The 72,089-nt window shown below is 41.6% G+C and overlaps 3 protein-coding genes and 1 pseudogene across 4 annotated transcripts in view; 3 read left to right on the top strand and 1 right to left on the bottom strand.

The window, feature by feature from the left end:
• The first annotated feature begins 29,454 nt into the window (after positions 1-29,454).
• On the top strand, positions 29,455-37,613 carry LOC125298778 (annotated as a pseudogene).
• Positions 37,614-43,438: 5,825 nt separating this feature from the next.
• rad51 (RAD51 recombinase) lies at positions 43,439-49,912 on the top strand. Of its 2 annotated transcripts, none has more exons than XM_048250465.1 (10): positions 43,439-43,505; positions 44,237-44,326; positions 45,881-46,018; positions 46,113-46,230; positions 46,609-46,700; positions 47,135-47,229; positions 47,377-47,490; positions 47,949-48,078; positions 48,567-48,688; positions 49,288-49,912. In XM_048250465.1, exons 2-10 carry the CDS (start codon positions 44,243-44,245, stop codon positions 49,409-49,411), a joined length of 1,017 nt encoding a protein of 338 aa, XP_048106422.1. In that variant the 5' UTR covers positions 43,439-43,505; positions 44,237-44,242; the 3' UTR covers positions 49,412-49,912. The 2 variants fall into 2 exon arrangements, with proteins under 2 accessions (XP_048106422.1, XP_048106421.1); XM_048250464.1 differs by lacking the exon at positions 43,439-43,505 and adding an exon at positions 43,516-43,753.
• A 581-nt stretch (positions 49,913-50,493) lies between these two features.
• On the bottom strand, positions 50,494-61,892 carry rmdn3 (regulator of microtubule dynamics 3). Its single transcript, XM_048251052.1, has 12 exons — positions 60,876-61,892; positions 60,419-60,606; positions 60,094-60,240; positions 58,638-58,980; positions 57,610-57,712; positions 56,987-57,047; positions 56,820-56,895; positions 56,342-56,419; positions 52,993-53,091; positions 52,726-52,779; positions 51,901-51,981; positions 50,494-51,716 (listed from the first exon to the last, which is right to left on the bottom strand). The coding sequence occupies exons 1-12, from the start codon at positions 60,915-60,917 to the stop codon at positions 51,630-51,632; spliced, it is 1,359 nt and encodes a 452-aa protein (XP_048107009.1). The 5' UTR covers positions 60,918-61,892; the 3' UTR covers positions 50,494-51,629.
• An 8,011-nt stretch (positions 61,893-69,903) lies between these two features.
• The window catches only part of LOC125299456 (cdc42 effector protein 2-like), a 3,168-nt gene continuing 982 nt past the window's right edge, over positions 69,904-72,089 (top strand). The window contains exons 1-2 of the mRNA XM_048250734.1: positions 69,904-70,299; positions 72,051-72,089. The exon at positions 72,051-72,089 is cut by the window's right edge and continues 982 nt beyond it. Coding sequence (XP_048106691.1) covers positions 72,051-72,089 — 39 coding nt within the window. The 5' untranslated portion in view covers positions 69,904-70,299. The remainder of the gene's footprint in view (positions 70,300-72,050) is intronic.

The raw sequence follows: 72,089 nt of genomic DNA, 5'->3' as shown, positions 1-72,089 counted from the left end.
GCCCCAAGTAGTGCGTGTTGGCAACAATACCTCAAGCAGCATCACACTGAGCACAGGGGCCCCAAGGCTGCGTGCTCAGTCCGCTGCTCTTCACCCTGCTGACGATGACTGCACTGCAACCTACAGCAACAATCACATAGTGAAATTTGCTGACGACACAACTCTGGTGGGTCTCATCACCAAGGGCGGCGAGACTCAATACAGGTTGGAGGTCGACCATCTGACCACGTGGTGCAGGGACAACAACCTCCTGCTGAACGTCAGCAAGACCAAAGAGATTGTTGTTGACTTCGGAGAGGTCACACCCAACACCTGCCACTGACCATCGACGGTGCTGTGGTGGAGAGAGAGCAGCACCAAATTCCTGGGGGTGCACATCAGTGAAGACCTCTCCTGGACCACCAACACTGCATCACTGGCGAAGAGCTCAGCGCCGCCTGTACTTCCTGGGAAACTCAGGCGAGCAAGTGCTCCACCAGCCATCATGACCACATTCTACCGAGGCACCATCGAGCATCCTCTCCAGCTGTATCGCTGTGTGGGGCGGAAGCTGCACTGAATACAACAGGAAAGCCCTGCAAGCATAGTGAACACAGCTGGAAGGATTATTGGTGCTTCACTCCCCTCCCTGAAGGACATTTACACCACCCACCTCACCCGCCAAAGCGCACCAAAATTGTGAGTGATGCAAGTCACCCCGCTCACAATCTGTTTGATCTACTGCCCTCTGGGAAGAGGTACAGAAGCCTGCGCTCCCGCACTACCAGACTCACCAACAGCTTCATACACCAAGCCGTAAGGATGCTGAACTCTCTCCCTCCTCTCCCCCCTCCACCCTCAGCTACATAACATCCTGGACATTGGACCCAAAAATGGCCGCCTGCACTACTCCACTTGCACACTTGCACACCTTGTACACTTTTTCAACTGGTGTTGTTGTCCTGAAACACAACACTTCTGCTGCTCTTACATAACTTGCACCACTATGCCACTTTCTTCTTACTTAGGTCAAACAGAACTACCCAAGCCTTTTATTGGCCTGAATTTGCACTAGTATTTTTATTGACTGTCTATGCACAATTTCAACCACATTTTGCTGCTCTTATTTTTTCATTATTATATGTGCCCTCTTATTTACTTATTTACTTACTTTTTTGTTTACTTGAATGTTATGTTTGTCTGTGGACCTAATTTGGTAAAATATGGTTTGTCTTCACCGTGGGATAGTGAGAAACGTAATTTCGATCTCTTTGTATGTCTGGAACATGTGAAGAAATTGACAATAAAGCTGACTTTGACTTTGACTTTGACTTTGATAACTGGCAGTTCTGTGGCAAGAAAAGGCTGCATAATGTTCTGTCACGGGTAAGCTTACGCAGAATCTTTGAAGTTATCGTTGCAAGAGGCGCAAACAGAGATTTGAGTTTGCGTAAACAAAGCATCCACATTCGGAGGAACATTATGGAAACACTGTGAATTGTAATCCTACATCTAGGGCTACTGAATATCCCAGTTTTTAAACATGTTGGTCTGAAAACCTTACCTGCAAATAATTTCGCGACCCCTCCCAAATTTTTGTCAACCCCCTGGGGTCCTGACCCCAGTTCAAAAAAACTACTGGCTTAGGTCTTACCAGGCTGTTAGACTCCTGACAGTGCACCCTCAAAATAACCGAAATAATGCCCATTTAACTTTAGATCACATTGGTCAGTGGTGTTATAATTTTCTGTGGCGTCAAAATAGCAATTTGTGATCATATGCCTGACCACACCTGTTTTTTTCATCAATACACCCGTGGGTGTGCAAGGTCTGGCGGAATAATAATAAAATGCGCTGACCTAAAACTAGAAAAACAATTGTGGCGCGACTGGTTCCTCAATGCACTGAGTGTAAGATAGGGCCCTCAGTCTTCCTAACTAATGCTTCTGCAAAAATATGCATATGCTTTCTTAAATATTGGTACTTCACTGCTCCACTTTTTCTTTTATGTTTAGACATGTTGGCAATTTGTTTCTATATTCATGGGTGTCAGCAGGTCTCTTTCAGGTGTATACAAGATTCAAGAACCTAGATTATGAATGCAGACTGCATGGTGCTTGACTAATACACCTGTGGAAAGGAACCCGATGAAACCCATGAATAGCACTAGCTTAATCATTGAAACAAATTTTTTATTTTAGGTTGTAGGCCTAGTCTTAAATATCCTAAAATGCATTTTATTTATATAAATGTGCAATTGGAAATATCACTGATTTACCAAAATATAGGACCTAACGTTCCATTTAGTCACTACCGAAACAATCTCGTCACAACGAAACTTCAATACATGTTTGGTTGTGACTGTTCGAGTAGTAAAAATATATTTTTGAGCCTATCTCAAAGATGCTAGTCAGCACATGGTTAGATAGCACAGTTCTGAACATTTATGCACAAATAAAAACTAGATTTTCAAAAAAACAACCAAAACAACTTCATTAATTGAAATAAATATGTGTTCGGTAGTGATGTTCTTAAATGTTCCAGCCTGATTTTGAGACTTTTGAATGCATTTACTCAAAAATGATTGGACTGATCTACTCACCATGTGGCCATGAGAGAGAGAGGGATGCATGCACACACTTCCTGGTCCAAAATGGAGGGGTGTGGCTAAAATCATTACCATCCTATGATTGATGCCCAAATTTCCGTCAATGATTCCCGGGACACTGAAAGACCGGGGTACCACGAAACTTGGTGGACATGTAACCCCACATGGATAGCATGGAACCATCGTTTTTCGTTTTGATCTGTAGCCCCCGCTGAATTGGACCCCGAAGGAGGTAGGGCGAACACAGTTTTCTGTGAATATCTCGAAAACCGTAGGGTTTAGGAGGACCATTTTTTTTTTTTTGTATGTTGATCTCAAGGGGCCATGTCAGCCCATTCCATAACCACTCATTTCATGTATAGCGCCACCTAGTTAAACACTAAAAAGTAAAAATGAGGTGGTGTAATTGAAGGTATCTGTGACCTAACATAGTCAAAACTGCACGAAATTGGAAGTGTATGATCATTATGACACCCTCTGTATGCACGCCAAGTTTTGTGGAATTCCGTTCATGGGGGCCACACAATAAATTAATTTATGTTATTATACACCAACTGGCCTGTAGGTGGCCAGAGACAGTTTTCTGTGAATATCTCTCGAGAACCGTAGGGCCTAGGAGGTCCACCTTTTTTTATATGTTGGTCTTAAGGGGCATGTCAACCCATCCCATTACCACTTATTTCATGTATAGCGCCACCTAGTTAAAAATTAAAAAGCAAAAAAATTAGGTGTTTTCATCACAATATCTCTGGCTGACAAGGTCAAAACTGCACGAAATTAAAAGTGTAGGATCATTATGACACCCTCGAATGCATGCCAAGTTTTGTGTACTTTCAGTCAATGGGGGCCCTACAATAAAATAACTTATGTGTACATTTAGTGGCGTTACACCAACAAGGATTCCCGGACACTGAAAGACCGGGTACACAAAACTTGGTGGGCATGTACCCCCACATGGATAGCATGGAACCGTCATTTTTTTTTTGATCTTTAGCCCCCGCTGGACTGGACCCCGAAAGGAGGGTAGGGCAGACCACAGTTCTCTGTGGGCAGACACAGTTCTCTTTTATGGTATGTTTAGTCTCAAGGGCCCACATCAACCTGGCTCATAATCACTCATTTGTGATTTGCACCCCCGGTAAAAATGAAAATGCAATATAATTCTGCTTTAATCGCCCTATCTTCAGTTAAGATGTTCAGAACTGCACCAAATTTTATGTGTATGATTGACCTGGCATTCTCTGGGGGTCTGGGGGTATGCCAAGTTTCGTAGAATTTCATCCATGGGGGTCTAAAAAATTAGGTTATGTGTACATTTAGTGACTGTACACTCATTGGCCTGTAAATGGCGGTGCACATATAAACATGCACACACACACAGGCACCCACATACTATCGGTATTAGAGCGGCCGATACATAATTACAAATTCAGTAGGATCAAAAAGAAAGCCAAAATAAATATTCATCATCATGGCTGCATTTTCAGTATTGGCGATAAGTAGTCGTTTGTCCACTAGATGGCGCATCGTTGCAGTGAGGCGTAATTTTGTTGGAAGTTAAAAGTGGGTTGGGGAAAAACAATGGACACTTCCTACAAGGACTGTAATTTACCTTGGCGAACATCTAATAAGGACAGGGCGATGTTCACATGAAGTGTAATTCCCATTTCTTCTTGAAGCCGAAATAAATCTGAGGATGTTTATCGGACATGCTTGGTTTTACTGCAGGTACGTTAATCTTGTAATATCAATAAGGACCTAGGTAATGTTACCGTTAAGCGTTGGTTGAGTGATGGAGGCCCATTTGATTGATTGCATTTGTAGAAAACTATAAATCTTGGTTATACCAAACAAATTGATAGCAGCACTGTTTGTATCTTTCGACTGTCATTTATTGCCGTGCTACAAAATCATTCTGTGCAATGGAAGATTTACCAACGTTACACCCGGTCTGATACAGTTTTGCCTATACATGCGTGAGACTGAGGCGCCTGTTTATTTTGTTTTAAGTGCGTGCAGGGTGTGAGAGGGAATCGATGTGCTTTGATTCCAGCTTGGTAGTTGTAGTCTGTGAAATTAAAAAAACGTGTGTGTGCTACTTCATTCGCTTTCCTTGACTCATGGAGCTGTGTGAATGTTATTACAACTTTTTAAGCCCGCGATATGGCAGTTTAAGTCCGCTTGATACTGTAAATTAAGTAAGCCATTGGTTTCCAAAGGAGATTTTATTTGTGTCGCCAGCATAGCCTATTGACAATGTATGTTGTAAATAGGCCTACCTTATAATCCTACCTGTAGCTTAGGGAAGCTAACAGCTTTCTATTAGGATCTAGTTTGTTAGTTACAGTTTTGTCATAACTCCCTAATGCATTTTGCATTTAGAATAGCCAGAAGCGTGTATATCTCAATCTGAAAATTAAACAATATCGGTGCCTATGGACTAGGCTGGGTGAACCCAGCCTGATCTGCCCGCTATTTATTTTTTTTGATTTCTTAAAAGATTGAGCTTGGTCTGATGAAAGCCAGACTAGCCATGGACCTCAGTTACACAATGCAAGGGAACATGAATCAGCCTATATTTGCACGAACAATAGCGGACAAAGCTCTTCAACTTTGGCCCGTTAAAATGTGTATGAACAGTCTAGCGGCGCATTTCATCAAGGCCCATTTGGATATGTCAGTTATTTGCACCACTGGTTAGATGTAAAACAGCATTTCGTTTCAGACTACTGTTACTTAATTTGTGCATTAACAATAACGTTTCAGACTACTGTTACTTAATTTGTGCATTGACAATAAAGTATTACATGAACTAAAGATGACTAAAATCTTATGTAGAAGAAGAAACATTCACAAAAAATCCATCCATCCAAAAATGACCTTTGTTTTGATAGCTGTTGAAAACGGCATGGAACTGACAGAGATGTTTTTGTTTATAAATACATAAAAAAATAAATAAATAAATAACATTATGCTGATACCTTTTGCTTTCCCCAAATACAATGTAGCCTACAGGTGTAAGTGACCTTTCATCAATCCAGTTGCAATGGATGAACTGTGATGAACTGCCCTACTTGTGATTGTTTAGAGATTTTAAAGGTTTTATAACAATGCTACATCTTCTTTGGCTATTCTACAATCTATTCACCTTTTCAGCACCAGTAGGCTACTTTCTGTGCAGCCCGTCTTTGCACACACACTCAGGCATGCCAAACAAGCATACACAAAAAAGTTTCAAGAGTGGGGGATGGAGTAAAATATGGAGACAAATTGAAGTGTGATTTATTTTGTTGGAATGGATGTACAGGACTGGCCGGTCATATTTTTGTGCGCTATCGCGGTACATCTAGTTTAAATCTTTGTCAGTAGTGAGACGGGGTTGTATTATGGTGACATTAACATTCCATCATCCAGGTGACCTACTGGTGCTTATATAGCTCCGGTGCCTGTGGGGTCATCTACTAATTGAAACAGTAAGTCTTAGGGATAATGGGGTTCACAATGGAGTTTTTCATATGATACACTCCCCTTTGACACATGGCACCACACAGAGGGTCATTATGATGCATGTGATTCTCATCAATCCACTAGGAACACCATTTGCACCCCTCAGATGAGAAGAAATGGCATGGTGTGGGGCACTGAGTGGATCCACCCAGTAATATGACATGTGGCCCGCCTTCACGAGGGGCTGTATTCATCTCTCTTGCCTTGGGAATGGCCTCCTTGTCGTCCACTGTCCATGTGAGTGGGTTTCTCAAATTGTCAGATCCGGTCTTGAAATCATAGCATGCAGGGGAGCAATTATTTGCTTGTATCACTCCACTCAGTCACTTCTGTATCCAATGAATCCCCCCCCCCAAAAATTACATCATTAGTTTTAGTAGCAGGTTGTGGAGCTCTGGGAATAGACTCTGTATGTTCTGGTGCTATGCCCTTCTTCCCTTGGGATATAAGTCTTTGTCTGCTAAAAGTTTCAGTATCTTGTTGCCTCCTGTATTTGAACATCTGAGCTTTAAGCTGAGCATACTGATCTTGTTGATTTTTCTTCTCTTTCTGATTGTCTATACTGATTCACAAAGTGGGCCACTGCTTGTCTAAACTCGTCCTTGGTCATCACTGCAAGCCGCCAGTCATTCTCAATTGTAGTTTTTACAGGTCGAGGAAGCATCAAGGATTGCTTTCGTCTGAATTGTGATCGGCCGGCATGGGATACTTCAGGGTCTTGCTCCATTTTACGCCATTTTCTGTGCTGCTTTTTTCCACAAAGGCAGCTGGGTTCTCACTCTCTTGTAAATTGTCAATCCATACTGCTGTGGGGCTGCACTGATTAGGATAAGCAGCTCTCAGAGCTCTCCATATCGTGTCGGTATCCATCAAATGGTACTCCATCCATAGCATTATCATCCATAATGTATCCAAGGTGCTCCCTTTCTAGCACAGTTGTGGTTTCGTGTTTTCCCAAGGACATGCTCAAAATGTATTTTGATGTGTCCTATGAAGCACAGGTATCACCCTTGTATCGCCCTTGAACCATCCTTCACAGTCAGGACACTTGATTTTAATGGGTTGTCTGAGTATGGGCTTCAGTGGCTCGTTGGCAGTAAGTCCTTGTTGATCCATGTGGTTTTCTTCCAGTTCCTCATCTTCTCCAGCCTCAATTTCATATTCTTCCTCTGCCTTGAATTCATGTTCATGTACTCTGCTCGGGTCAGCTTGAAATGCTGGTTCTCCCTCTATTTTCAGACAGACTTCTCCTAGTTCATCCACTCCTGTCAGTGTGCCCTCCACTATTCTCACTGTGCGCTGTGGGCGGCTGTCGTTTTCTTCCATCAGTTCCAGTATGTAATTCCGATAATTCATTTGGATGGGGCTGTATGCTGCTCTGCGGGCAATAAACTCTTCAGATATGTGTTCACCCACCTCCTGCCAGGTGAGTGCTAATTCGGTGTTTATCCAGTTCAGCAGCAGTTCCGCCAAAGCCTTCCGGTCAGTGGTTTCCTCCGTTTCTCTTAGTGTGTGTATTCTCTTTATAATTCTAGATTCTTCTTCTCGTCTTTCTCTCCAGAATTCTTGTTCACCCAATTCAGTGGGAGTTCTACAGACTTTGGGGGATAAAGAGGCTTCCTTCATAGGTGCGACAGGGCCTTGGGTGTCATCCACATATCTCCCTGTTCCCTGCAGGGTGAGAGAGCTTCTCCTTGAAACTGGTTGGTGTGCAGCGTGCAACAGGTGCTTCTCTATTTTCCATGTATCTTATGCGGTCTCTTTCCACTTCATCCGGGTCAGATGTTCTTCCTGTTAGTTGTGTTGTGGAGTGTTCTGGTGTGGGGAAACATTCAGCTCGGGCGGTGAAGGTGATGATGAAGATGATGGTGGAGGTGAAAATTTTTCGCCGCGGCACCGGGGTGGACATCGGTGAGTCACTTTCAAGCTTCTTCCCGTCCTCTTCTCCTAATTCTGACTATTTCCTTGCCAACTCTTCCTCTGTTCCATCTAGAATGATTCCTGCAAGACTTAGAAATTGTCCATCCGTTTGTTTATTGTGTTTAGAAGTGTGTGGTGCCGGGCTCCGGGTGTTTTTTCTTTTGTCAGATGTTGTCCTTCCAATTCCAATTCCTGTTCCTTGTCCTTTCTTATGTCCTTATCCTTGCAGTTGGCATTGGCTGTTGCAGCGAATAGCCTTAGTGTATCCAGCTCAAGCCTCCTTTTCCGTTGTCTATCCATTCCTTGCTCATTTTTCTTGTAATTCTTAAGTTTCTCTTCCATTTGAACCAGCATACGACTATCAAAAGTTCCTTCCTTGGGCCATGGTGTAGCATCTTTTTGAGTCCGGAGAACCCATTTATGATTTATGTTTTCGATTATTGCTTGACGTTCAGGATACATTTTTATGACCCACTGGACTGCATTGTTCTGATATCATTTTTGGTAGCTTCTGTGTGTGCTCACTTCCAAGCATACAGTATACTACTGGCGATGCACACTTGCTGTTGTACAACAAATAGTCTTTGAATCCTAAACTCCAGTTTTGAGATGTTGTGTGGTCATATGGTCCCGTGATGTTTCCATCAGTAAAGTTTTCTTGTGTTTGCTGGCTGATGATGATAAGATGTACAATAATTCCAGTTTAACTCCAACATAGCAAAATCCAAAACGTAATTGTGAGTTCAAAAAAGGAGTTCTTCATTTGTCATCCTGAAAGGTTGTTGTGTGTCTTCCTGTAATCCAATTTAGTTTATAGTTCCCTTATGGCAGTACCACATCACACCACTAGGTTGTAGGTGTGGTTTTTATCCATGGCGTAGCCCACATGGATGCATGTGTATTCCTATTGTGTGCACATGGGCGCATTTCCTGATGTGCCACGTGGCTGTTCCCTTAGGGTCAGTGGTCTTGTACATGTGTGGGATCAGAGGGCTGGACCTCCTAGTAGCTCATTGATTAATGTTTGTTGTCTGGCCCCCTCCTGCTGCTGTCTTGGCGCCTTTAGCTGTGGCGACTGGCTCCCGTGGATCATCATCGAGAGTTCTGCATAGAAACTTGAAATGTGTTAGTTGTGCATATGTTCATACAAGTTCAATAAGCTATGAAAATTCATTAGCGAGCTGGAACTGGTTCCCGTCTCTAAATCTTTATTACATTATTAATTGATACATTCCGTTAGGTAGTTTTATGATTATTAGGATTTTTCCTGTCATCATTATTTTCATCATCATTTTTTTTCTTTTTTGCTGTTTTTCAATAACCTGACTCAATTCATCTTTGCCTGTTCTTCGAGGACTCACACGTTTTTAACTTTGTTTTTTGAAGATTTCCTACCTGTCGGGTGGCTTGTGAATTATACGTCTGTTCAGAGGGGTTTCTATCTGTCCGAATGTCACCCGCTGATAGGTTCTGTTTTGAGGGTTTTCTGTCTGTCCAGTGGCATTCAGCTCATGAATTCTGTTCTGTGGGGTTTCTATCTGTCCGAATGTCACTGACTCATTTTGTTCTGTTCTGAGGGTTTTCCATCTGTCCAGTGGCATTCGGGTCATGAATTCTGTTCTGTGGGGTTTTCCGCCTAAGATATCTTTCTGCTGTGTTTTACTAAACATGTGATTGAGGTGTCTGTGATTCCTTCAAAACATGGCCCTGCACCCAGTGATTAATGTGTCTGAGAGCCTCCAAATGTGTCTGAGTGCATCAAAATCTTTGTCACGTGACACTACAAATGAAATTAACGCTACAGCTTGCCCTTTTGCTAATTTGATTATTTGAAAAGATGGATTTTACCTAGCTATCTACAGACAGTAGCTATATCGTGTCTTCCAAGCTAGCTGCTGCTTGCACGGTAATTAAACCATTTGAAAAGATGACTTTGGTAGCTGGCGTCTTCAAAGTTACCTGCAACCTGCCCTTTGATAATTTGGAGTTAGTAAAGGTAAATTTAGCTGTCTGGTGTCTTCAAACTTCACCGTGGCAGCTGTATTCAGCACTTAACATTTTAGCATTGCTAGTTCTAACACTGCACGTGTTTGAGGATCATATTTGGTCGTCCTAGTTACACCTAACATTGTCACTATTTATGAAGGCTTGTGGGCCATTTGACATTCTTAGCTTAACCTGAACATAATAGGTAGGCCAACATTTATTTATTTTTGAAGTTTGAGAAATATTCTGTGTCAATCCCTGCAAACCACGTTATAGATTTTGTTCATTTTGTTGTTTGTCTTGAGGTAAATTTTCTAACATTGTGTCTTTCTTTTATACAGATAAATGACGAATTCAGACGGATCTCTGCATTCATTCACTGCACAACTGGACCAGTTACCATTGCTTTAAAAATAAACAATGCTTTCAGAAAATTTAAATTGATGTGTGCTTTTATTCAGACAGAAGTGAAGTAAGTTACAACAACTTAAAAAGATCCATGCAAATTGTTACCTTAAATTTTTTTTTTAAGTCATTTCAACTCAAGCCGTCCCCCGAGCAAATACTGCGACACCCCTACAGTGAGAAGAACTCAATTAGTTTAGCACAATCAACCTGATTTGTCCTCTAAAAGCTTAATTAAGTTGAACCAACTCAATTATATTAATTTGATCATATAATACAATTCAGTTGTTCTAACTACATAAGTCCCACAACACTCACTCAAAAACGGCCCGAGTTGAAATTACCCAAAAAGATCCATGAAAATTGTTACCTCAAGTTGATCCAGTGTATTATTTTTAGAGTGTACACTTTCCCCAATCACCCAAATCAGAATGCATTGGCTACATCTTGATCCATTTCCCCCAGATCCCTGGCCCCTGTAGCAGGATCGGGCCGCGGCAACTCCTCATGCATTGAGCAAACACATCAAAACACTCAGTCTGAGCCGCCACTGCAATCTGCACTTCTTGCTCTTGTGCCCGCTCCCGCTCTGCTCCCTTCCAATTCAGGAAGGTCATAAATCATGTCAAAGTCAAGCCCTTCCTCCACTGCTTCTACAGTATGTGCTCAGTTTGAATCAGGGCCATTGCTAGAAGCAACAGGGTCAGCGCTAATGTATCTCAGTCATCCGTCGTTGAGTCAAAGTTCCTTTTTTCCCTCACACATTCATAATTTAATTCACGCGGGTACCCTCACACATTCATTCATCTCATCAGTTCTCACTACTTATTTGCTAAATCATACAAATAATGGACGGAGCGTCTCATTCATCCTCATATTATTACAAAATGTAAGATCCGTAATCTACTAGTCTTTCACACAGGAAATATTTAGGGTCGCACTTTATTCATCAATTTGATAAATCTATTCTACTCCCGGAGATCGCATCAATCCGGTAAAAATATAAATATATAAAAATTAAAAATATATTTTATCGAAGATCGCATCAATTCGATAATCTATTCTACTCCCGGAGATCACATCAATCCGGTAAAAATATAAATATATAAAAAAAATATATATATATTTGTCAGCAACTTCTTACCCCAGAGTTCTCTTTTTTTTAATTATTTTATGAGGATCAGGTGAATATGCCTGTCCCAAGATTCGGCCAACCCCAAATGACAAACCGCTTCCCCGTCCTTCACAAAAATCTCGGTGGAACCTCCAAATATGTAGGGAAAAAAATCACTAACTTTTAACTCTAACTTAGCACTCTGAACAAAACCAGCGAGAACGGTCTGAGATGAGAAGTGGCCGCTTGGGCCTTTTATTCACAAGTCCTCCTGGGTACAGCTCTGAAAAAAATGCACAGAGACTAAGTGTTGCCAGGCAGGAGTTGCGAATGATGGATGTCCTCTGCAGCGAGACTCCTGACCCAGGCCTTGGGGAGAAGGTGCGCCGTTCTGAGGATTTTCCTCTTGGGGAAAGTTTTTGTATGTTATCAAAACACCTCCTTTTTTTCATTATGGCCAACCCTGGCCGGGTGTCTGCCCCCCTATGTAAATGGCAGACCCTTTGTAACCAATCGGTATACACTCAATAAATTATATTGGTGGATGAGCTCACCAAGCTGCCACAAAAATTATTAAATAATCCCTAGTAGGCCTTTGTCACGTTCGTGCACATGCATGACATCCTCCCCCAGCTTCTGCCTGGCCACCTGGCTGCACATGAACTCTTCATGAACTTTACTACATATATCTCTGCTGCTGCCTGGCAACACATGACATCTTCAAAAAAAATCTGCCACACTGTCATTCCTAACTGCACATAGGCTGTAATCGTCTCGGCAGGGATATCCTGCCTGGGCCGGCCTCGTGTGATACAAGGGGACTCTAGGGCCACTACGGCCCCTCGTCTTGGACCCGATCTGGCTGCCATCTTGCCGTCAACCAACCGCGTTTATTGATCTAAAAGCTAAATCATGATCATGGTAGGCGCATTTAATTTGTCGTCACCAGAGCACCACCCACATACATCTCATTAACAATGCAGCTCATTTGCATGTTGTGAACTTGAAAATGAAAATGAAAATCGAGAAATGGAAAATAAATCGCAAGCAGGTGTCACTTTTCATTTTATTTATCATTTTGGCATACATTGTGCGCATAGTCAGGAAAAGGCAAAGTCAAAGTGAAGTTTGCATTTTCATTTTCCAACTAACATTTTCATTTTTGGCAGTAATATACCAGGATGGTAATGAAAATGATATGACAAATAGACGTTTTCAATTTATTTTTATTTTTGTCACAAATGTATCGTGTTTATCAGGAAAATTAAAAGCCAAATGTATATATTTCATTTTATTTTTAAATTTGGCAGGACACTTTGAAAATTAAATGGCAAAACGAGTTTTTCATTTTAATTTCACTGTTTTCATTTTAATTTTATTAATGGCAGGAAAAAACCCCCATACCCAGCTCTCCACTATTTCAAGCAATGGGTTACTCCTTAGCAAACCATAACGAAACAGTGCTTCACCACATCTGTGGATTAACTAGCCACACAGTCAACTCAATGTAAGTAAGATAAACGAGGATGCTAATTGTTCTCAGCATTGCCAGCATTGTGTATAATATGATTGTCACTTGGAGGAGACTTGTAGATAACTGAATCTTGAATTTCCCCTTGAGGATCAATAAAGTATCTATCTATCTATCTATCTATCTATCTATCTATAACTAACGTTAGCATAATTAGCTAACCGCTGCTAACGTGCTAGCATCGTCACTTCAGGCTGTGCACAGTAGTGTAACATTTATTCACTATACATTAATAAGTCAAGTCAAGTCAGTTTTATTTGTATAGCGCATTTAACATGCACAGAGTGCAAACCAAAGCGCTCCACATTTAAGACATTGTCATTGACACATACACTAACAAAGACAATAAGCGGACCGGGCGGCGTACATGGCGTACCGTGACACCAAGACAGAACTACATTTAAGGAATAACAAACGCAAAAGATGCCGGACGGAGCGGCGTAGTCGCCAGCGTACCTGTGACACCAAGACATACAAGACAGACAACAAACAAATTAATAAATAAAATATAAAAATAAAATTAGTCCAATTTCCAGCCGGCTGAAAATGTCCAAGGGCAATAATGACTCGCGTGAAACTGCGCTTTAGCTGTGTCTCCACAACCCGATGCAACACCAACAAAGTTCTTTACACTCACTGGCAGTCTGGAGATAACGTGAACGTTAGGCCTTGTTAGTCTGAAGATTACTGGAAGCAAACCAGTCCGAAAGTCGTGAGCGATCAGCAACTCGGTGGACTGCTGCTATAACAGCGACAGTTTGCTGGTTCGTAATGCAGTTCTTCAACGTTAACGTTAACGTTAGTCTGTTCAATCCAGACTCCAGTTGGCATGGCAGCTCACAGGTCAGAAACAGCTCGGCGGCCCCGGCAGATCCCCCGCAGAGTAGCTCCAGCTACTGTCCCGAGAAATCCCCTCGACCAGACAGCGAAGTGCAGCACCGGCTCACAGATGGATTTGAAGGATGTAAGAGGCCCAGGGCAAAAGCTAGCCATAGCAAGCTCCCAATGGACAGACGCCAACAACACCAGCCGACTCGAAAGCAGCAAAAAGGACTAAGAGAATAACACGAAAACTATCAAAAATAACATAAATAAAGAGAGAAAACATTTAACTAGACAAATCAATACAAAAATAAACATGACATAACATAAAAATTACGAACATTACATAAAAACAAACAAAAACATGATGCCAGGCCGGTGGCGTGTCTAAGCCAGCGTCCCCATATCCTAGCAACAATAAAGTTGAGTGGTTCTGCAATGTAGACTATGTTTCCATTTTTTTGCAGTACCATATCCCTTACATGACATGGCCCAGTGTCCTTGTAACATGCATGCAGCAAACCTAGATATGAATGTGATTTCAGCCCGACTTTCAACATTTCTTTCAAGAAGACAATTGTAAACCACAAAGACCTGTAACGAGGGTCTGGAATGTTGGTTACCTAGCAACCAAGGCGCTGTCTATTGAAAAGGAACTATTTTTTTTGATGCGTAAGAACGATGTCGAAATTAACATTTTTAAACAATAATGGGGTGTTTTCAGATTATTTAGTTTGTGGTAGATTTGTTGTATAAAAGCAATATAGCACTCGTGATCGTGGGATTGGTCATGCATATTCCCACGGGTGTTGTTTGGCCGTAGCCACGAGGCCGGTGGGAATATGACCAGCCCCACTCTCACTCCAGTCGAAAGTGGCACGCAGTCTATGAATATGAGGGCGGTATATTCCTATTTCGCCCAGGGCGCAGGATTTCCTTCTGCCCGGCCCTGCGTTTAATAGGCCGTTCTTTTTGTCCACCGAACTCGATTTGCGAGCCGGTTACCTGGGTTACGAAATGGACGTTGCAAAAAGAATGCTCCCGAGGTTGTTTAAACAACTCATCAAGTCGTCTGAACTCAGAGGACCTCGAGTTCAGTTTACAAGATGGCTACTACAAGCATCACACGTAAGTTAAAATTATGGTTTTATGCTATTTAAAGCACTTTTGTCTTTGTTGTAACCAAATGAAGAAGTCGTACACACAGCACTGTATACTGTTACCTATAGGCATGTCGCTACAGTCTTTTTATGTGTCAAGTGCCGCCTAATAAGTTATTTTGTAGCTTGTGCCGTTAAAATTGTCTAGAGACGCTCCATGTTGCTATGTCAACAATGCCGAGTCAGAGCAGTAGCATACGTTACCGTTAACGTTAATCATAACGGCATATTCAGATATCAAACTGTGAAATATGTTTGGCAATATGTAATGAACATATGTCTATATTTGATTAACGTTTAAACACAGAAAGATGCTATTGTTCAAGCATATTAGGCTAGTCACTAAAGGCCCATTCACACCAAGAACGACAACGGTAACTATAAATATATTGTGCGTTAATTAATATGAATGACGACGTTCACACACAAACTAGGCCTATCTGTTATCGTTGTGAACGCTTTTATCGTTATGATTATAGTTATCGTTCTTGGTGTGAATAGGCCTTAAATGGGTGAATCCTTAATGTGCCTGGTTAGAGCAAAGCACTTCACCCACTCTGAACACAATGGAAACCTCTTCAGGGTTGTTATATGTGTAATAATTAGTTGAGACCTGAAACATAGGTCAAGGATTGACAAGCCAATTGCGGTCAGTACCATTACATGTTCATTCAAGCTAAATCATGGCTATAATGTAATTGCCGTGTATGTGTGTGTTTTAGTGTATTTAGGAGAGAACATGGACCTGTTCCTCAACTCACAGAGGACCCTGCGGTTCCCTGGTCCTCTGTACCAGCATAAAGCCGACCCCACAGTATTCTATGCTGATGGGGACCTATCCATCAAGGTCAACCTCGTTGAAGCTGGTATAATGGAAATAATGACCATAGTTTGATCATTAGAATAGCATTAGTAAGGATGTTAATAACCTTGTGCTTACTGGCATATTGCTTTTATGTGTTATATAGGCAGCTGCCCTGAGGCACCCTCTGCTGACGATCCCATAGCGCTGCCCATGCGGAAGCATGATTTTTTTACGAGGGAGCAAACCCTCTTCCTGGTGGACCTGATGAGGCTACATCTGGAGAGGGAGGGAGAGGGTCTCCCAAAATCTATGAGGGACCTCAACAGCCGGCTAAAGTTTGGCCGGAAGAATAAGAAGGAGCTGTGGGCAGATATGGCCTCAAAACTAACTGAACAATACAAAGAAGCATTCTGCCCTGACAAGGTGGCCAGGAAGTGGTGCACCTTAGTGGAGGGGTATAAAAAGGTCAAAAATAATAACACCAGCACAGGGAAGGGCCCCATGCATTTCCAATTCTATAAAGAAATGGATGATCTGCTTGGGGCCCAACATGATGTGGTGTTCCCTTTTGTAGGAACAAAAGATGGGGTGGATGTCCGAAGACAGGAAGCAGTGGTTTGCAGTGAAGCTGCCACACTCACCACCTCCCACACCACTGTCTCTGCCACCACCTCACGCACATCAACACCTACTGTCTCTGCCACCACCTCACGCCAACATATTATTATATGTTATTATTTAATATAATTATATTTGTTTGTTAAGCTGTGTATGTATATATATATATTTATTCAAAATCTTTAGTTTGTTAAGTGAAGTTGTGTGTGTGTATGTATGTATAATATATTTTGTAATCATTTTTTTATTCTGTTTCTTATTTATGGAAAATAAATATTTAATTGCTCAAAACCATACTGTGGGCTAGAAAATGGTGAAGCATTCAATTTAGGTAAAACATTATCATTAGTACACACAAAATATAACAAGTAAACATCAATAGCAACAGAAAGCGAATGCATTGTAAGAGTAAATATATTTAGAAGCTTTTCAACTGTAAAAATGAGTCTACTCATTGTGATCGTCCTGCCTTGGGCAGCCAGTCGGTGTTCTGGACATACGGCTGAAGCAGCGATACACATGTTGTGTAAGAAACAAGCAGACATAATGATCATGACCACAATGTCAATGCGGGTGTTCTGGAGGTCACATAGACGCCTCCATTTGCACTTCATTCTTCCAAAGGCATTCTCCACAATAACCCTCCCCTGGCTGATCTTTGAGTTGTGCCTAAGGTCTTCCACCGTTAGAGCCCCATTGTCACGCCTTGGAGTCTTGATGAATGGGAAGGCATGGCCAATGTAGGCACTATCCCCAAGCAGACAGTGTTCCCCCATCTTCTGCCATTGTGTGAAGAATGTGGAACTCCTCAGCATTCTGGCATCATGCACCCTGCCTAGTGGTCCTGCAAAGATGTCAATGAAGCGGGCCCGGTCATCCACAATCCCCTGAAGGAGAACAGAATAGTATGCCTTTCGGTTCATATAATCCCCTCCTCTTATGGGTGGCCTCTGGACCCTGATGTGGCAGCCATCAATTGCCCCAATAACCCCATCAAGGCCACAGACACGGTGAAAGGCAGCAGCAGAGGCAGCTTTTTCACAAGCATTTGGCCAGGAGATAAAGGTGTTTCCTATGCCTGACATGATGGTCAGCACTTGGTGGATGATTCCATGCGCTGCTGACTGTGATACATCAAATTTGTCAGAAATCTCCCTGAAGCTGTTCTGATTGGCCATATACCAGAGGAAAATTAGAACCTTCTTGGTATCAGGCACCGGAGTCCTTCCTTGAGTGTTGTCAGTGTGTAGGCCGTTCTCCTGTAACTTGGTCAAGAGGTACTCGAACTGGTGTTTTGAGATCCTCAAATGACAAGCAAAGGTGGCTTCACTCCAGTTGAGCATTATTTCCCACTCAGTTCCCGTCTTTGAGGATAATTTGATGTCTGGAGCGCAACACAATCGAGATCAGTGCCCTGATGAAAGAGAAAACCTAAAATTAATAAATGTTGTTTAAAATCTATTGCTTTGTTATATTGTTTTGTTTCTTAAGGCAGTAAAAATGGGTTGATTGCATATACTAGCAATAGATCTTAAGAACTTTACAGAATAGGCATTCTAAACTTATATAACATATAGGTAGACTCTAATTAAAGTGGGATATTCCATCATCCAGTTGAGGCTGCAAAATCAGGCAAGCCTATCAAAAAGAGCAGACTGGGGCACCTTTCTTTGTTGCAGGTTAACGTATCCGAGTAGCTTACAGCATTCGGCTTAGAAAACCTAGAATAAAGTTCTACTAATATCTTTCAACATCTTAGGTAGGCTGCATTTAAAAACTGCATCTTTAGTGAGTGTAATTGTGTAGCCTATATCTTGCCATGTATGTGTTCGCTTGTAGGCCTAGAGTCTTTCTTTAGGTTGTAGCCTACATCATGTGTTTTACCCGGTGTTTTGTATGTGACTACCCCCGTTCGTGTATCGCGCTTGTTTTATTAATTGACTTCCCTTGTGTTTCCAGTGTAATGATGTCTCAGTGGATGAGTAGCCCAACTCCCGCTTCCGCTATTTAACCTTTGATTGGACATCTGCATGTCGCAACAAACGTTAGGCTACAATGTTACACATAAAAAGCCGTTACAAGTTAGGCCTACGTTACGTAGCAACGGAATTTTCACTTAAACAGCGGTTAAAACATTCATAAACTACTTTCAAATTCGCTGAAACATGTACTTACATTCTCCGTTTTCTATCATCTTCTTCCATATTTCGCTGATGAACCACATACTTGGATTGTAGCTCTCTGTACTCTTTCAGAGCTAATGCAAGAGCGACTTTCCTGGGGGCGTCCATCATTATCTCCGACTCGTCGTGTTGTGTACAAACAGAAGGCAAAAAACAGCTGTTACCTGGGGCCTCATTACAGAAAGAATCCTAACTGCTCATCCTAATTTAAGTTAGGAAACCAAAGATAGGAAAAATCCTAACTTCCTATTACAGAAGCAGTGCCTAACCTAATGTCCGTTTCCTATCTTATCTGTGGCTTCCTATCTTATCTTTATTATTGAAAATCCTAAATGTTCTATCAATCTGATTTTTCGACGGCTATCAACAGTTTATGTCTTTTTCTGCAGTTAGAATGTGCACGAGACTGATAGAACGCATAACTGTAACGACAAATGAGCTTAAAAGTTAACGTTAAAGCCTAACGAAAGCCTAAACGAAACAGCAAGCTACGGTCATGGCAGGTCCAGCTGATAAGAAGAGGAGGGCTTTTAATTTCAGCCAAGACGAGTTGGAGGCATTAGTTCAGGCGGTGGAAGACAGGAAACATTTATTGTTCGGGAAATTTTCAATGACCGTAACGTCGCAGTCTAAAGATAGACACTGGAAAGAGGTGGGCGGACTCTGTCTCAGCGGTTTGTGGGATGCTGAGGGGCGGTGGAGAGTACAAAGAAAAAGTGGTCCTCTCTAGCAAGTGATGCTAAGATCAGGGGGTCTTACAAAGGAGGGACCAAGCAAAAAGACGGGGCTGGTTTGCCCAGAAGTGAAGCCCCTAACCTCACTGGAGGAGAAGATCCTGGCCGTCATGGGTCAAGTTTACACCCGAAGGTAAGTTGATTTCAGCACTAGCTTCCATGCAAAATTAGCCAGCTGCTAGCTTGGCAATCGCAACTAATGTTATTAAAGTTTGTCTTCAGTAAGACATATCATGTCTAAACGACAAGAACGCTAGCGCTAAGTTTAGGTTGGGCATATACCTAAAGAGTGGACCTCATAATTGGTATGAACTAATGTCAACTAGTGTCAGTGTGTCTACATTTTGGGGGCGTGTAGCAGGCTACAGACGTCCAGCTAGCTAGTGCTACGATGTAACGTTAACGATGATAATCTAAAATGTAGCAGCATTAACGGCTACCTGGAGGAGTGGCAACATAGTAACCCCAGAATAGGGCCACCAGAAGCTACATGTTACTTGTGTCGAACCAGACAAAATACAGTCTATGTAGGCCTAGAGCTATGTAGACAGCAAAAGAAAAGCCAACGCTGACAACTCCCTAACGTGAAATCATTTGTGTATCATAGGCATTGCAACCGGCACAGAGGTGGGACTGGATGAGCTGTGTGAGCAGAGAAGTGGCGAGGTGTGTCAGTCGACATCGTCTGACCCTGAATCGAGAAGGGTCATATTAACGCTGATGGATTCAGAGTGTGACACTATGAATCTGCCACCAGCAATTGTCATCCCATCACCTGGTAAGTCGAATTCAACGTTGATGGTAATTTAAAATAAATAGGCTATGAGGTGCATTTTTACAATGATGCTGTCTCAACTGTATGCTACTCCATATGAACAGTTAAGGTATGTACTGTAATGTCCCGTTTAGTCTATGCTGTTCAAGGAAAGGTGCCTAGATTCTGAATCTAAGATTCACAGTTTTTAATTCTTCCCTACAGCTAAAAAGAAGAAGCACATAGGCCTACAAGAGGAGCTTCTGGAGTTGGAGAAGGAGAAGCTGCTGGTAATGAGAGAAAAAGTAAATATTGATAAGGAGAGACTGCAATTGGAAAAAGAAAAATTCGAATTTATGAAGGAGTATTTAAAAAATTGAGGGAACAACATTGTCGATCTCTCTGAACTATAAAAAAAAATGCACACTTATTTAAATGTATTTATTTAATATTGTCAAAAATAAATATTTTAAATCAAACTGCAATGTTTTGTCTTTAATTATCTTGTAAAATAATGTGCAATTAAGTTGTTGTTGTGACTGTTGTTCTGCCAGTCTGTGCACCATCATGTAGGCCTATGCCATCATGGCCTTCCTCCACATCTTCAACCGGGATGTTTTCAGGGTCCGGGAGATTAGCCATCCATCCTGCATATGTTGTGCAGCACAGCAGTGGCCTTCACAAACATCACCACTCTCTCAGGGGAATACTGAAGATATCCCCCACTCTTATCATGGCATCTCTGTTACGGCCCAGGCCGCTGTGTCCTAACTCCGCCCATTGGCACTGACGTGCCTGGGTGCTTGTTTCCCCTGTGTGCCCAGGTGTGCCTGATTGGGAGTGATATTTAAGATCGGCTCAGTCTGCACTCCAGGGCTGTTCTCCTCCTCCGCTTGGCATTCATTTTGTTGCGTTACCTTCGCCTCTCTGTACTGACTTACACTTCACTTTTGCGTAACTAACACTACACTGATTTGCACCTCACCCTTATTCCGAAATATTAGTTTATGTTTAACTTTCTTTAATAAATTCATTTATTATTATTTCAACACTGCGTTGGTCTCCCCTGAATGTACATACTCCGAGCCAGTGTGTTACATGTGGGGGCTCGAGCCGTGAGTGTTCCGAATTGGTGCGTAATTTTTTTTAGCTAACTTCGTCTGGTGGTTACAAAATAAGTTAATTTGTTGGTCAAGTTAAATATTGCCTCTGGTAGCCTATTTGTGCTCACGGGTGTAAATTACCTGTTGTAGCAAAAACGTGTTTTCGAAATTGGGGAGTACCATGCAGTAATTGTTTGTTTAGCTAAGTGGTTAGTTTGGATTAGTGACTTAAATTGATTGCTTGGTAATTTCTTGATTGGTTTGTGTTTTGCTTTGTTTTGGGTTGCCGTGGAGGAGGGGAGCCATTGGAGCCTGGCAGCCTGTGCGTTTCTTTGGCTGCAAGGTTGACGCCGCCAGTTTACAGGTCGATTGGGTACAGGTGCCTTTGTTAAGTGGGTGGAAGGTAGGTTAGACCTACCGGGCTAACGTGAACCCCCCCCCAGGTACAAACACTTTACCGCTGTTTATTTCTTTGCCTTTTTTATTTTAACTTATTGTTTTTGGTGTGTCGAACGCGCTGGGGTTGCGGGAGCAACTCAATTGTATGGGGGCATACTGAAGACTAGAGGTGGAAATATTTAGGGAAATGTTTGGGAGATAGATACGGGGCAGCTCTTGTATCGGGGAAATGGGGTGGCTGTAATACCTGTGCCTGATTGTTTGCCTGTTTATAGCGTCTATCTTTGTAAAATTGTTTTTGATTAGTGAGTCGCATTCAGTTACATCAACGTTAACGTTAACGCACTTAGTTACATCAACGTTAACGAAAAGGAGATGCCTACAGTGAAGGTTGAAGAATTTTTTGAGTCTCCATCGGAGGTTTTGTTGGAAAGTTTAACGAAGGATCAATTATGTCAAGTGATTGATCATTATGGATTCGAACATATTCCAAAAGATCTTAAAAAGCAAGAACTGAAAGAACGTATAAAATCCAAACTAGTTGAATTGATGATTATGTCGATAAATCCAGCACCCGGTGGTTATGGCCCAGCAGCGACCTCCACTCCTAATGGTGAACAGGTTTTCAGTTTTGAGCAACAGGCTGAACTTTTAAAATTACAAATGGAACAGAAACGGTTCGAGGCAGCGGAACGAGAGAAAGAGAGAGCGGAACGTGAGCAGGAGCGTGCATTAGAACTAAAACGCCTAGAGGCAGAGGAAAGAAGACGCAAAAAGGAGAATATGGCACATGTGAAAGAACGTGAATTAAAACATGCACTGGAACTCCGGCGCTTAGAGGCCGGCCGAAAGAGACGCTTGAAAAAAAAAAAATGAATTAGAACTTAAAAGCTTATAGAAGCAGAAAGAAAAGAAACAAGAATATGAAAAACAGTGTGACTTAGAACAAAGACGAATTGAACGTGATTTAGAATTGGAAAAACTTAAACAACGTCAAGTAGAGACTGAGCGAGACAGCGATCTTCAGAGAGAGAGGTTAAGATTAATTGCTGAAGGGAAAATGCGGGGTGACGGGGATTCCTCTGGGTCGTTAATGGGCACGGAGAAAAACCTGTCCCATATGATTAGGTTTTTGCCGAAGTTTAATGACCGTGAGCCTGATATTTTTTTCTCTCTTTTTGAAGGTATTGCTGACGAACATGAGTGGAGTGACTCAAACCGTACACTGCTGCTTCAGACCACTTTTACTGGGCGTGCTCAAGATGCGTTTGTGGCGCTGTCGGGGTCCGAGCGTAAAAATTATCAGAGCGTAAAAGAAGCGGTATTAAGAGCGTATGAACAAGTTCCAGAGTACTATAGACAACGGTTTAGGAACTGGAGGAAAGGTGACCGTCAAACGTATGCTGAGGTCGCTAGAGACCTAGTTGGGTTTTTTAACCGTTGGTGTTCCTCAGTTAACATTAACACACGTGAGGAGTTAGTAGATTTAATGATATTGGAACAGTTTAAGAATATCGTTCCCGACCGCTTAGCTACATTCATTAATGAGCACAAAATAAAAACGGTTACTGAAGCAGCAGTGCTGGCCGATGAGTATGTTTTTAGCATAAAGCTAAATCTAGAGATCACTTTAATACTCATTTCTCTGCTGGAGAAGAACATGGGCCGCCGCTTTTATGACAATTGGAATTCAAATCAGAAGTTAAAGATTCGTCTGAGCGCAATAAGTCTGATCCTGATCGCTGTAATTACTGCTGGGAGGTTGGGCATTGGAAAGCGGACTGTGAAGTGTTGAAATCAAAAAATAAGAACAAAGCGAAACCGGCCAAGTGGAGTTTGTGCGCAGTTCCTGTCCGACCGTATAAACTTAAAAATGTAATAGAGGGAAAGGCATTTTGTCCAGCAGGTGATGCTATCCCGGCAGGTGCTTCGGGTCGGCAGCACCTGTAGCGAGCCGCCTAGAGCTGAGGTCACTGTTGCGGATGAGTCTGTGGGTGGCCGCTCACGCCCATTCATCCGCGGATGGTTTTCGTCTCATTAGGGGGTTCATCTGAGCGAAAACCCGTAAAAATCTTGCGTGACACCGGTGCTACGGAAACGTTCGTATCTGAATCGGTTCTACCCTTTTCTGGTGAATCAAGCACGGGGAAAAGTGTTCTAATTCGGGGCATTGGGATGACATCCATGTCCGTTCCCCTTCACAGGATTGTATTGAGTTCCGATCTGGTGGAGGGAGAGGTGATTGTTGCGGTTCGGCCAGCATTACCAGTGCCTGGCGTTGACGTGATTTTGGGAAACTTACTTGCTAAAGATAAAGTGTGGGCTAGTGGGCCAGCATCTCTGGTAGTGACCACTGAGCCTGTCCAGGCTTTAAGATCAGATGAGTGTGGCGAGATTTCGAGGTTTTCACTGCTTGCGGTGACTGCGCAAAAAGTTGCGCCGCAGGTAGTGAATGGCTCGACGGAGTCTCAAGGTAAACGTTCTCTTCCTCAGTTGCCTGTTTTACCTATATCCTTTGATCGTGGACGATTTTATTCAGGCTCAGAACGTGATGAGGGCTTGGCTGAGTTGATTGCTTCCGGCCTTGCCTGAAGAGGAGCTACCGAACGTAGATAAGGGGTATTTTATTATTGACGGCTTACTTGTGCGAAAATTTATTCTTGTTAACAATGGTATGTGTGACACATTGGTTCAGTCGTCGTGCGAGTAAATATAGAGAACTGGTTTTACAAACAGCACATGGGGAGGGAGCGGGGCATTTCGTGAAGAAGACTTACGATCGGGTTGTTACAGAACTTTTTCTGGCGAGGTTGAAACGTGAGGTGGCAGCTTACATTAAGACTTGCCATATTTGTCAACTTGCTGGCAAACCCGAACCAAGCGATTAAACCTGCACCTCTGCGTCCCATCCCAGCAGTGGGCCAGCCTTTGAGCTGTTGTTGATTGACTCGTTGGCCCATTTGCCTCCTTCAAAGTCCGGTTCTCTTTATTTGTTAACGGTTATGTGTCAAGCAAATTTCCTTTGAGAAGTATCAATACGAAGTCTATCGTAAAGGCGCTCTCGCAGTTCATTTCAGTGTTCGGGATACCCAGGGTTGTTCAATCCGATAGGGGCAGTAACTTTACATCTAAAATGTTTGCTGAAGTTTTGAAACATCTTCGAATAAAACATAATCTGAGTAGTGCCTATTATCCGCAGAGCCAAGGCGCTCTTGAGCGATTTCATCTTACACTCAAGTCCTTGCTGCGCTACAGACTGTTCGAACTCCAGCCGACTGGGAGGAGGGTCTTCCGTGGTTGATGCTGGCTGCTCGCGGGGTATCGCAGGATAGTTTGGGTTTTAGTCCAAACGATTTAGTTTTCGCACATAAAGTCCGTGGTCCTCTGTCTGTGCTAAAAGATGGCCTACAAGAGTCAGAGCCGCCAGTCAACCTTATTGATTTCATTGATGGTTTTAGGCGTAGGTTGTTTTTGGCGTGGCAATGTGCTGCAAAAAATCTCTGCAAGTCGCAGGCACGTATGAAAAAGGTGTTTGATTGCAAGGCCGAGTCTAGAGTGTTTAGTGCAGGGGATCAGGTATTGGCGCTGTTGCCAATGCCTGGTTCTCCCTTGCGGGCAAGATTCTCCGGTCCATTTACAGTGGTCCGTCAGGTAAATGAGCTGGATTATTTGATTGCGACACCAAATAGGAAAAAGTCCTCAACTTTGTCACGTGAATTTATTAAAACCCTACTATTCTCAGTCACCCAGGACCGGAGGGAGCCTGGTGATCCGGTTAGTTCGGTTGCTGGCTGTAGGGGTCGCGACCTCTTCTCTTCAGAGGGTGGCAGCTGAGGGGAGGATGAGGTCGGCCCAGACGACTGCATCCTGTTGCCGCGGTTAAGAAATTCAGAGATGTTGGAAAATCTTGATGGCCTGTTAGGTCATATGCCTGCTGATCAGAGGGGTGATCTTAAGTCTTTAATTTTGGCTTTTCCTAGTTTGTTCTCCGATGTACCGTCATGCACAAACTTAATGGAACATGATATAGAGGTTGGTGAGGCTAATCCAATTAGACAGCGGTTTTACCGTGTGCCGGCAGTTAAACAGAAGGTTTTAGATGACGAAGTCCAGTATTTGCTTAGTAATGGGTTGGCTAAGCCATCATACTCCAGTTGGGCGCCGCCTGTCTATTGGTCGCTAAACCGATTCTACTTTTCGGCTTCTGTACAGACTACCGAAAGGTAAACCTGGTCACTAAACCGGACTCCTTTCCCCTTCCTCGTATGGAGGACTGTATAGACCGTGTGGGCGCAGCGAGGTATGTAACCAAATGCGATCTTTTGAAGGGTTACTATCAAATTCCTTTAACTGCAAGAGCTCAGGAGATCTCTGCGTTCGTCACCCAGTCTGGACTGTTTTCTTACAACGTCATGTCTTTTGGATTGCGTAACGCCCCCTGCAGTTTTCAACGCCTTATGAATCGCGTGATTTCGGGTCTTGAGGGATGCGCAGTTTACTTAGACGATCTGGTGACATGTAGTGGTGATTGGCAGGAACACCTCTCCAGGCTTAAAGCTTTGTTTGAGAGGCTTGTCGAGGCTAATTTGACTATCAATTTAGCAAAATGCGAATTTGCGAGGCGAATCGTGAGTCTATCTGGGGAAGGTAGTGGGTCAGGGGAAGTGGCCCTGTGCGCTAAGGTGACGGCCATTGATCATTTTCCACCTCCTACAACGAAAAAAGGAGTTAATGCGGTTTTAGGCATGATCGGTTACTACGGAGTTTTGTTTTAATTTTTCTACTGCCGTTGCACCCCTCACCAATTTGCTCAAGGGTAAGGCAAAGTTTGCCTGGACCCCGGAATGCCAGCAGGCATTTGAGAATGCTAAGTTGCTGCTCAGTACTGCCCCCGTCTTGGCTGCCCCCATGCTAGACAAGCCATTTAAGATCCAGGTTGATGCCAGCCAGGTGGGGGCCGGTGCTGTTCTTTTACAATCGGATGAGACGGAGATTGACTGCCCTGTTTGTTATTTTTCTAGAAAGTTTAACAAGTATCAGCTTAACTACTCAACGATTGAAAAAGAAGCTCTCGCCTTGGTATGGGCTCTACAGCACTTTAATGTGTATGTAGGCGGTGGAGTCCATCCCATTGTTGTGTATTCAGATCATAATCCATTGACATTTTTACACTCTCTGCAAAACCCTAATCAACGCCTCATGCGGTGGGTGTTATTCTTACAGCCGTACGATTTGCAGATACGGCATATTCGTGGCATAGAAAATGTTATGGCGGATGCACTGTCGCGTTCCCCGATTGTGTGAGGCTTGCCTGTTTCACTTTTCTTATGTCCTGTCTGTCTACCCCTGTCCCTCTTAGAGTACTTTTTCAGGCTCCAGAACAATCGAGGGCCAGGTGGCCGAGGGGCTAGAGAGTGAGACGTGGTGATGGGTGTGAGTGTGGGGTCTCCATCTGACCCCTGGGAGAGTGTATGGTGGAGGGTAGAGTGTATGTTGGTGGTGGATGCTGATGTGTTGGGCGATAATGGGATGAGTCAGAAATGTTATTGCATATACTCATTTATGTATATTTTATCGTCACAGGGGGATTTTGGATTTGATTAGTGACAGAGGCCCACAGTTCTGGGCCTCTGTTTTAAGGGGGGGGATATGTCACGGCCCAGGCCGCTGTGTCCTAACTCCGCCCATTGGCACTGACGTGCCTGGGTGCTTGTTTCCCCTGTGTGCCCAGGTGTGCCTGATTGGGAGTGATATTTAAGATCGGCTCAGTCTGCACTCCAGGGCGGTTCTCCTCCTCCCGGCTTGGCATTCATTTTGTTGCGTTACCTTCGTCTCTGTACTGACTTACACTTCACTTTTGCGTAACTAACACTACACTGATTTGCACCTCACCCTTATCGTTATTCCGAAATATTAGTTTATGTTTAACTTTCTTTAATAAATTCATTTATTATTATTTCAACACTGCGTTGGTCTCCCCTGAATGTACATACTCCGAGCCAGTGTGTTACAATCTCCATCTACAACAACATAAATTAACCAGCACTGCACCAATTAACCAGTTAGTTTGTATTGCCATCATGGTAACAGGCTTTAATTTTTGGTATGATGTTATAGTCCATATTAATATTAAATCATATTAAACTTATACATTTGCTACATTGCTTTTGAAGTGTATAGTTTAACACTAGCTTCTTCTTCAGGGTTACTACACACTCCTTATCTACACTACTGAATGCATCAAAGCAGTATGTCTCACCTTCCTTTCCATATACCATAAAGCCTCTCCTGACGGCTACGGCACCTTTTGTGTGCCACATTATACTTCCTCTCTGCCTCTGTCTGCTCATTCATGACTGGTGTCATTAGGTAGGGTTTCAAGGGGTATCCCGAGTCTCCCAAAAGCCATCCACTTGCCCTGCCCTCACCCAGGTAAGCATTGATATCACTGTAAATGGGCACATTTCATATTTTAAATAGTATTTGAGTGAAGCCTATAATGAAGTCTGTAAAACAATAATTTATGTTAGTGTCAAGGACCTACCTGGTGTTGAATATGAATGAATCGTGGATGGATCCAGGCCACTTTGCCAACAAATGGCGTATAACCATATTTTGGTCCCCTATGGCCTGAGCGTTTATGGCATGGTATCCTTTACGGCACCGATTATGCCGGCTCACTTGGGCCACTTGGAGCTTTGATTGGAAAAAGTGACCCATCAATAAGCCCAACTACCCCTGGTATTCCACTCAGTTGTAAAAACTCCTCCTTTATCTGCAGAAGCTCTTCTCCACGCGGAAACTGAATATAATTTGGTGCCAGATTGCAGATGGCTTTGGTGACTTCCATGAGGTTGCATGAAATACAATGGCTGTGACAATCAAGACAGGCTTGCAACCTCAGTCTGGAAGTCAACCTTGGCAAAAAATAGAGCATTTTGTTACCTGCACAAGCACTGGCAAGGCTCCATGTCTCCTTGTAGGCCTCTCAGAACTGGGCGTAGTTCTTCCACCAAATTCAAAATTAAATGTCTTGGCAGGCGATAAAATGAAATTAAAACACGGTCTGGAAAATTTAACACATCATAATGCGGTCTAAGTAGCCTTTCTGCCATTACATTTCTGTTAATGTGTTCATCTTCATTGTCAAAGATACCTACAAGCAGTGCTGCTGCCATATTTTTTTCAGTTAGTGACAGTTATTTTGATTTAGGACAGGGTGAATGGCAACCTAATTTAGGCATCCTAAGTTAGGAATTTCTTAATTTAGGATGATTCTGTAATGGCTAAATTCCTATCTTAAGATAAGATAGGATCTCATCCTAAGTTAAGTTAGGAAACCTGCTTCTGTAATACCAAAACCTCTAAATGCCTTCCTAACTTAAGTTAGGATAGGATTTCAGAGTTAGGAAGTTTCTGTAATGAGGCCCCTGTTTTCCGATACAGACGTGACGTCACTATCGAGATGCAAGTCGCGATTAGAAGACAAAAAGAACGGCCCATAAGACTAACGCGGAAGTTTGTGAATTAACACCTGTTGGGCTTACTGGTGTGCCGTTTTGGCTAACATAAATCACAATGGTTTTGATATTTGGTGCTCTTATTTCCGTGCTTTTGACAGGTTAGACTTTTGTGAGTGTTTATTGGATTCGTGCCATGGCAGCTTCATCGATTGAATTGTTGCGATCGAATCGATTTGTTTGCGGTTTATTCCAAACTGACATACTTATTTTGCTTTACAGCTGTTATCTCTCAGCCTATACATGAGGTTCGTTGGTTGCCATGCGAGTTTTATTGACGAACATGTTGTGATCGTCCAGAACTAGTTCAAGGGAAGAAGATGAACGTATCGGAACCAAAATATCAACTTCGAAATGCTGGACTGCAGTTTGGCAAGCCCGGAGACAGTCCAGTGCATTCCGGTTATTAACCTTCCTTGTCACAGGTTAGTCTGTTCAACATAAAGTGTCGACTCCTTGTCTTAATGTGTGTAGGCTACAACTACGCCAGTGGTCCCCAAACTTTTTCTTCCGAGGGCCAGCTCACTATGTTCTATGTATATAAATTCACCGATTGGGTTAAATGCAGACCAAATTTCCCTCACGGGATCAAAAAAGTATATATACTTATACTTATATTTACTTATTTAAATAAATACTTTTTTCACACTATGAGCTAGAAATCACTATACGTTCTTTGAAGCTGCTCATTAGACATTTGCTCATGACACTGCAATTGTGGGTTTCTTACCAGGTGATTAAACTTGCAGCAGTACAGACAAGGTAGACCAGTTTTATACTTCTCGTTTTATGTTTTAAAAGTTTTATGCTCTCGTCGTTGCCTGCTACGCGGCGTTGCTATGCCTACCCCGCTCTGCTGCAATTCATCACGGGTAACGTTGTGCGGAAGCCAGGATGCTATCAGAGAATGTCTAATAAGGAGAGAACCATAGACATAATATACATAGACGCCGCATCGACCGCTACTCCTTACTAACGCTGACGAGATTTGGAGCCGCCATCTTGGACCGGTCATCCACTCCACTCAGTGTAATCTGTTTGGCCGGTGAGATGAGCTGTCAGCGCACTTAATTAATCATATCTCACTGAATACCGAACAGATTCTCACGCGGTTTTTTTTGCTGCAAAGGTCATACATGTAGCTATGATACAGGACACACGATTTAGCGTATTTTAATATTCATAGTGGGTTTAACAGTGATAGAATATTCTTATATATGATAAAGTGACCTGACGTCCGATATCAAAACTGGGAACATAATCCATGTTTGACAGCATAGACAAAACTAGTTTGATACAAGTTTAATGAGTTAAATATAGTTCACAGTTGACAGAAAAGTTCCATCAACAGCATTATTCACAGTCCACAGAAAGGTTCCATAAACATTTAAGTGAGATCAGTGCCATTCAGACATCTGAGGGTATTCCAAGTAGGCCTATGTGGTTTAGTGACAAACTTGGGTAAATTGACTCAGAATAAGTTGTAAACCTCCCAGTAGAAAAGCTGTATGATACAGGAAACATGGTTGTGTGTATTTTAATATTCATAGTGGGCTTAACAGTAATAGAATATTCTGATATATGATATATTATAAAGTGATGACATCCAATATAAAAACTGGGAACATAACTAATCCACGTTTGACAGCATAGACAAAAACTGGTTTGATACAAGTTTTAATGAGTTAAATTTACAGAAAAAATCCATTAACATTTTCAGTTCAGTGCCATCAAAAAAAAAAGTGATGAACAGACATTGGTGTGGCATAAAGGAAATGGAGTAACTGGGTTCAATATCAACAGCATTTGTTAGACAAGTTCCATAAATATCAGAAGTGCAAGTTTGTAGGTTTGTTTCTGATCCTTAAAAAAACAGACATTGGTTTGGCATAGTAAGTGTAACAGTTCATCAATTCAAGACAAAAGGTGACTTGTCACTTGTACAGTGTCAATGGGTTCATCAACAGCATCTGTTATTTACAGTTCACAGAAAGGTTCCAGCCCCAATGAAGAGATTAAATAAAAAGGAATTAAGAAACATTTTAGAAACTGCTAAGATCAACCCGCTCATTGCAATCAGTAAAGAATCAGGGAGGTCTTCACAGGCTCAGTGAGACAGAGTTACCGTCATGCAGTTGGTTCTATGATTTCGACAACTGGTGCATGTCATTTTGTATGTTCCCACCTTGCTAAAATTGCTAAAATTGCTTGGGTACACTTTGGCTGAGAACAAAAGTGCTTCAGACAGCAGGTGGGCAAATAAGATGGCATAGTAAACTGGGTAAACTCCATAAAAGAGGACTGAGTCAACCAGACGATGGGAAAATGGGACACAGAGTGGCGAATGCAGGTGATGAAGGTGGAGCTCATAAATCAAACATTCAGTCACAGTGTAGCAGATGCCCTGCAGTACTGCAATGAAGAGCTGCACCTTCCTCAGTTCCAGGGTGTGAGGAGACCGCAGTTCATTCACAGTCACAGTTTGAACAAGGCAGTTGTTCTGGAGATACAAAATAATAAATAAAATGAATGAAAAGGAATTTGAGAGGCATCTTATTCTTGTTAGGGTACATGACATGTGAATAATACAGTGTTGGGCAAGCTACTTCGAAATTTTAGTGAGCTAAACTATCAGTTACTCTGCCATGAATAAAAAACTACACAAAACTACCACCCAGTCAAATGTATTAGTAGCCTAACACAAACACAGCAGTAGGCTAGTTCACTACATAGGAAGCTACTTTAAATTGAGCTAATTTCACATGACAAGAAAAGTGTAGCTTGTCTGGCTAAGCTACTTGATAAATAAAGAAGTTGAGCTATTGAAAAGTTACTTTATTCAGGAAATAGTGAGGCTACCACCAACACACTTAGGCTACAAGTAGCAGCTAGCGATTATCCCAATAGGCTAGTCTGTGCCACTTGTGTAAAAATTCACGCCGGCCAAATCTAGTATGATTTATTTCTACAATAGCCTTCTTGTGTCAGTTGTAATCTAAGTCAGTGTTATGGAATATGACTTATCAAGTCTCAGTTCATAGCCGGGTGAACACCGAGTAAACATAGCCTAGCTAGATGGCTACGATTTTCATTCAGTAATATCAAAGATTGCTCCTTCTCAGCTCTCTGGTAATATTCTATTCACAAAATACAACCAATAGTACGGTTATGTTAAATCTTACTTGTGAAAAGTAAATCCCGAAAGTATGGTCCGCCCGATTTGAGAAGGAACATGCTGCACAGTGCTGTCATCTTGTGTCTTCTGCTGCAACCGGTCCAAGTATGACCGGTCCAAGATGGCGGCCGCATTTCTTGTTTCCAGCAGCCAATGCGGCGTCTATGTATATTATGTCTATGGAGAGAACTGCCACTCTCGTAAAACTTCCGGTTTCTGAACTGGTTGCAGTTCCTTCTGTGGTTCCACATGAGGGCGCTCGTCCATGAGTGCAGAATGCATGGAGGTCTATGGAGCTGTACCCCTCAAAATCCACTTTTCTCGGGATATATTTTTTAATAGTAATTTGAATATTGTATTCGAAAGGGGAGTCAAAGAAAATACACTTGGTGGATGTATTATATTTTTTAAAGTCACTTAATTGTTCTAAAAAGCCTTTCAAACGTGTCAATGATGTCACTCATTAGCACAATGCTAGCGTGTTATGGGCAACAATGACCCAAACTGTAAGAAATCAAAAGGACATAAGTACTCGTTCTTTACTAAAAAATGTGTTGCGTTCAGTTCAACGTTCACGAAAAAATTAGCGTGTTCAATGAACGCGTTCACGCACAACACTGATATCAACCATAAATAGCTTAATACTGTGAACAACAGCAGTCTACCTTAGTTGAATATTCCATTACATTTAATCATCACTGCAATTTAATACCATTGCTAGCTGTGTTTATGTTGCCACCATGCCATATCAGTGTAAAATGTAGCTCAAATGAAATAATACTAATAATAAGACTCTGTTTCTTTGCATACATAGCTCAAGTTGTGAACAAGCAATATCCTACAAATAATTTAAAGTTATCAAACTATGAGAGTTTTATGAAGTGCTGGCAAACACATCTGAAATGACCACCATTTTAACTTTCACTCACCTGATGAGAACTTTGAACTCTGTATGAACATGTGAATAAAAAATATAAATAATTATCCCAGAAAGTCCCAGAAAAACTTGAATAGAAGTTAGTTAGTTATTAACAAATAATTGATAAACTTTTAGAAATACTTTGAGCACTGATGCAGTCAGCATAGGCCTCTTACATTGTTTGCAGGTAGGCCTACATTTCATTCCGTTTTCGATGGCAAACGCGAAACAGCGCCAAAACAAAGTGGACAAAAAGAGTATTACATGTGTACTGTTAAGACTCGCCATAGAGAATGAATGGGGAAATTACGCCGGTTATAGTTTGACGATGTCGTACTCCCGTGCGGGCCAGATGCTATATACCACGGACATGTTTCGGGGGGTCACCCAAAATGAGTTGTATTCGCGGGCCGTAGTTTGGGGACCACTGTACTACGCCAACTGACAAATGTCTTTGTGGGTCTCAGCATATAAGGTGGACATGCGACGGTACATTAAAAGTGGATTGGACACTCTTCAATGCGAGGTGCGCAGGCACTACTTGGACGGGACGCCGGAGCGCTGGCCCAGCTTGGGAGCCCAGGAGCACGACAACTGGTTTACCTGCACACTGCGCCACACGGAGGGACTCTTTGTCATCACTTCTTTCCTCACACATAGTTCCAATGTTCCCAATGTTATGCAGCCAGACCAGTGGGTTCCAGTTGCAGATAAAGACATAATCAGCACCACAGGTAAAGTCAGTGTCATTGCTTAGAGAACAGAGTACGATAATAACTGTGGTAATAATACCATACAGTTTATGCCTTTCCACATGCCTCTGTTTCTGTGCCTGGCCAGCTGTAATGTTGATGTTCAGCAACACTCCCACTGTGGTGGTCGGCCTGATGAAGGAGCAGACCCTGAACTGTGAGTTTGCTGTAGACCACAAGGCAGCCCACCTCACTGTGGAGTGGCACCTACAGCGCAAAGGCCACCGCTCCAAGCTCTTCAGCTACTCCAGCCACACGGGCCAGAGTGAGGGCAGTGGTGTGTCTGTGAAGGCCATTGCTAAGGGAGACGCTGCGTCTCTCAAGATCCCCCCTCACAAGGGGAAACCAGTGAGGGCACCTACGTCTGCTCGGTGCACGTACCCCCAATCGCCGGCAGTCACAGCATGGCCCTGCAGCTCATGGGTGAGAGACTCTTACGGGGGGAAAAACATGACTTAATAAGATCTATCTATCATCTATTTTATAAAGTGTAAAGTGATTTACACTTTATAAAATACTCTTGTGTTCAGCCCTGTGCTCAGTAAACGGCAAAGTGACTTGAGTCAGAGTCATGTGCCATTCTAGTCAATCACAACTTGTTGATGGGGACAGGTGCAATTTGATGGCTTTAAAAAAGCCATGAACCTTTCACCTGAATGAAGAACCATTCTATTTCTAGTTGGTTCAAAGTTGTTTTTTGAGAGTAGCTACATTTAAAGTTGGAAATATGTGGGGAACTAAACACTCCGACCAGCTTGATTATTAGTTATCCAGCTAACAACCAGTGGTTTCAACCAGAGCTGCTGTGGCAGCTGAAGCAGAGAGCCAAGAAAAGATAGCTAATGAAAAGATGTCAGAGAGGAGAAACAGAAAAGCTGCTAATATGCTGCTGCGGAGAGCCAGACTAGTGCAGATACAAACAGAGTAAGCCTACAAGCATGACAGAAGTAGAATTCTAAAGAAAAGAGCATTTATATCAGATCATCAGCGTACTTGTCACTGGATTTAATCCAAAATGCCTGAATATGCCACACATCACAGTAGGCTAATCACAATGTAATACATCTGCAATGTGCTGATATGAATAAATAGAAAATATATTCAACTTAAGTTATATGAGTACCCCCATCCCCCATGAATATTTGTTAAACAATCGTGATTACAATTTTGACCAAAATAATAACGATTATGATTTTTGCCATAATCGAGCAGCTCTGCCTCCCGCTGTGTCCCTGAACGTGAACTCTGAGGTGTCTCTGTCTGAGGGGGAGTTGCAGATGGTGGCTTGTGAGGCGACACACTACTACCCCCTGGACGTGCACATAGAGTGGTTGAAGGAGTCTCTTACCCCAGGAGCAAGCCGCGTGCCTGAAGTGCTGAATACTCTAGGTATTGTCATGTTCTCCAACCACAGCAACAATCCGGACGGCACCTACTCCCTCACTGCCCACTTCCTGCTCAAGCCCACCCCCCAGGACTCTGGGTACAGCTACACATGCAGGGTGTCGCACGATGCTCTGCAAATGCCCATCCGGAAGAGCTTCACCCTCAGTGTCACAGGTTAGTACTGTCTCAATCTGAGTTATGATTAAAACTGTACATATTAAATCATGCAGGATTCTAAACATAGCTCTTAACATAGCTTTTAATGTCCTGGCTTTGCTTCTCTTATCTATGTCTATTTCTATGCTAGCATGCATGGTGAATTTTAAATTCATGTAAGCAACCAGTAAAGAAAATGTAATTGTGAGGTGTTATGTTTCCTGACAGAGAAAGATTCATATATGTGGTACCTACCTCCTATTCTGATTATAATTGGAATCCTGGCTTTGCTGCTGTCCAGACAACTTGCAGGTACAGAAACAGCTTCCTGTTTTACTTTTATTTATTTTGTGACAGGTTTCAGCAGAATATTGAACATTTGCATATTGAGGAATGTACTAACATATTACTTTTTCAGTTGCAGGAAACATATATGACTCATCTCCACAAAAAATGATGTAATTATGTAACTAAAAGCAATGTTGACTTGAAAAATACCGAAAAATACTGAAAAAAGACTTGAAAAATACCGGTCATCACTGTAAACACTGGTTCATTTATCTTTTATAAAAATGCTATGGTTTTCTGTTTTTCTTTTTCTTTTTAATGTATATATTTTTGTAGCCTATGTCATGACTGTGTTGTCTGGCTTCTGAATGTGTAGCAGATTGGAAATAGAAGATTAGCTTATGGTTTGTTATAGGTTTAAAAATAGTACATTTGGTGTAATAGAATTGAATTGAATACTATAGTCATGATTAATAATTTACAAGAGGTGGTTCAAATTGTTAAAAACAAAACTCATCTGTGTTGTTTATGATGTCTCAAGTATTTAATTGATTTAATAATTACATTCGTTATGTCATTGACCTACCATTTCCCTTGATCTGCGAGCTAGGCTCGATTGATTTTGTCTCCACCCACCTAACTAGGGGAGATCGCGTTTTTTCCTCATTCTATTAAACTCTGATATTGAGGAAACCACACCAAAATCACTCTGTGATTATATCTGCCCCTGTTTCAGGTACAGCCATGCCCTCTTTTGTTATTGTAAGATCTACAGTTGTGTAATAATGGCTTCGTTTAAAATCGAGTTTTAAATGTAAAAATAGAGAACTTTTGTATGCATTTTAATGTAGCTAATGTGCGTGAGTGAAGAAATGTTTCTCAACCATGCTGCCTGATACGGCGTGCCTGTATGGAGTAAAACTTGTGTCACCTTAAACAGAATTTGAATATGAATTTGAATATGAATTTGAGCAATTGTATTGGAAAAACGAATTTGAATAGTATATGTTGAAACTGAATTCATTAGATTGGAACTGAATCCCAGTCAACTTGAAATTGAATATAATATTTTGAAATTGAAGTAATTTGCTCTGATACATAAATTATCCTGACTGAAAATTTCGCTCTTGGAATTTTCACATTCAGTTCTCACAATTCAGTTTCAAAACGTGAAATTCAGTTTCAGTCTACCAAGACAAAAACAGCTGGTAGCTAAGGAAGAGCAATCGAGTGCAGAGCTATTGTGATGGCGTGACTAGTGCCGTGCGCGAAGCAAAGAGCATAGCACCCTCTTAGCGAGCTGTCTCCTGAACCCACTGATCTATAAAGAACCCACTGATCTTTATAGATCAGTGCCTGAACCTCCTTCGAGTGGGTCTAAAGACATATCTGTTCAACATGCACTTAGTTCATTAAGTATTATCATATCATATAGTATTGTTTTATTTTCATTAGGCTGTTGATTAATTTGACATTGTTGTTTATTATTGATATTCTCCATAATCTTACTATGCTATTGTTATTTTTATCATATTATTGACTGCATGTAAATTATTGTTTATTATGGCTATTTTCCCTTTTTTCTCATTGTTTGTGTCATTAGGCTATTGATTGAATTGACATGGTTGTTTATTATTGCTATTCTCTTTATTATAGTCTGACCAACATCTTAATTTGTTCCCAGTTACATTTTAAGCATTATATTGTTTTGTATTTGTATGTTGCTTTGGACAAAAGCGTAACCATAACCATATGTAATTGGAAGCAAATAAAGGTAGCCTACACATCATAGTATTACAAGAGTGACTTTAAACTTAAGAAAACTGTAATGATTTGTCCTTTGTGGTCATTCAAACATGTAGATTTGTATTCCCATACTAGGTTGTTGCCTTTTCTATCCAGTAGGTGGCAGTCCAGGATAAGAAATAGAGCAGTAGTTGAGTAGGAAAAACGAAAACGAGAGAAAGTTATGCCCATGACATTTTAAAAAATGACAGGCTAGAAGTTTGCAATTTAGTAGCCTACTGCAATTGGTAGACAGTACATTGATGTTTGATGGCTAGCTGGGTAGTTCTGTATTTCAAGGACTGACAGGCTGGAAGTTTGAAATGTAATACTGCAAAAACTGTTTTAGCCTATTTGTTTAAAATTATAAAAACGGTAGGTAATTAGGCTACATCGATGTTTGATGGCTGGGTAGCCTAGGCTAGTTCTGTATTTCAAGGATTGACAAGCTAGAAGTTTGAAATAATACTGCAACAAATGTTTTATTTGTTTAAAATTACATAAACGGTAAGTAATTAGGCCTACAATCGGAATGTGTTTTATGAATCGTGCAGATCTAATAACCGTGCAAACCCGGTGCCCACACTATGCTATTTGCTTCGCGCTCGGCACTAGCAGAGCCCGTCTACGGAGAGCCTCCCCACTCTCTATTAATCCCATACAAACCGAATTTGGCTGCAGTTCACCAGAGTTCACCTAGATGGCGATCGGCTTAGTCAAAATACATGGGGTCCTATGGAGCTACATAGCTACATTTATTGTTTTCACCTATTTAACAACTGAAACCCTCAGATTTTATTTTATTTTTAAAAATGGATATGGATTATCAATCAAAAGTGAAATAATCCGGGAGTCATGTCCTTTCGTTTTCTTACAAATTGGGTCGTTGTTGCCCATAACACGCTAGCATTGATCCTATGCTATGCTATGATCATGCTAATGAATGACGTCATTGACACGTTTGAAAGGCTTTTTAGAACAATTAAGTGACTTTAAAAAATATAATACTCAACCAAGTGTATTGTCTTTGCCTCCCCTTTCGAATACAATATTCAAATTACTTGAAAAAAAATTATATCCCGAGAAAAGTGGATTTTGAGGGGTACAGGTCCATAGACCTCCATTCATTCTGGACTCGCCCGCGAGCGCCCCTAGATGCAGTACCAGACCGGAAGAGTTCCGAGAGTGAAGGTTCTCCCCTTATTAGACATTCTCTGGCACTAGTCACGTGATCCCAATAGCTCTGCACTCGATTGCTCTTCCTTAGCTACCAGCTATTTTTGTCTCGGTAGACTGAAATTGTGGCCTAGAAATCTAGACGCGCCCCTAGCGGCAGCAGGGCTAATCTAGCAACTCTCCGTTGGTTTGTGAGTTCCAGAAATCGAAACTATATCAGGCCAATGAAATCGTGTATAGAGTCGTTAGGTGGGCTTAACATAATGATTGATGGCAGAGTTGCAACTGTTTGGCTTGAATTCCCTGCTACTTGAAAACAAATAAGATGGATGTTGCTGTTGGCGAACAGTGTGACACGAGTTAAGCTTTTATTAAGTTGGCAAACGTTTGAACTAGCCAACCAGCTCCGCTGGTGGGAAACGATGGGACTCATAGCGCTGCGCTGTCCCATTGGTGCAGAGGGAATTTGAAAGACAACTGATTATCCCGCCCCTCGGACTGAGCACTGCGAACGGTGAGTGCCCAGACCCTACATTTTAATGTGGGTCTGGCTCGTCAGGCTACTGAAATTGAATTTCACGTTTTGAAACTGAATTGTGAGAACTGAATGTGAAAATTCCAAGAGCGAAATTTTCAGTCAGGATAATTTATGTATCAGAGCAAATGACTTCAATTTCAAAATATTATATTCAATTTCAACTTGACTGGGATTTAGTTCCAATCTAATGAATTCAGTTTCAACATATACTATTCAAATTCGTCTTTCAACATACTACTCAAATTCATATTCAAATTCGGTTTAAGGTGACACAAGTTTTATGCCTGCGCCATTTTGACCACTTGTTCATGTGTGTTGACGAATTATTTGTATATTTCTCTGCTCAATATAATGTGTGCATTTGTTTGAGAAAAGCATTCTATTAAACTCTGATATTGAGGAAACCACACCAAAATCACTCTGATTATATCTGCCCCTGTTTCAGGGGTGTAACAAATGGACCATGCGTTTAACTGTGTTGTCTGGCTTCTGAATGGACCGTTCGTTGTGCGTTTGACTGTAAAGTTGATGCTGATGATGAATTACATCTTAAAAAACACTTGAAGACCTTAAAAGATCTCTATGACAAGTATGATAAAAAAAACTGTGCTAAAAATGAGGTCAATGGTCCAAATAAGGTGCACTCTTTCTAAAGTGTATCTCAATGCGGGAGGTGCATTATTCAGGGATAGGAACCCTTTTGCTTCATTTTTGCTATTAATGTTTTTTCATTATCAGCTCTAAAAAGTGTAAAACGAGATTAATATTGGTTGTATTGTAAAAATTGTGATACTGTAATACTGTACTGTATTTCCATAATTTCCATAGGAATACATTGGCAATTGTTAGGAACATGTTGGTTCAAAGTTGTTTTTTGAGAGTTCTTTTTATCCAATTGCTGCCAAATCTGGCACTTATTTAGCCAGATGAATGCTCTATACATACAGTAGTAGGCCTTTACGTTAATCAAATCATTTTGCTTCATACCGCAGTAAATAGTAGATACCTGAAGATCCTGAAGGACTCTTCTCCTCCTAACAATGGATTATTCCTACCGCTGAAATCAAGAAGACGCCTACACTGTATGTAGTCACAAAGCCAGAACTGAGAGACTCAGGAGAAGTTTTTATCCCCAGGCCATCCGAACTCTGAACTCACACTATACTGACTTTGCACACATTCACTCCTCAGCACTCTCAAACATTTCCGAACTCTGAACTCACACTATACTGACTTTCCTCAGCACTCCATTGACACACACACACACACACACACACACACACACATACATGACTTTTAGCACTTTTACATCCCTCTCCCTATGCTACAGACCTTTTATTTATTTTCTTATTTCATCACACGTCAAAACACACACACACACACACATCTGACTTTCTCCAACTTTTGCACATCTCCATAGAACTTTTTATTTATTATTTTTGATTTCTCCTCCATCTATCTACCCATGTCCTTGATTGCCTAGCCTTTCTGCCCCCCACCCCCACCCCCATCCCCAACACACACACAAACAAACACACACACACTTACATCATCACTGTCATCACCACACATACATACAGCACACTGCTTGCTACAGTAAGCCTCCTCTACATACTTGCTGCACACTGCCCCCCCTACATACACAGCACATTGTCTTCAGGATCTTCTCCAACACACATCCTCTACATACTTACAGCACACTGCCCCCATCTACCCACACACACACAGTCACTGCTCCACTCCCCTCCCGCCCACACCATACTTGCAGTACACTGCCCCCCCCTCTCCCCTACATACACAGCACATTATTTCATCAGGAAGCTTCTCCAACACACATCCCCAACATACTTACAGCACACTGCACCCCCCCCACCCACCCACCCCCCAATACACAGCACATTGTCTCATGAGGAAGCTTCTCCAACACACATATTGCACACTGCCCTCTCCCCACACAGCACACTATCCCATCTCCCTTGTCATCCCCCCCACACACACCAAGACCCCCAGCAGTTGGGTTAGCCCCCTTGAGCCGTGGATCTGCCCAAGGTTTCTTCCTTGGTAAGGGAGTTTTTCCTTGCCCCCTGTTGCTCTTGGGTGCCCTTGTTGGTGCCCCCCAATCCCAATCCCCCCACCTTTCTTATGCAGCCCTTGCCACTTAATCTACTAAACCCCTCTTCTACTGCACTTTTTACCCCCCCCCCCTTTCTTACTTCCAGTAACTATAAGCATTTGACAATAAACTTGTATCCTTGTGGTCTGAAATATCGATTTGTAGGCTTATAGGATATATTTGTAAACTTATAGGAGCCTGATAAAAAAAAAATATCATTTAGAAAAGTGGTCAGATGTATGTGATGAATAAATCTCTCTGAACTCTGAACTGAACTGAATAGATTTATTTTATTTGTTCTTTATTTCATTTTGTTGATCATTTTGTGAGTTTTGTAGACATATTATTGAAAGCAATGGGGAAGGGGGGTGGGGCATAGGTGTAGACTGGGAGCAGAGAATGTCTAATAAGGGGAGAACCGCCACTCTCGGGAAACTTCTGGTTCCTGAACTGGTTGCAGTTCCTTTTCTGGTTCCACATGAGGGCGCTCAAGTTTATATTTGTAAACTTATAGGAGCCTGATAAAAAAAAAATATCATTTTGTTGATCATTTTGTGAAGACATATTATTGTGGTCAGGTGTATGGAGGAGAATTTAATAAGGGGAGAACCGCCACCTTGGAAACTTCTGGTTTCTGAACTGGTTGCAGTTCCTTTTCTGGTTCCACATGAGGGCGCTCAAGTTTATATTTGTAAACTTATAGGAGCCTGATAAAAAAAAAATATCATTTAGAAAAGTGGTCAGATGGATTTAGAGGGTTTTGCATCTGAACTCTTCATATATCAGAACAGATGGCTGGTAGCTCTATAGTTGAAAAACGTACATCCGGTATCGGGTGCTCTTAATAAGGGGATCAGTCCAATATAAAAAAAAATATTAATCGAGGCACCATATTCATACAGCTTCCTGTCACCATATTTGGAGTGCCTGGATTTATATATATATATATATATGTGTGTGTGTGTGTGTGTGTGTGTATCAGGCTTCAAGGAAAAATACTTTCCATACAGCTTAGGTCACCAACAGCAGTGAGATATAGTAAATGAGTAATTTTTGCCAAAATGTCACCATTGGGTTCCCTGGATTGAGCCAAATGACTCCATGATTGCCATAAAGTTTTGAGTGAATGAATAATAAATTAAAGTGTTTTTCTCATGTTTGCTACTTACATTTCACTGCTTGTTATATACTAATATGTATGTGATGAATAAATCTCTCTGAACTCTGAACTGAACTGAATAGATTTATTTTATTTGTTCTTTATTTCATTTTGTTGATCATTTTGTGAGTTTTGTAGACATATTATTGAAAGCAATGGGGAAGGGGGGTGGGGCATAGGTGTAGACTGGGAGCAGAGAATGTCTAATAAGGGGAGAACCGCCACTCTCGGGAAACTTCTGGTTTCTGAACTGGTTGCAGTTCCTTTTCTGGTTCCACATGAGGGCGCTCACGAATAAGTGCAGAATGAATGGAGGCCTATGGAGCTGTACCCCTCAAATCCACTTTTCTCGGGATATCATTTTTTGCCCAGAAATTCGAATGTTGCAGTCAAAAGAGGGGGCAGAGAAAATACAAACCGCTGAGTATTATATTTTTTGAGTCACTTATTTGTTCTAAAAAGCCTTTCAAATGTGTCAATGACGTCATTCATTAGCAGAAAGCTAGTGTGTTGTGGGCAACAACGACCCAACCTGCAAGAAATCGAAAGGACGTGACTACTCGTTCATTCAACTTTTGACCTATAATCCATATTGAGCTTGCAGAAACCACAATCAAATCTTCAATTTCTCAACGACAACCAGGTGAAAGAGACAAATTTAGCCGTCTAGCTCCATAGACCCCCATTGTTTTTGCACTTATTTGTGATCGCCCCTAGCGGAACTGCAACACATTGCAGGTACAATGGAGTTAATAGGGAGTGATCCGGCTCTCCGTAAACGGGCTCTGCTGGGAGGACCAGTGCGTGCCGTGCAAAATTGAAGCAACTGAAACGTCATTACGTTGTAGATGACGTAGCGGCGAGCGGGAAAATTTTCAATTTAGTTGTTTGGTAACGCTATCGAGCAGAGGTAGGTCTCTATGTGTTGAAATAAAGCTAACGTTAGTCATACGCCGTGAAATCGTAACGTTATGCTTTTGTGTTTAGTTAACAATCGTATTTGGACTTCGATAATGATTTGTGCATTTTAGACTTAGCTAAACTGACAACAACTGTTACTCGTTAATGTTAGGCACGTCAGTGGCCCAGCTGATATTTGATTCAAGTTAGCGTAGTTTAGTTTCAACTTCATATGACAACCATCTAGTTACCCGGCTGGTAAGGTTATTTCTTACCATTCAACAAACACATCTAGATAGCTGTCCTGTGTTATTTCATGACAGTTTACCGCGATTGTAATTATTTTTTTGAATGTAAGAATTTTGCTGACGTTGACAAGCAAGTCGGATTGTTGTGCTCTAGCTGCCTTGCAGAGGAGCACATAGCTGCTAATCAGAAATGTGAATTTAGAAAGTTGAACCAGAGCCATCATTAGACATTCTCTGGTTGAACTGTAACGTTGCTACCAGCTGCTAGATATCGGCTAAAGTAACATTAGCAGCTAGCTGTTTGGTTGTTGATGGTTAACTTCCCATGGCGTTCTCTAACTGCTAAGTTACTGTTCCTTCTGCTAACAGTTATCTTGCATTTTGTTAACGTTAACTTGGGTCGACGATGTTTATAAACATGCCATTCTGATTGGCAATGGCTGGAGGTGTGTAATTTCGTTGTTCCTGTAATAAAATGCACCTTCCTCCACAGAACACGATGGCTATGAGGAGTGAGAGCAGAGTGGAGGCAGAAGTTGAGGAGGAGGAGAGTTTTGGGCCCCAGCCCCTAAACAGACTTGAGGTATAGCCTACACGTGACACCGTTATTTTCGTGTGCCTGTGTCGATAATCCATTCTGGGGAACCTATTACATAGACACTCATACATATACATTAACCCTCATAGGGTGTTCGTTTTTTTGTTACACAGGAGGTGCTGCCGGGTCTAGTGGACCCATTGCATTTTAGGCCTTTTAATTCAACATAATCAAACTTTTTTTTTTTCTAGTAACCTACTAGATGGTTACTTAATCCCAATTGCAAGTAATATAAACAACACATATGTTAAATGTGTTGCCTTTACCTTTGTTAAATCACAATTATGAATAGAAGTGCCACTTGTTTTTTTGTATTAAAATATAACAAAATAAGGAAATGCATCATAAAACAGGCATAACTGGAAAATAATCAACAATTATACAAATGAAGCAAGTTTTATTTATTTGAATTTCATTAGAAATAGAACATACTCAATAACATCTGTCTGAACAACACATTTAAGCCATTGAACATGGCGATTTTATACCAGACTATACCACACATGAGGGGCACTGTGTGTGTATTGCATATGTTTTTTTTGATAGGGGATGGCATGAAAAGGTAAAAAGAAGAATTAATGTCTTGTGCATGAGTGACTGCCAAGCATGTAGGTCCTGGTAGCATCCGAATCACATTGGCAGCCATGCAAGGGGGTTCATTTCTTGAGCAGGAAGACCATTCAATTCTACCATTTTTTGACATCCATATGTTGTCATTTGCAAGCTGCTGACAGTCTAGTCCAATGTCTGGCTGCTCAATGGCTGCTTCTGTGGCTGGCTGCTCAACGGCTGGTCCTGCCGCTTGCTGCTCATTGGCTGGTCCTGGGGCTGGCTGCTGGTGGGCTGGTCCTGAGGTTCGCTTGCGTTACGGAGCTGGCTGACAGGCTGGTCCTATGGCTGGGGTCATTGAAAATGTTTTCTGATTTATGTTCCTCACAGAAAATGAGCCAAGGCCAATGACTCTGTTTAAAAAAAAAAAATATTATTTGTATCATTTTTATTAAGCTAAAAACTGAAAACGGGTCCCACAGACCCGAACACCTTATAAGGGTTAAATGAATTGCCTACCAGAATCAATATATTTCCCCAAATATTTTGCATATAATGACAAACTTTGTTTTAGTGGGGCGGGGGTCAGTCTTTAAGCATTTTAAAAACAGATTTATCGAAATTAAAAGGGCCCTCTTTATTTAAAATTGAAATGCAAATACAAAAACTACTACTGACTGCTCAGATTGTGGATGTAGTAGACTTCACGTACATGCAAGGTGCTCTTGAAGTTCGAAAGGACTGGGGCTGCTTGGCTGACTTCTGCTTGGCGGACTTCAGGCACACTTGCATGGAGACACGGATCAAATTATTAAAAGCCCTTTATTTGATATTGGGGCGTACTACGGGTAAAAAACGCTGATCGGTTTCATCCCTCTGGGCCTTCATCAGGGCCTTCATCAGGGCTTGGTTTGTGGATGTTTAATTTAAAATTGAAATGCTTAAAGCATCCTCAGTAGACTTGTCTCAATGTGTCTGTTTCCTGCACAGCAATGTGGCATTGGTGCTGGTGACGTGAAGAAACTGGAGGATGCTGGCTTCCATACAATCGAAGCTGTGGCTTACGCTCCCAAGAAGGAACTGCTTAACATCAAGGGCATCAGTGAAGCAAAAGCAGAGAAGATTCTGGTGAGACAGTTACTCTTAATCAAAGTGATCTGTTATTTCCCCCCTACTTTCCACTGTTACGTTGTATTATTCACTCATGTGGTCCACTCTGTAGGGCGAGGCAGCTAAGTTAGTGCCAATGGGGTTCACCACAGCGACAGAGTTTCACCAGCGACGGGCTGAAATAATCCAGATCTCCACAGGCTCCAAGGAACTGGACAAGCTACTTCAGGGTATGTTTATATATCTACTGAAACATGATCTACTATCTACTGAAACATGATCTACTATCTACTGAAACATTCATGAAAATAAGGACCATTAGTTGTGTTGAGGCATGCAGTGGTTTTACTTGTTATGCTGAGGCATGTTCTATAAATCTAAAAAAGTGAAAAACTAGATGGTCCTGTATAGAACTGCTAGAACAATAGAATGGTATACTGTGGTTTTATCCAGCACTGTTCTTGAGTGAGCGCAAAACATTGGGTTTGGTCATGGAAGCTCAGAGCATGTATTTGTAGGCTCAGATATGAATCTGTCAGAATTGCCGTAAACCATATCCATCTCTTATGAACCTGTGGGTTATGATTCTGTATGTGTTTCTGTCCCAGGAGGCGTAGAGACGGGCTCCATCACAGAGATGTTTGGGGAGTTCAGAACAGGAAAGACACAGTTGTGTCACACCCTTGCAGTGACCTGTCAGGTAGTGTGTTATTGGCAAGAATGTGAAATATGAAGTCAGTCTCAATTTACTGTTCCACAGTCTGTGAATGTAGGAAAGAGGAATATTATGTTGTACACTGGCCACTCAGAAGCACTGATTTCTCTAAAGCATGGAAATGCTGTTGGGGTTCAGGGTGACGTTCAAAATAGAATTGCATGTTTCTAAAAAAAAAAAAGAAACCTATTCGGATAAGTGGGATATACAGTATGATCAGAACCGGTATTAGAATAAAATTCAAGCTCACATTTTGAGTTCAATGTCATGGTAAAAGTCAAGCATGTATTTTGCGGGTTGACATTTATTATTATTATTATTATTATTATTATTATTATTATTGTTAGAATTGTTATAATTATTATTGTTAGAATTATTTTTATTGTTTTGTGACCTGTTCTGTTTGTCCTTTCTCTCAGTTGCCCATTGACCAGGGTGGTGGAGAGGGCAAAGCCATGTACATAGACACAGAGGGGACCTTCAGACCAGAGAGACTTCTGGCTGTGGCTGAGAGGTCTGCTCTTCTGCTTTAAACACACAAGCTTCATTTAATATGTACCTGCTGCTGACATTATGCTTCAAAATTCTGTCAGCATCTGAAAGTAGATAATGCCGGATGTCGCTTTACACTGGGGTGTTTAATAGGTGTATTTATTTCCAGGTATGGGTTGGTCGGGAGTGATGTCCTGGACAATGTTGCTTATGCCAGAGCCTTCAACACTGACCACCAGACTCAGCTGCTATATCAGGCATCTGCCATGATGGCTGAATCCAGGTAGGTTCTCCCATTCAGTCTGGCTCCATCAATGGTTTGTGGTTACCCTGTCCCACCCTAAACCCATCACCATCACTATCCTCCACTAGGACTGTCAACTTGGCCCACCCTAAATGCATCATCACTATCCTCCACTAGGACTGTTAACTTTCAGGAACTACTAGGCCTAAGTTTCTAGATACCAATGCCGAAACGAAACTGTGGCACAAAACTTCTGTAGTAGGATAGATCTAGATGTCAGAACATGAACCTTTTGAGTTATTTTATTAAAATGGTATTAAGATTCCAATCTTAATGTATTGGTTCTAATTAAATGGACTTGTAACATTTGATTATTTCAATGGGTCCCTTCTAGTATCGGTGCATTGTACAACACTAGTTTTCATCATGTGGAAACTGTTTTTAAAATTCATAACTTTGAGGTTGAAATGAGAAGTTATCCCGTCTCTCCGTATCAGATATGCCCTGCTGATTGTGGACAGTGCCACGGCGCTCTACAGGACCGACTACTCCGGCAGAGGAGAGCTGGCCGCCCGCCAGGGCCATTTGGCCAGGTTCTTACGCATGCTGCTGCGCTTGGCTGATGAGGTGGGTCCTCAAGCATCTGGGCTTTTCACCGCTTTTCAAAATGTTTAAATATTTGTTGGGGCTTTTTATGCCTTTAATTCGATAGTACGGTGGAGAATGACAGGAATTGAGTGGGAGAGAGAGTCGGGGTGGGATCCGAAAAGGACCACAGGGCGGGAATTGAACACGGGTCACTGGCGTACGGTGCAGGTGCCCCAGCCAGTTGCGCCACGGCTGGGGCCCACTGTTTCTCCTTTTGAAGGCCTACTGTACTGTAGGAACCTTTGTGAAATCTGTTTTTAGTTCCTCAAAGGTCAGGCAGTTTTTTTTTTTTTTTTTTTTTTTTACTTAAAATGTTTTCATTGTGAAATTGTCACAGTCTGAGACATTCTATTGTGGCTGAAAGCAAATCACAGAGACCGAGCAGCCAGTTGGAAAGTGGCCCACAGCTAGCTCAGAGTGACCTCAACTTCTATAACTGTGTGTGTGTGTTTTCTCTCTAATGGCAGTTTGGAGTGGCGGTTGTCATCACCAACCAAGTGGTGGCTCAGGTGGATGGAGCGGCCATGTTCTCTGCCGACCCCAAAAAGCCCATTGGTGGCAATATCATAGCACATGCTTCCACGACAAGGTACAGTATAGAGAGAGCCTCCGCTGCCCTTATTTAAATGACAAACATAGTGCAGTTGGGAAATGAGCAAAAAATGAACTATTAAGTAACTTGTTGATTAAATAACTTGGAAAAATGAATTTCTAATACCATCAGCAAAATGCACGAATACGAGTGGGTTGGCAGTGTGCTCCCATACACCTCATGATTGCTTTGGTTCACGTGTTGCAGCTACAGTGCTACACTCTGGGGGCATGTTTGTGAACCCCCACGTTCATGCCCCCAGAGTGTAGCGCTGTAGCTGCCTGGCTGCTTTAGCTGTTGCCTGCAGCAACTCGAGCTAGGTAAAACCGATTGTTTTAGGGTTTTTTTCCCGTACCGACAGTACTCTGTGACCTCGAGAAACAGCGATCGGATATGTGGAAAAATCATAGGATTTCCTTTAACACAGTGCCTGACTTTGCACTTTGCTTATTATTTAAATTAGGGACCCTCTGTGTTGTTTCTCAACTGACGGCTGCAATTTGTGCCTTTTTTCCCCCAAACTGTTATCTTGTCCTCTTCTTCCTTTCTTGCTCTCTTTGCTTCTGTTCCTGCCGGTCATCACTCGCTCCAAATAGGTTGTATTTGAGAAAAGGCAGGGGAGAAACAAGGATATGTAAGATCTACGATTCCCCCTGTTTACCGGAAGCGGAGGCCATGTTTGCCATTAACGCTGATGGCGTGGGAGATGCCAAAGACTGAAGAGAGCACGGTGCTTCCACTCAGAGAAGCGCCCACAGAACCGCTTGGACCCGCACAGCTTCAGCGTAACTTCAATGTTTGATGCCTTGGCAGAAACTCAACCTAAAGATTAGTTGAGAACTTGTTGGCAATATGAAGCTTATGGGGACTATACACAATATAAACTCAATTCTGAACTTAAACGTATTGAGAAGTGCATTTTTTGAAGTGGCTTTCATCCCGTAGTTGCAGAAGGACTGCTTGGGAGATGAAGGGTTTGGCGTGTCCTTGAACGAGGTGCACGCTTCATAAACTCAGCCATTGACCCCCCCCCAGGTTGGGAATGATCATTTCGTCATATTGGAAGTGTCGTTTACAGTAGGAGATGCAGTATAGTTTTCCTTTGTGGAGTTTCTTTATTTTTGTTTGTCATTGTCCTGCTGCCTTTATTTGTCTTTATTTCTGTGTTAACCATCTACACGTTGTGTACATATTATATATTAAAATCATTTTATGATCAGGTTTCATGGCTGATTCAATCTGTCATTCCAAAGTTGCTGCACCTGGCGTAGTCTGTAGACAAGTTATTAGGTGGCCTCATCGCTACATAGGCCACTGTAAATGTGTAGATGGGAATATGAGAGAGCAATGGCAAATACAATAGAAAATGGGTACCTATTAAATACTATTGATCCATTAGATTAGATTAAACTTTGTCATTGTGCAGAGTACAAGTACAAAGTCAAAAGCAGAAAAGTGTAATGTGATATACAAAGTATAGACAGCTGATGCATAGGCAGGACAAGAAATGTAGTGCAGTGTAGACAGTAGTATGCAGTAGGTTCACAGAAGATGCTTTAGAGTAATATAAATTAGATATAAATATGTGCCATTTATTAGCAGTTACTATATACTGTAATAGCAGAATAAATATGGCTGTGATAAATGTATGAACAACATGTACAGATATGTGCAATGTAGTAGCAATAACACTATAATAGTAAGAGCATTACAGTTTCTATTTGCTATTAATGTGGTTCATCGTGTTTCAGTTCATTTGGTGCTGAACTGAGAAAGCCAAAAGCAAGACAAAAGAAATAAGATTTACAGATTCAAATAAAGTCAACCTTTAATAAATACGAGTGATTATTTAAACTAAAAGTAGACAGTGCAGTGGTCTAACACAGAGTAAACAGCTTTGCATGGAATGTTCATGTGAGTCCTTGAAACAGGCATGTAGCATAGTACTGACTTTAAATATAATTTTTAATCTTTGTAAAAAAATAAAATAATAAATAAAATTACATATGCCAAAGGCAAGGACAAACATACTTAAGCCTCTTCTGCTGTTAAAAAGATATTTCTGAACTTGGTGTTTGATCTCAGTATAATGTCTGAAGTCCCATAACATAAAGCATAAAGACATGCACTGATTCCCAAACTAAGTGGAGAGCTATTTTCATACACAAATATAGAATCATAAGAATTAAATCATGTACTGCTTAATCAGGGTAGATTACAAAAAAAAAAACGTTCACACAATTTGCTGTTTGGGATGTCAAATGAGCATGACATTCTAAACAAAGTTAATTTCTATTTAATAGCCTTCACAACACCAACACATTGAGAATTAAATACTGCCTTAGCGTTTGGAGGGTGGTTAGTCCAGATTGATATGAATTAACTTGCAACGTTAAAGCACACTGAATGACACCATAAACATTTGGAGGGTGCTTAGTCCAGATTGATATGCATTAACTTGCAACGTTAAACTCTGTCACTGAATGACACCATGAACTTGATTATGATCACTTGTTTTTATATTCTTGTGTACCAATTAAGCACTTTAAAAACTAATTTATTAAAACAGATTTAGACTTAATTGAAATAAAAACCGTATATAAAATTCTTGGGGAGGGAGGGGGAGGGGTGCAAACTAATAAGACGGCATTTTACACTCATGTCTTACTTCATCCCTAGCAAAGAGTGCTTGGAGACTACAACTAAATGCACCTCAAAAGGTGTTACACAGTTGACAAAACGACCAAATTACTGGATCAGTTTATCAGTGCAGAATCAACATGACTCGATCCTGAAATGTTTGCACTTTCAACCACATTGGACACAACACCACACATGGTCATCTATGTAATGGAATAGGGACTGCTAGGGCAGGCAGTCTTTAGTGCTTCATTTGTATAGCCATATTTGTGCAGGTGTTGAAGGAAGACATGGCAGTCTAGAAATCCCCATTCGATGGAGACAGATCTGATGGTGTGTCAATCAAAGCCTTCAGTTCCTCCTCAAGAGTAGAGTTGCCAGTCTCCTGTGTGAATCATAGAATCTTGAATTTAAACCCTTTCTATTAGCTCAAGATAGTCAAGTTAGAATGCAATTTCTGCAGTTTTGAAAACGACAAGGAGAACAAAGCCACTTGTGTTCCTCACTACAGACGGAATAACATTTCTGTTTAGATAGCAAGGGGCAGAATGCTCAGAGATACGGCTCACCTCACTGGTCACACTAGGCATCTGGATAGCCAGTCGGGCCCAATTGCTGGCCTCTGAAGTGTTCCCAAGCTCCTTGTGACACTAAGAAAAACAGGGAATTTCAAGGCACTCTCAATTCTCAAAGGTTAAAAAGCCTTTATTTTATTATAAACCTTTTTTTAAAAACTCTGACGAGTCAAACTCTTTGTGACACTACTCAAACCACAGTGAACAGATTTTGAGAGAAGATTTAAAGTTACACGTTGAGGCGTGTATTTCAATTTGGCCAGTAGGTGGCACTAACTGAGAGGACAGTGACCAGTTCCAACCCCCCAAAGTAAATCTGCCTTTCACCAAGAAGAAAACCAGTTTAAAGCGGGGAGGTAGAAGCAGGATGAGAGAAAGTGGCTTTTCTCAGAGGAATTCACTACTGTTATTGTAGTCTAAAATGTCTCTCTAAAGGAGAGCCTGTTTGTCCAGTTTTTTCAACCTGCCAAAGAACAAGCTGCAAGGCAATGGTTTAAGTAACTTGAAACCCAAACCACAACGGTATCCAACAGCATGTGCTGGATGGGAGGACCAGTTGATGTGCCACATCACTTTTATAAGGTGCTTAAATGAATCAGGTTTTGGAAAGCTTCACAGGGCCTGTTAGGATATTCTGAATTCAATGGAATGCAAAACCACAATGAACACGGTGAATCTGTGCTCGCAGGCAGGTTCGCCACAGAAAACATAAACGTGCCTCAAGACTAGGCTTGTCCATGACGTACTGTGTGATGATGGTTATCAGATTTGAAAACCTCTTGCAGAACTGATGATCCCTCATATAAATGCTGGCATTACCTTGGCAATGTAAACCCTCACAGTCTTGGAGAAGCCAGGGCTAAGCTCTTCTGCCTGCAAAGACAAAACACAGACAAGACTGCTCAATCTTACCCAACACATTTGTCTTCGTCAGATAAGACTTTCCGGTTTATCACTAAAGCCATTACACTCCTGCCTAAAAGTTGTATTCCCATCTTGAAAAACAATTGTGTTTTGATATAAACAGGAGTGTGAGTGTTTCTCAGTGCTGGGGTGGTGGTGGTGATGATGATGATGGTGACTTACCTTGAGGAAGTGCTCCAGAGCCTCGTGGACGGTGGACGAAGGTGGGGACTCGTACAGCGCTGCAGCAGCCTTCTTCTCCAGCCAACCAAGCATAGACACCTGGAGGTGAAGCACACACCAGCCTCATGGCTTTAGTTGAAAAGAATTAAGGCTCATTCACATTAAGAACGATAACTATAAACAAATATCATTCTCGTGAATATGAATGACGACGTACACACATAAACTATAACAATACTTTCAGAGCAATAAAAAGCTAATAGCCAAGGGCAGTTCCAGCGTTATGGATGTGACAATTGGACTCATATTGGTAAACAAAATGCCTTAAAGTGGGGGCAACATTAGTATCAGTGAATTAATTTGCACAACTTTTAATGCAACCTCTGTCCTCTGAATACTGAGAAATCCTCAAATTTCATATAATAAATTTCATCCTAAGAATACAAGGCATTTTATCAGCGTTATGGATGTAACATGAAATGGACACACTTTTGTGAGAGATTACAGGTTTTCTACAAACTCTGTGAATTTTTAAAGGAAACTGCCGAAACTATGATATATGTACCATGAAGGAGACTTGAATGAACACAAAAAGTGTGTTTTTTGAAACTATCGTCATTTTAAGTAATGCATTATGTAGGAAAAACTGGCGTTATGGATGTGACTGTTTCACGTTATGGATGTGACGTGTCTGAACCAGTCCTCGACAAACTACATAAAACACATAATTAGGTAGTGAATTTTGATATGAAACAATTGAAATGGTAATCATGAAAAACTAGCGATGACATTTTTGCTTCCTCAGTGCCCACTAAGATCCACAGGAAGAATCAGGACAACAAGTCATTTAAAATATAAAAAAGAAATTTATTTTTTTCTTTTACCGTCATCAATTTTGGTCAGTGATTCCCGGGTTACTGAAACTTGGTGGCCACTCCCCTAAATAACTAGCCCTACCTGAACCGTTGCACCCAAGATGACAAAATATTTATGGTATGTTAGTCTCAAGAGCCCGCATGAACCTAACCCATACCCACTCATTTGTGATTTGCACACATAAAGTACATGCACGCACGTGCACACACGCACACACACGCACACACACACACACACACACACACACAGTCACACATATAATTAATTTATTTGGGATGACCCATACTGATTACAACAACACAGCATTCCAAATATTAATAAAGAGCCCATTTGTGTCTCACACAGTAACACAAACACTGTGCAAGTGCTTACAGCTTTACAGGTAAATCAGGATAAATACACATTATCAGCTAAATCAGTGTATAAATACATATGATCAGCTAAATCAGTGGATAAATACATATTATCAGGGGTAGAGATGGCACCGCCTTCTCCATACATGCAGACTGCCTATGATGGCTGACACAGAGCAGTGTTTGGCTATTTGCTTAGATTTTGTCTTACATACAGACAGGCAAGCACACACACACACATAAACACATACAGACAGGCAAGCACACACACACACACACATGCACAAACACCCACCCACATGAATGCAGACACATAAACACACACACACAGGCACGCATACGCATGTTGGCATGCAAACACATACGCACACACACACACACACACACACACACACAGGCACGCATACGCACAGACACACACACACAGACACACACACTCTTATAAACAAAAGCAAACTCACATATGCACACACTCATTTACATGCACATGAGTTGCAGGAGTAGGAGATGGAGACAAATTGACAAGCATGATTTATTTTTGCGAAGAGAATATGCAGGACTGAGAGGCGGTCATATTTTGTACCGCTATGTGGTACATCTAGTTTATTGCTGCCCTTACTCATGTTACTCTGTGGGTATTAGCTACAGAGGACCTGACACTTCAAATGCTGTCATATCGCGTCACATTTAAAATTAAACTGTGTTAAGCAGACGTGAACGACAGGCTGAACAGATCTGCAACAGAAGGAGGTTGCTATGTTAACTCTAGCTGCAAAGTCAGCCATCTTCATCAGCTAACACGATAATCCAGTTACTGTACAACATTAGTATGACAGTTACAGGAAGATAATCGCTCAGATTTTCAAGTATTAGGCCACTTTGAAAATAGGCTATGGCTAGGCTAATCACTGGAGGTATTTTAATATTATGTTTGTTTTGCTAATGGTTAGGCAAGGCCTCCCTGTGGTTTTGATCAACCTAATAATCTTTGAAATGTCAGTTGTGAACACTAAGTTGAAATGCGTTGAAACTGACATGCCACCAGAACAGACGTTTTAACGTCTTTGAGGTATAATAAAGTCCCCAGTCTTGTAAATTCACATTGTGTAACATCCATAACGTCACATCCATAACGCACCATTAAAGGTTTTAAAAGTAAGAAAGGGGCACAATTTGGTCATCACACTTTACATTGATATAAATCAGCTTTGCACAGACACAATGGACATTGTCGCATCAACACTGTATGTGTAGCATAAACTTTTCCTATAAAACGTTATGGATGTGACATGGCCATGGAACTTGCTGACTTAAAAACAAAAGCCTTACAAATGTAAGGAGTTGTGCTCTTAAAGGCAAGCTGAGCATAGACATTGCTCTACCATTCCCTTATCAATCTGGAATTTGTCAAATGACACAATTTGTTTGAACATTGGGTCCATTTATCCACTTTTGAAATATGTATAATATTACCATGTAAATAAGTTGTTTCTGTATGGTTGCACACCATATTTATGATGTAAAAAGAGTGTCATTCTCCATCAAATTCAATCAGATCAGTTACAAACAATAAAATATATACCTAAATGAAGATTTTAACAACAGTTCTATTTGCGTATGCACAACTTTTTTTTTCCATGGTAAGGATGACCTTTGCATGGAATTGCCCCCAATCAGAACCCATCGAATGTTAACCGTCACATTCATTAGAGACTTTGTTTATCGTTGGTCAGTGTGGATGCTTTTATCATTATGGTTATAGTTATCGTTCTTGGTGTGAATGACCCTTTATTGGCCTTTTTTTTTTATCATGTATCAATCCAGTCAAGGAACAAGATCATTATTATAGCATCTCCACCTGCTACCTGTTCCTACTGAAACTATTGAACCACACCCATGCTTCATGGCTTTAGATCAAAGAATTATTGCCTCTTTTCATCATGTATCAATCCAGTCAAGGAACAAGATCAAGCGTCTCCACCTGCTACCTGTTCCTACTGAGACTATCATTTATCAGTGTTGTGTTAATCCCCTGTGGTTAGTGCTCTGACACACTACGGCAAATCTCATTTGGGAATGATCTAAGGTTCCCTTGAGCCCTGGCGAGTTTCCAGGCCTACCTCGTAGCACCAGCGGCCCAGCAAATAGAAACAGAGTGGGTCATCGTCCCTCAGTGCGATGGCTCTATCTAGATGCTCCTGCAACAGTCAGAGTGAGTTCATTATAGCCATTATACGAGACTGTTATGAAATAAAATGTTTTCAGATGAACTCAGGGGGATAGATATGTTATGACATTGAAAAACAGAATCAAATTTTATTCTTTTTTCTTAATTCATTAACAAAAATGCTGTAGGAATGATGCTTAGGATGGTTGCTCATACACTGTCTGTCCGCCAGCGTTTCTTGGCGTTTTATGCCCCCAACGTTGTCTTCAAGGCAGCGCTGCCTGGAAGGCACTAGGGTTAGGCATGGGTTAAGGTTAGGGTTAGGGTTTGGGGTTAGGTTTAAGATTAGGTGCCTTTAAGTCAGTAGTGGCAGCGCTGCCTGGAAGACGACGTTGGGGGCATAAAACACCATCGAGCGTCCGCCAGCTTACCTTGAGGATGTGACTGCTTTTGAGTTTGCCGTGCATGCTCTCATACTGTGAGTTGAGGCCAGTGAGGACGGCAAACCTACAGAAAGGATGAACACACGTGATCAGAAGAGGACAAAACACACACACAGGACCGGAGTTCACAGGATTCTCAACTCTGGCTCACTCACCATTTATGGCATTCGGCGTTCAGGCCATTTCTGCTCAGCGCCGCCTCAGCCTCGTCGCGGCCTGAAGGGAGAGGATCAGAGTTTGAGTGAGAGAGTGCCAGAGAGGTTGCCCCTCTTGTAAACAGAGGCACATGTTTACCTAGTGACCGATGACCAAATATGACTCACATATTGAGGGTTTCCCTCATTTCATTAAACAAAGCCACTGTATTTCAAGCTTGTGGGGTTTTTTTCTTGACACAGTTGATATCATAACTGCTATGGAAATTCTGACCGTTCTTCCAATTTTTTATAACATTTCCAGTTGAGGACAGAACATTTGTTTAACAAATGTGCTCTGCTAAGTCAACTGGAGAGGCATGACTCTGGTAGCGCTAATGTCCTGTGTTAATGTCACGTCCCACTAACACAACAGCATCTGTGCCATGACTGTGCTGGTACTTTAGAGTCTGATACAACAAACACTTTAAGGAGAAATCCTGCTATTTTTCACTTACATTAGATCTCTGTTTCTCGGGGTCACCCCCCGCCCCCAGCTCGAGTTGCAGCGAACACAGCCAGCCAGCTGCAGCGCAACACTCTGGGTGCATGTCCGTGATCACCCATGTTTTTTTCCTTCTCACCTTGCTCAGTGTAAGACTTCTTCTCCTCCTTGTCCTCAGTGATCTCATACATGTCATTGTAGGCGCGTGCCAGTCGCCACAGGAACTCTGTGCTGTCAGAATACTGAAATCACAAACCAGCACAATGACATGGAGGAAAAGCTAAGTGGCTACTGCAGAGACAGTTACATAATTACATTATATGTGCAGAGGAAGAAGGCTAGACTGCACTACACACTGTCAAGTCAATTTGATACACTTTTTACATATCCTGTTCACTCTATATGTAAGGTTCAATATGTAAGGGATAATGTATAGAACGCCGGTCATTATGGGGAAAATAAGTCCCGACAGGGCGAACCGGACTTGTTTCTTGTTTCGCCCTGAAGGGACTTATTTTCCCATGATGACCGGGCGTTCTATACATTATCCCGCTTTATTATATGACTACTTGCCAAAACGAAAAAATAAACTCCATGATATGTCTCTTTACACTTATTTGTTACCGTTTAAATGCATTGGCTTTTGCTGAGAAACAAATAGTTCACAACACACGCTGAACTTGAATCAAACATTCTTTAGAACACAGCTGATCAACCGTCTGCTTTCACTTTTGAATGAAGTTCCAAGCACAAACTCCGTTGCCATTGACAGCGGTCATTCTTGTTTTCAAAGGTCCTTTCTCAAGAAATAATGACCGCTAGAACTTTCGGAAATCCCATTCAAGTCAATGGAGCATTCTACTTGCATTTTGAAGAGCCGTATAATAAGGTATTATAATCCCAACCCTCTTTTTGTCAGATGACTTTGATATTTGTACACAGTCCTGGTTCTGTAAATGGGAACACAAAGTGTCTAAGCATTTTTCAGTTAACAGTTTGATATAAATCACAGAGTACCGTGACCTTTAATACCGGCATCAAATGACTGTTGTTGCTGCTGCTGCTTTATGTAAAGCACATTGAATGACTTCTGTGCATGAAATGCACAAACAGTTATATAAATAAACTTGACTTGACTTGCTGCTAGATTCTGACAGAGATGCTCACCAGAAGCTTGTTGGTGTGGAGCAGGTTGAAGCCGTCCTTCTTCGCTCCGCTGTCTCCCTCATGCAGCAGGTCGCTCTGGGACAGAAGCAGTGCCAGCTCGGCGCTGGGCACGTCCGTCACCATGGTCACCATGGTTGCCATGGTGGGCCACTCTCGGTCCGCGTCTTCCTCGTCCTCTTCCTCGGCCTGGGAGTCCTCCTGGCGAAGGGTGAGCACGGTGGCAACGCTGCGATCCTCGTCATCCTCTTCGTCGGACTCTTTGTCCTCCCTGTCGCCCTCCTTGTCCGTCTCGCGGTCTGTTTCACGGTCTGTGTAGTCTGATTCTGCATAGGCAGTGGAATACCTGGAATAAACAAAGACAGGAATCAAGTATGTTCACCCATATCATTTCCCATGTGTCTCAAAAGTGATTCCTTCAACTGTTTCAAGATCTTGCCTCGTGAGGTATTTCTACAGATGCCTTTAAGAACTGTTCCACTTTTGACTACTCACTTCATGGAGGTCAGTCAATTCTGCAAAGCTATTTAATAAATGTGAAACAAGCTTGAATATGTATCTTCATAATAATCATCCCATAAACTTTGACAATGGACATATGATTACAACAGATAGACTGAGGAAGTAATTTGTCCCCAGGACCATTGAACTGTTCAATGGTTCACCTAAGGGAGGAGGAGAGATAGACTTCTCCGCATAGTCTGTCTGCCTCTCGACCCTCTCCATGTTTGTGTACTGTCTGTCCACTAGTGACTTTTTACCACTGTCTTACTGCTTCACTGTTTGTGTGCTATATTAGCACATATTAGTTATATATATATATATATATATATATATATATATTTTTATTTTTTATATTACCTTGCCTACTCTCTTATATGTCCATATTTATTTTATGCTGGTCTCTAGACTTATTCTTGCACTGTTGCACTGTTGCACTGTTGGACTCACAGAGCACCTTACCTTACAATGCACAAAGAATCACAGGCTCAGTCCCTGCCTCAGTCATTGCAAGCGTCTCATGCTAAATCACCCACTATGTGGTTACTGTTTTAGACTTAATTTAGATTTAGTGTTATTTAGTATAATTTGTATTTTAGTATATTCTTTATCTTCTACTGTCCTTATTGCTTGTTGTGTTTTTTATATTATATACTTTTAATTATAATATACTTTTTCTGCTGTTAGTGAATGTTGTGTGTGATGTCTGTATGCTACTGAGACCTTGAATTTCCCCTTGGGGAAGTATCTATCTATCTATCTATCTATCTATCTATATCATTAGAAATCATCTCTACATAATCACCATGGTGGTTATGTAGAGATGATTTTACCCAGTTAATACCCCCTCCCCCTTACCCAGTCTCCCCCCCCTTCCTCCATACAGGCGGAGTTACTGCCCCTTCCTTACCCAGCCTTGTTCTCTCCTACTTGACCCAGTTACTACCCCTTTTCTTACCCGGCCTCGCTCTCCGTTCCTCCGTATGTGCTGGCTGGGCCAGCGCTGGCACTGAAGTAGATGGAGCTGGAGCTCATGGAGTCGGTCCGCTCCCGCGGGACAAGGTGGCGTCTGCGTCGGGCCCGCTGGCTCTCCTCCAAACCCTTCCTGATGGGGCGCAGTGGTCATGTCAGACGGTCAAACCACAAGGACAACTAACACACACTACAACAACTAACACACACTACAACAACATACCAGCATTTCACGCAGCTAATAAGGCTCAACAGTCAGCCGTTAATAGGCAGGTGAACAAGACACTTGAGTCTCAGTGAGTCACACTCACTTCACATCCTCGATGATCTTCTGTGCGATGTCCTGCAGGCCGCTCCGTAGCTCAGACACCTCGCTCCTGAGGCCCGTCACGCACATGAGCACATCGTCCAGGCGGTTCTTCAACTCCACCTGCTGCTCGGGAGAGACCCTGCAGGCCCTGGAGGGCCGAGCCCAGCGCTGCCACCTCTGATGGCATATCTAACACAACACATGCAAAACAATGTGGTCGCGTCACATGTAGGAGAAGTCCATTCGTTATTATTCCTGCTGAATGTCCATTCAGCATCCTCATCATCTGAGTATTAAACAGGTAATTTTATAGGTGTACATAGTACATGCTGTTCCGTCCCATGGGAGAGTCCAACGAGACCAGTCATTTGTGGGAAATATAAACAGTATGGCATAAACTTAGAGATTGATCAAACTTGCTTGTGATTTTAGTAAAGTGTACCTGACCCGCTTCTTACCTTGCAAGTCAAGAGCAGGCGCGTGTAATCTGTCCACATCATCTGTGCATGCTATTATGGTAGAGGGGCTCGCCTGAGACACCTCTGGATCCTCGTTTCTTTTTCTGGAAACTTCCTTGTAAATAAGAAATCCGACTACACCAGCGCCAGCTGTAGCTCCGATACCGAGACCAATTAATCCATTTTTCCCGAATGTATTCATGATGCCACTTGCTAACATTACCGCTTCTTCTTACAGTCTACCAGAAGGGACACTGCACAAGAGCACCCAGTCAAGACACTGTTAAACTATATCTTATCTGATATATAGTGACGATATTCCACGTTTAATATTGATTTCATAATGGGGGTTTTTTCAAGCTAAGAAGTTCTCGTTTACAGCCAGATTAAGCACACTGCAACTCAGTGTCATGCCTAAATGCTACAACTCCTACGTGAAAACATTCCTTTTCATGTCTGCGTTTACGCTCGTTCCAGGTTTACCAGCGTAGCCTACCAAGTAAACAACTCCTGCAATTTGTCACTCCGAAATCCTAAAAGAAAACGAAACTGACCGCTTCTTGGCTAATCGGCTAGCTATTACCAGCGTTGGGACTATTTCAAACGATTTTTGTTTCGTTTAATATACGGTCTAACAAAGTAGAAAAAACAAGCAAACCTACCTGGTGAGTGTATTTGCATAAAATGGCAAATACAAAGCAATAACGTTAACAGTTCATCTGTATTAATCAGCTAACGAGATATCAGTAACATAGATAGACATCACGCACGCACGCTTGCACTTGCACGCGACGATGACATGCCTAAGTGATGTTAGTCACTGGCAGATTAAATGTCATATCCTAATCGAATTAATTCTTGAGAGTATAGTTCAGACTTGCCTGGATCTCACATGGACGTTTTTACGGCGCAGTTTGTTTTTCACTATCTCCCTCATGTCGTCTCTCTGTGACAGCTAGCTACACATCTGCCAAGGAGGATGAGAACGAAAACATGAAATGTGTTACAATATAAAACTTCCGTTGGGAAACTTCAATGCGCCAGCGATGTGGAGCATTCTACTACATTCTGCAACAATGTAAGAAAATAATACAATGTTGCACTGATATGTGCCAACTCACACACACAAAAAAGAATACATTGTAGCCTAATTCACCACACAGAACTTTAGTTAAAAATGTCTGAATATTGTTCATTGAGTGTGCTTTGGGCTTCAGTCTCTTTAAATTGAGTGAGGATATTAAAGATGATATCTTTAAGACAAGAGGAAATGTGTTTTAGGTATGTGCAAAGATATTCTTACAGACTGTACAACCTTTTCTTTTGCATGTGGGCTTTAAAAGCTTAGACAAAAAGGTGTATCTAGCCAGGCCTAAAACAAAAGGCCTAAGGGACCGTTCGTTATTTATAAACGGGGTCACCGGAGGAAAATAGGGGAGGGTCATGTCTTTTTATTCTTTGCTGAGGGGAGGGTCACCTAACTTTTTTTTGTCTAGGAGGGGGGGTCACCCATCTTTTGTATTCATGAAAACAGCAAAAAATCAAAGTGGCTTGTTTGATTGTTGATTTCTGTCGCCATAACGTTCTCTTTCGTTCCATAGCTCTGTCAACATTGAACAATAAAAATAAGGGAGATTTCCCGGGTTTCTCACGCAAAATACGGAAAATGTCAACATCCGTCCCCATTAACGTTGGAAGGGTTGGAACAACAAAGTAGCCTACTTTATTCACGCCTAACAGCCTATATCCATTTGGTCAACTTTATCCAGCCCTAAAAAAGCTAAATTTAACTTTGGTTTACTTGTAGTTTACCATGTAGCCTAACTTTAAACAGTGTGCATGCTTATAAAGCATACTTGTGCTTCATTCATCCACACATCCAGCTTTTGACAAACATTTCTACCAATTGACCTTGTTCCTGCCCATCTCTAGTTTTGCTGTCTCCATCCTTTCTGTTTTTGTTGTTTGCAAAAAAAATATATAGTAGGCCCTATTTATTGGTAACCAGCAACAAATGCAATTTGTTAATCGCTGTCATTCTCTCTCCTGCCAACAAAAATGTGTTACGTTCCAAGTAGCAGTGCGTAATTCTCCTTCATAAAGTTGAACAAATACATTGGTCATATAAATAGCCAGTTTATGGTCTACAGTGTAGAGTTGGTAAGTTATGGTAGGCCAACTTGGAGTGAATATACAGGGGGATTTCTTTGGCTCTTAGCCTGGCAGGTGCGCACGTAGACATAGCCTACGGCCGAACACTGCAAGCGCCAATGAATCGTGCTCTCACGACCACGTCGTTAACTTAAATAGGCCTACTGTAGGTTAACATCACTCTGAGTTCGCATTCAAGCAAGCAAAACGATTATTTGAATACATCTTTTTCTCTTTGGAAGGGCAAGGGGTAACAACAGGACAACACAGAGACAGGCCAGAATGCAGGACTAATGTTATGAGAGTATTACAGTAATATGGGATATTCTACGGGAAAATATTAAAACGGCAAGACAGCGGGGAAAAGTCAAAATGATAGGCCTAAACCCGGAAAAAGTTGGCATGTTAGGTATTTTTCGGTCCCTGTGATTATTTGTGAAATTGTGCAAACGGCCTTTTCAAGTCATTTGAGAAGGAAGGAGTGTAGCAAGCTCCCAAATTGACGCTCGTCTGAGAAATTGAGTTTTGGATAATGTTCAGCTTCGGCAGCTTTACAATGACTGAGGAAGCCTAGAGACGAGTCCATAGCAACAAGTTCATGTGTTGAATTTGTTATTACCCAGTGTGCTTTGTTGAGTGGTCTCAATGTTTTATTGTTTTATTTCATGTGAATACTTACCAGAGGAGTAACTTATTTCAAGTAGGCTAATGCAGTTGCAAGAAGTGTGCATTTAGTTTCCATGCTTATTGTGTTTCCACAACAATGTTAGTGAGTAAATCTACTGAAATGGCCACCATCTTGGTGAAGTGTGATGTGTAAGATCAGAAAGCAGAGGGTGAATTTAGAACTATTGCTTAAGTCGATATGTTTACATAGTGCTTTATTGCGTGGCAGAAAGTATGGACATTTGACTGGGGAGGGTCATGTCTTATTTAAACAGACTGCTGGAGGGTCGTTGAAAATTGTCTTGCAGGCAGGAGAGGGTCATGCAACTTTTGATTGAAGCACTCAAAATCCCTCCGGTGACCCCATTTATAAATAACGAACGGTCCCTAAAACAAAAAGGTGTATCTAGCCAGGCCTACGCGCGTTACATTCACCAGCCAGTTCCAAACGAACGAGGCCTCTCCACTTTGCTGTTTAAACAAAGTGGAATAAAAAGTTTAAATCTACACACAACGCAAAATCAATTAGTAAGCTGACAAGACATTTATGTACATGGCATTTAGGCAACCTTTACTGCTAAACTACTAAACTTATTAGATGTCTTAGAACCCTCTATTCTATTCTCTCCCCTTATCAATCGCTAACCTCCCCTAAATATTCCCCCCTGGACACCTCCCCCAATAAAAACACATCAGAACTCATTCTATGACACATTCTATAACACAGGAGGGAGAGGGAGACACAAACACTCTGTCTCTCTCTCGCGCGCGCGGATGCGCGCGCACACACACACACACACACACACACATATACACACACACATGCGCGTGCGCACACACACTGGGAAAATAGAAGACACAGGGGAAAGTCTGTGTTCCCCAAGTGGTAGGCCAGATCTCATCTGAGCAGTCAAACTGAACAGTTTCTGAGGATGCCATACCTTCTTTTCAGTTGGAGTTCTGTGAGTATATCTGATTAATTTCTTAAGCAATAAAATAGTGATGCCATGGTAATGTGGCGTGTAATGTAATGTGTGTGTGTGTGTGTGTGTGTGTGCATCATGTATGCTACTAACATTGTTAACAGTAATGGTGTTGGTGGTGTTAACTGTAATGGTGGTTGTGGTGGTTCTCCACAGAATACTTCTATGACCATGGTTGGGGATGGTATGTCTGATCCTGCCATCATGGATTATCTAGGAGCTCAAAAACAACAAAAATGGGGCAACTGATTGTTGTTGAGTGTAAGGCACAGTTAGAGGTCATCATTTACATATTAATCAAGTGTGTCCCTGCTGACAGGGTCTCATGATCAGAAAGACATAGTGGCAACCATAGATGAGAGATGACCACAAAGCCTTTCATCTTATTGTTGTCTTACAGTATAATGTAATAGGAAGGTCTAGCATTTAATTATTGTTTTTGCCACATTCTAACCAGTATCCTGGAATGCTTTTTGTTGTAAAACAAACAAACCTTACTTACATAATTCTGAGGATGTGGTTAGATCTCCCTCTCTCTCTCTCTCTCTCTCTCTTGGTACTGTACATACTTTTTCAACATTCCCTCAGAGGAATAAATCATCACTGTCTTGAAACATTCTTATGTTTGACTACATCCAGTACTCGCAGCACCTTCTGTCCTGTATCTAACCTGTAATTTGTGAGTAGAACACCTCATTGTTTGGTTAATGTTTAAGTAAACGAGTGATTCCTTATCGCTGTCTCTGCAGCGAGGAGTATTGGGTAATGCAGCCACCCAGGACTGTATAAGTATATATATACTTTTTTGATCCCATGAAGGAAATTTGGTCTCTGCTTTTAACCCAATTGGTGAATTAGTGAAACACAAACAGCACACAGTGAACACACAGTGAGGTGAAGCACACACTAATCCCGGCGCAGTGAGCTGCCTGCTACAATGGCGGCTCTCGGGGAGCAGTGAGGGGTTAGTTGCCTTGCTCAAGGGCACTTCAGTCACGGCCCACTGGTCGGGGCTCGAACCAGCAACCCTCCGGTTACAAGTCCAGAGTGCTAACCAGTGGACCCACAGCTGTCCTGGACAAGCTGGAGAAGATTGGTTTCAGAGTGGTGAGCATGGCGGGGCACGGGCAGAAACTCGTATGGTGTCTGCATAAGGAGCCCTCCATGTGAACCTCAGTGACATCCCATGATCTGAAGAACATACACAAAGACCATCATGATTGTGTTAGTCCATAAATCATTAGCACAGGCTTTGATCAAGTGAACTACTGTGTGTATTTCACATTTCACAGTTAACTGAATTGCATTGAAGTATCATTGTAGTACATGATTAGCATGTTTGAAATGTATTAAATAGACCTTAAACTCATGAGGTTGTGTTTGTATAGTATTTTCAATGTCAAAAATGTGGCTGTGAATGTGTACATGTGCTTAGTCAGAGACTTGGCTGGCTGTACTTAATCCATGTGTAGATTAAGCTTAAAAGCTTTTTTCAATGGGGATTTTCATTTAAATTTTCTTACAGTCTAGAACTGGTCTTAAACAACATATGGGAAACTGGCTCATACTGTCACAATCTGGTATTCATGCCATGCAGAGACAAATAGAACTTTCAAATAATCAGTATCTTTCCTCTCTCCTGTGTTTGGGTGAGAGGTTTGACTCATGAAGGTGCCTTCAGTACCTCTCACACTGTGGTGTATACAGTTTAAGTCATGAGTGTGAGAGCTCATATTCCATAAACATGTGTCACTTCCTCCTTCTCCTATACTGTGGGAAAACTGAGTTTCGTGGGGAGAAAAGAGGAGTGTTGGAACCACATTCCTCAGAAGGTGTTCTGATGGAATGTCAGTGAGAGATCGAGAGCATGGATTGCCACATACAAACCACATACATATCACATCCCTCGTCAAACTATTCCAAGTAAAGATGAGCAATGCTTCACCTTGTTACAGTTATGGGAATTCTGTAAGGTTTCTCATTTGCATAAAATTCCCACTTGTTCATGGTGTTACTGGTTTCAGCTGGGATCAAATTAATTTATGATAAACACATTAGTATTGTGATGAACAGAGAAAAAAGAAACAACGTTTCAGCCAGGGCTGTACAATTCGAATTGCAATTCTGCTTCCTGTTTGCTACCTCAATTGAAATTCAAGTGAAATTCAAGAATTTAATTGGAATTTAAGAGCCAGTTTCAATTCAATTCTGGAATTTTGCACAAGCCTGGTTTCAGCCTGTGGCCTTTCTTAAGTCTTACGAAAGGCCACAGGCCGAAACATTGTTTCTTTTGTATTAAACTACTGGCATATGAGCTGCTAGAGTGTGCAGTCTCCCTCTGTTCATCACATTACATATCCCGTGACCAGCACCTCAAGAAAATTTCAACTATCAGTGTGCGTTTGCTTTCCCCATTCAAAACACATTAGTATTGACAATATTATGATACCACAATAATGCCATTTCAAAGACCTTTTGATGTGTGACTTGTTAACATTTGTATCTTATGTTTTGACTGTTCAAATCATGAAAGAGATCAAATAGTTAAAGTGATGTGGTGAGAACAGGTACATTTACACTGGGTAAGAAAGACTCAATGCCATTAGGAGTTCTGTCAGTAGGGCCCTGTTTGTTATGGTACCTATGTAATGGTCTTATGTAATCAATCCTTATCTACTAGTCAAATAAAGGCTGGAATGCAGGGAACTTCACAGTTTATACCATTAATCAGTCATAGGGTACATCAGCATTTACACAATAAATCATCCCTTCTCTTGAACAGGTGCATTACTGGATGTTTCACTTGCTGTAAGATGGTGGAGGGGCCCTAGAGTGCATTCACACGTTTTTTGTTGTTGCTATTCTGCACCTGTTAGTATCTGCTGCCTGAGGAGGATTCCCCTCTGTCTGTGAACTTATTAGGCATTCAGATTATATAACTTTTACTCATGGTAGATATACTCGCTTTGAATGTTGGCATGTGGGTTGAAACAAATAACATTTCACAGAGGATAGAGGGCAGCCGGCACACCTTATATATACTGCAGGTGCAGCTATTTACACTGCAACTTTAGAGCAAGAACAAGAAAAGTGCAACACTACTTACTCAAAGGTTCAATTTATTGATGTTGAGGGTCTGACCGACCGAAATATCAGCTCATCAATAAATTGGGTGATCCACTGAGAAAGCAATGTTGCACTTTTATTTTTCTTGCTCTTGAAGCAAAAACAACTCATTTTAAATAAAAAGGTAAACAAACAAACAACCATATAAACATTGCAGTTCATGTTTAGTTAAAATGAAGGTGCCAAAGTTTAGGTGAGTCCCAAGTTCCTTACTCAATGGGTAGAACTTCATAAGGTTTGATGTCATCATTTAAACCTGCAAAGGTATGTCTTCATGGATCAGGTCACATTCTGATCCAGCCGAACATTGTGTTTCATGGAGGATCCTCTGCATAGTTGTCATTCAAAGGAAGTAATGTAACCAAGGAGACATTCCATATGTGATTATTATCGTCGCTATGCTATTGTAACCAAAGAGACATTCTATTCTATTGTATTCCATATGTGATTATTATGGTCGCTATGCTATTGAAACCAAAGAGACATTCTATTCTAACTCTAAAGGCATTCTATTCTATTCTATTTCTTATGTGATTATTATTGTCAATATGTCATTGTCTCATGAATAAATAAGTTGTGTCCACTGGAGCCCTGCCAGATCTCGAGAAAGATCAACTGTCCCGTTTGGTTACTCAACAATCAGTCTGCCTCATGGTGACAAGGCCCTGGCCTTGTCAGGATCTGAATGATGTACAAATTTACGTGACAAATTCTTTCTGTAGGGCTGCTCTTATGCATATTACCTAGCACAACATCTACAGCTGTGTGTGTGTGTGTGTGTGTGTGTGTGTGTGTCAGTTATGAGACCTGGCACTCATTTTCAGCATACAACACTGCTTTAACTGCGATTCAATTGGTAACTTATTTTTCACAAGGTTTAAACTCTCGCTTTGAATGCTATCCTATTTCAAGAAAAAATAAATGACTTTATTACTTTATGACTCCTGATAAAAGCAAAGGGGTACTGTTGAATGACTGTTTGAATTTCACTGCGCTTATTGGATTATTTTGAATTTCATATGAATACAAAGGGCACTTCACTAGGGAAGTGATAAGGAAATATGTCTCTTCTCTATAAAGGCCAAATCTAGTTTAGATCAAAGTCCTTCTTAGATTAGACAAATCAGCAGTGATAACAGAGGAATTTATACCGCTTTAGGCATTCATTCATGTCAAATAGCTATTTGATGTGACATTATTAATGGGCAAATTGTTCTGCATGTATTCCCTTACCAAATCTTAACATAGGAGTAGGAAAAATACTGCACCCTCAAGTAGCACAACACATTCTATAAAGCAGGAAGTGTACACTAGTCTGGGCGCATCCTGTTTTTGACAGGTTCTGCTAATAGTTTTTAATCCTCAGATTAATTAGCACAACCTATTTGGTGTAAACGTCTGTCTTTCTTTTTTGAAGTTTGACAGTGGCATGTATCAACATGATGCCCTCAGATTAGTTGACTCAGAGCTTTGGTCATAAGACACTGCTACAATAAACAGAAGTGAGGAAGGAAGGGACTGTTGTCAACCTGTGTCTAGTTTAGATTGCCTAGAAAATAGTCTATCTCCAAACATTCCCAGTACCCACATTTTTAACACACACAGAACAGCACATGGTCTCTCTTTACAGTGTTGTGTGGAAAAAGCTCATTCTATTGGGAACATGAGATTTCCAGTCTTACAGGAAAGAACTAGCTAAGGGGCCAGGCGTCTGCAGGGTTTGATGTTTACCACCAACATGCTAACAAACATCAAATCAATTAATCAATTAAAAGCTTTCTAAAGCTGTGAAATTACACACCAACCAGTGTCAGACTACTGTGATTATGAAAACTACTGTCTGAACACATGGAGGTATGGTATTGTTTACTATGTGTGATTTGACCATTTGCTCAGCACCCTGCATGGCTTTTCTCTTTGAAAGTAATTTATAGGGGTAAGGTAACATTACCTCCACAGTAACAGGAAGCCTTGCTCCCAGCTTCTCCGCCTCTGGTCAGTGATGTGAATGGACCCATGCTCCGCCTCCCACTCCTCCCCGTTCAGCCACCCTCTAGTACTTACCCCTGCTAAAAGTCTCAGAAAACATACTCTACCTAAAACCAGGACCTTGGCAAGTCGCATTGCTGTCTGCACCCACTCTACTTTGGGACATAGTGTGTGATTAAAAAAACGAAACAAAACAAACAGTGGATTTAGGAGCAAGTGGCTGAGGGAAAACTGATAAACGGACTGACGAAAGCTGATACCCGAAGTGGAGAAAGTCAACAGCCTTATCTCTAAGGAGAAACCCATCTACCTCACACAAGGCACTGAGGGTGACTTGTCTGATACCGAGCCTTCTGCGGGGACAGAGACATCGGGGAATCCAGAGAGGGACGAGTGAGATCCATACAAGCCCAGCAGATCAAACCCCCTCAAACAGGCAGGGGACTTGCAGGTCCGGGAGGGACAGACTTTGGTCCTACATATCTACTAGACTCACAAGGTCCACTCAGGTAAGCCTTGAACTATGCAAACGGATAAGGAGAAAGTACATAGAGTGTAGGGATTACAGGGTAGGATACTGTAGGCCACAGGGGTGTAACACAACAAGGGATTACATTAATTGTATAACTCAGTGCCAGCAATGTGGCATGTGTTTCATTCAGATTCACCTTTGTCTTGCTGAGGTAACATTTTCGTATCCCCCACACTCCCAGTGCAGTGTTTCAAAAACAGCCCTCCATTTGAGACACATTTTGTACCTATGGCTGGTTATTTCATCTGAGGGAGAATCCACAAAACATTTTCCCACATAGCTGAAGTTTGTCACACCATTCCCTTACGTGAAACGAAAGGAATGTTGCTGCTTCAAGGTAATGGCATGTAGGGGACATAGCTCATGCAGGAGACATCCATACTGTATGCCAGTTAGTGTGCTTTTTAACTCTGTCTTTGTAAAAGCACAAACGTTCATCCTTACACATTTAGGGCTGTAGAATTTAATTGGGCTCTATTTGTATTTAATCTGCAAAGTTTAGGTGATTTATTGAGATGTAAACAAAATGCTGGCAGGTGCTTTGGGCAGTTCACTGGTCAAGAATGATAATGGCTGCTGTTTTAATGTGCTGTTGGGTTTTAAAGATGTATGCCCTTAGAAAAAAAAAAAATAGGCCACATTCCTAGGCTTCGACATAATTCTGAAGGCTTGGCTGCCTCAGGTGCTTTTTGGTTTGGCAGAACACACACACACACACACACACACATACACTGGAGGAATAAGATAGCTTTACTGTCATTTCTAAACTCAATTGTTCATTTCCCCCAGACAGTTGTACTTTAGCCTTAACCATGAGAGTGGGAGAAGATTTCTAACCTTTTTATCTCCGAAATAAGATGACACAGCGAAACTAGTGCCAGTAGAAACACGTTCTGATTGCCACATAATATGCTATGCTATCCTCATGACCTGATTTGAAAAGAGATAAGAGTTGTTCCTCTGAAAAGAGGTGCAGATGTAACCTTTATACATTGGTCCCCTCTGCATCGCACATTAGACCACAGAAGAGTTTAAACCACTAAAGTCTTCCCTGCACGTCAGCTTGACCACCTTAAGCACCATGTTGCTTCATAATATCTATTTTATGCTCACAATCTGGAGATACGAAAACAGGACGTAAGGAGTAGTTGAGAATGTGGTCCTTAAGCATGTTGTTGACATAACTTTTAATCTGTCCCACACACCGGATCTTGCTAAAGACCTGAGTGTGCATTAGATCAACAGCCATACAGTAGTCATGCCTGGTGATTGGAAAGTAATCACAGGGAGCAAAGGAAATGTCTGAGAACCTGATGGTGACTAAAGTCTCCTTACTATTTCCCCACAGCCTAGTAATGTTACTGAATACAGTCACTGTATTCATTGCATATCAAGCTGGCCGAACTGGATTTGGCCTGGTTGATTACCACATAATATCTACTCTGTATTGATAATCAGATGATTTTAAAACTGTCTTTTTTATCATGCTTGAAGCTTTTACCCGAAACAACTCACAGAGACCAATTACAGGCACAGTCACCCCTGGGGCAACTGGGGTAAAATGCCTTGCTCAGGGGCACAATGGTGGCAACTACGAATCAAACCAACGACTTTCTGGCTTCCACTTTGGAGCCAAGTGCCTTAGCCTTCCTTAACCACTATACCATCACCACTTTGAAATGAGACGAGGTCCTAACACATTGTACTCTTTCTTGTCTCTCACACCAGATGCCTCTAAAGAACTCGCTCTACTTCAAGTCGACGACC

The sequence above is a fragment of the Alosa alosa genome, chromosome 8, assembly GCF_017589495.1.
Source record: "Alosa alosa isolate M-15738 ecotype Scorff River chromosome 8, AALO_Geno_1.1, whole genome shotgun sequence".
Lineage (NCBI taxonomy): Eukaryota > Metazoa > Chordata > Actinopteri > Clupeiformes > Clupeidae > Alosa > Alosa alosa.
Note: the sequence above shows the minus strand (reverse complement) of the source record. Positions and strands in the feature narration are given on the sequence as shown.

What these genes read in the sequence shown, in the direction of transcription:
- rad51 (XM_048250465.1), top strand. Translation starts at nt 44,243, where the DNA reads ATGGCTATGAGGAGTGAGAGCAGAGTGGAGGCAGAAGTTGAGGAGGAG. An exon ending in ACTGGACAAGCTACTTCAGG is followed by an intron (nt 46,231 to 46,608) that starts GTATGTTTATAT and finishes TTTCTGTCCCAG; the next exon opens with GAGGCGTAGAGACGGGCTCC. An exon ending in GCACATGCTTCCACGACAAG is followed by an intron (nt 48,689 to 49,287) that starts GTACAGTATAGA and finishes CGCTCCAAATAG; the next exon opens with GTTGTATTTGAGAAAAGGCA.
- rmdn3 (XM_048251052.1), bottom strand. Translation starts at nt 60,917, where the DNA reads ATGATGTGGACAGATTACACGCGCCTGCTCTTGACTTGCAAG. An exon ending in CTCTGGAGCACTTCCTCAAG is followed by an intron (nt 52,780 to 52,992) that starts GTAAGTCACCAT and finishes TTGTCTTTGCAG; the next exon opens with GCAGAAGAGCTTAGCCCTGG. An exon ending in TGAGGGTTTACATTGCCAAG is followed by an intron (nt 51,982 to 52,725) that starts GTAATGCCAGCA and finishes TGTTTTTCTTAG; the next exon opens with TGTCACAAGGAGCTTGGGAA.